Source organism: Carassius auratus, chromosome 2 (assembly GCF_003368295.1).
Source record: "Carassius auratus strain Wakin chromosome 2, ASM336829v1, whole genome shotgun sequence".
In the NCBI taxonomy this organism is placed as follows: domain Eukaryota; kingdom Metazoa; phylum Chordata; class Actinopteri; order Cypriniformes; family Cyprinidae; genus Carassius; species Carassius auratus.
The window spans coordinates 25,311,068-25,383,156 of NC_039244.1; the positions used below are offsets into that span (position 1 = coordinate 25,311,068).

Genomic DNA, 72,089 nt, shown 5'->3' on the forward strand with positions numbered 1-72,089 from the left:
GAAACTTGTTTTAAGCCTCTGCCCAATGAATTTATAAATAAAACAACCTACGTTTGCTAAGTAAACTGCCAACCTTTTAATTTTTTGTACAGCATTAACGTTAACACTTCAGTTACGACAGTTCAATACCGACTAGCTTCGTTAAGTTTCATTAGTGACTCTGCCATTACTGTATTTTCAAATATTTTTTAAAAATATGTACATCCAATTATATAACAGCAGCAGTAATTAGGCTAATATAAAGTGAAATATAATTATCTTACCTTGATAGTTTAGAGAGTTTATCCATTGACACGCAGGCGTAGACCGTGTTGAAATGGAAGGTAGCAACTGTTTTTTTTTTTTTTTTGAATGAGAAGGGGCTTGAAGACACACACGCCAATCATCGCATGACTCAAAGACCGCATACCACTAGTGATTTAGATTATAAGAAAGAAAAACTCTTTGAGATACTTATAAATAAAATAAAATAGGATTATTAATAAAATAAATAATTTTGTATTGTTACATTATGATATAACCCTAAATTATATAAAACATGAAATACATACAGTTAAATCAATTTAATTGTTAGGTTTATGTAGCTACCCGTAACTGCATAGGAATAAATAATCTGCAAAAAAAAAAAAAAAAAAAAAAATGTATATAACTATAAATATATCCTAATATAGCCCAAATGTGGCCCATCTGGGACCCACAAATGAACAATAATGGGCAGCCTAACTGGGGCCCATAACTGTATCCAAGCTGGGGCCCACATTCATCCCATCAAAGTCCCCACTCTGAGCCCATACCCAGTTGACACCCACATAGCCCAGATAAATCCATGTTGGGCCCACATGGACACGTTTGCTGGAATAATTCCAGACTAAAATATGTCGAGGTCAACATTTTGAAATATTCATATGAACTGAAATACGACCTTTGCATCTAAATGTTGTAGGACTCAGAAAAGTTGCATTTTAGCTCACATTCTCCAGTGATTTATTAAAGGGCATACTGACACGCAAAACATGATTTTTACTTCCTAATTTTTAACACTTCATTTCTAACTTAAGTAACGTATATTTATTGGCATAAGTAACTGTAATCAAATTACATACATTTAAAATGTAACGCATTATATTACTGCATTACCACAAAAAATAATTAAATGGGAGTATTATAGCAGTCTATAGCAATCAATCAGTAAACACAAACCTTGTTCTCCGTTTCTCGCTTTGCACCACCATGGTCTGCGATTGAAAAATTAATGCACTGAAAGATGGGGAAGAGTCTGGCGCTGTTTACATATGAAATTTAAATTTGTGTACTGGAGCTGCAAAATTTTAGGGGGGCTGAGAAGTCATTATATATAACCCCCCTAAAATGGCCTAGCGACGCCAAAAATTCTAACTTTTTATTATTATTATTATTATTATTATTATTATTATTATTATTATATTTATTATTAATAATATGAGAACTATCACATCTCAAACAGAGAGAACACTGTTATTGTGTTTGGGAATATGCATGCATAATTTAAACATAATCACATTATATCTGATTAAAAAAAATGTTTTAGAAGAGAACGCTTTTGTTTAGAGCAGCTGGGGGAGAGCAACAGCGCTCGACTGAAAAGCCAACTCCCTGTCACGAGAATGTTTTTGCTGAATATCCGCATGACATCAGACCAAACCAGACCGGCCTCAGACACATTTCTAAACAGCATGCATCTTGTGGTGATCACCAGTGTCGGTTCATTGTTATGTCTCAGTGTAAACATTGAGGTTACTCTGGTTTTTTGTTTCCCCTTTGGGTGGCTTCAGTTGTGTTTTTGTTTATGTTGATGAGTTATAAATAAAGAATCCTCATCTGCTTGCACTTTATCTTCGCCTCTCACGATCTGTGACAGCATTGCCTGACATTTCAGTTCCTCATTCTCAAACTTAATTGCAGTCAACCAAATATAACATTTACACTGTTTATTTTAAAAGATCCGCGGTGAAATCAGTGTGCAGTTCCCAAATAATTTTTAGTTTTTTACGAATGTGAATTTTACGTGAATATTGGAAAATGAGTGAAGTAGGCTATAAAGCCATGTCTAGGCTACATAATAAACACAACCAAATAATAATAAAAAAAAAAAGTGACAAAAATTTAACTTTATATTACTGCTACTAAACAACAAAAACAAAACAGCATCAACTACTTTGTTTTTAATTAATCAGTTGCAGTTTGCAAACAATATGCTCAAACTTTAAAGCGTTGGTTCATCCAAAATTTTAAATTATGTAATTAATACAGTAACTCACCCTCTAAAAACTATGACTATTCAGCATTGTCTTCTCTTCCGTGTATGTTGTGTGAGATTTCAAAACACTGCAATTTAGTGATATCCGGTTCGCGAACGAATCATTCGATGTAACCGGATCTTCTTGAACCAGTTCACCAAATCGAACTGAATCATTTGAAATGGTTCGCGTCTCCAATAAGATTTAATCCACAAATTACTTAAGCGGTTAACTTTTTAATGTGGCTGACACACGTTCAAAATATCAATACAGCAATATATTGTGATGCATTCATTGCTGATTCGAGTATCGATAGGGATGATAATGTACTGATACAGCAGCATATGCTTTGATGCAGTTTTGAAAAAGAAACAATAGAAAAGACAATTTTAAGTTTAAAATAATAATAGCTCTGGGATTAGAAACTGAAATGTCTTAAATTGTCCCAACCTGATGGCTTTTTCTTCTCTGTTTTACAGAATAATTAAGAACAGCGGTTATAGTAAAAACTATAGAAACACTTGTGACTCTACATTTTCCTCTTTCTCACCAGCCTCTTTCTCCTGGCTTGCTGTTACCTGCTCTCTTTCTGTCACTTGTGCCTCTACATTTCCCTCTTTTTCTTCCTCTATCTCCATCTCCTCATTTGATCTATTACTTTCCACTCTCTTTCCTTCTAGGAACAAGGCTCAATTTACAATTTCAGCATTAATCTATTATTTTAACCATCACTACTACTCTTGCACCTAATCAATAAGTCCACCTTAAATATTGGTACAAAATATTAAAAAATTGATAAACTGGAATATAGTGATTAATATTATTATTACTGTTGTAGTTTGAATTGAACACCTTTGCAATGTAAACAAATGATAGGCTACATTTGTTATTCATTTTCTTCACACTGCACTTTGATTTCAGGTATATTATGAATTTTTTATTGACATTGATATTTTTACATTTATTTATAGGGAGATATTATTGAGTTTACAGGGTAAAGTGGTATTGCTGTTGTAAACACGGTTGCTATTGTAGAAAAAAAAAAAATTTGCGTCACATTTAAAATATAATTATATTTAAATTCATTTCAGAATTGTTTTTATTTTTATAATGATAATTCAGAGAATGAGAAAATCTGAATAAGCCTTACCAGTGCTGTGATAATTATTTTTAAGGCACTCTACATGTTAAAAAATAAATAAGTACTGTAATATAATAAAAGTTTAGTCAAATAACATAAAAAAGACCAGACCCCTCGATGCTTGTGAAACTTTTCTCTATCAAACAGCACACTAGTGTTACTTTTACACTACATGCTACACACAGCAATATAAAGAACATATCTGCATGTTATCACATCATCACATCGTCCTTGTAAACTAATAAGTAAATAAACATCAAAATCACTTCGCTGAGAATGAAACACCACTTACCAGCTGCCACGGTGTTGAAAATATCCTCTAGCAATTAAAAAGTGCGAATGCCACGTGAGGAATCATTCCGGTTGGATGAGGTCGTTGTTGTCAGGTGAAAGCTCATCATGTTTGTCATTTTATTTACGGTTAAATTATTATTAATAAATTGTACTAATATTATGATTGGGCATGGGCAAGCATTCACAAAAGGGAAATTTTGCTTTGACAAAAGGGCACTTAAGGGTCAAAGGAGCAGGTGCTCAAGTGAACCGGTTCTTTCTGACAGTTCAATCAAATGGTTCACTGGTTCTTTTGCGCTCGATTTAATGTCATTGGCGATGACTGTCCTTCATTCAAGCCTTCGGTTTACACGCGCCGATAACAGTAGCACAGAATCAGTTCAGAATCAATCACCAAAAGAATCAGTTTGGTTCAGATGCTCTGTGTGTCTGAATCACACATGCGTAGTATCATCAGCTCCTCGGTTCTTGAATCGGACGCGTCTGACAGAAACGGTTCTCAGTTCAGTGTTCGAATAAATGTTGAAATAATAATTATTTATTATTGTTCTGCGTAGTTTGAAGATATTTAAAAAAAATAAAATCTTTATCCTGTATATATATATATTTTAATCAGGAAGAGGATGGGGGTTCAAGGCATTTTTTGGCAGGGTCTTGAGACCCCCCAAGACCCCCCCTGGCACCGCTGGTGGTTATATACTGTAATTCCTCAAATAATAAACGGTAGTCAAATAAACGCCGGGCCTCTTATAGTGGCCGGGGACGTGGTCAACACGGACAAATAAAGGCCGGGGGAAAAATTGTGCAGCACAGCCAGATAACGAACGTACACGCCCACTGCCGGAGCGTTTCTTGTTCTCGAGTCAAGAACCGGTCGCATCGGTTTTCGGATCATCAGTACACTGAACTGAGGGAGGCAGGGTTTTATATTTTTTTGAAGCACCCCTGGGCGCCGCCATTGTCTAGTGGACCCCCACCTGCTGTTAGCATTCGATTGACTCCCATTCATTTTGGCGTCACTTTGACAGCGAATAACTTTACATCTGAGGCGTTTAAAGACTCAATTTGTCCATTAATTACTGAAACACGAAAATGTATAAGTAGAGAAAACTACCGTATGGACAGGAGGAGAAGCGCGCAGGCAATCTTTTACTGTCTATGAGGCTATCGGGGGTGGGTTCTGTCAGACGCATCCGATTCGAGAACCGAGGAGCTGATGATACTGCGCATGTGTAATTCAGTGTGAAAGACTGACACGGAGCTCGTCTGAACCGAACTGATTATTTTGGTTATTGATTCTGAACTGATTCTGTGCTAATGTTATGATCTCTGTCCACTGGAATGCTATCGCTTTTAATTTAAAACGGGTTATTTAAAACAATTACTTATCAAACTAAATAAAGAAATAAAGGCCTGCCTCTAATAAAAGCCTGCTTCAAATAAAAGCCTTCTGCAGTTCAGGTAAATAAAGGCCCCGGCTTTTATTTGAGGAATATGTCATTTTATATCTGCTTATTTTGTCATTCTTGTTCTGTAATATCACTAAATGTAAATAATTTGTTGTGAACTGAAAGGAAATAAATAGGCTAAATAATGTTTATGTTTGTAAAAGTTTCCTTATTTTTTTTTTACAGATATTTACATTAAAAATTATGTAATTGTTTGCAGTTACAAGGTTGACTGGTGTTTTTGACCTGATTGTCATAAAGTCAATGATATGATTGTTTTGAGCAGCCACATTTATCAAGTAGAGTCATTCGTACGATAAGACTGGCAGCATATGAATGTTTCATGAATCGCACGTGAACTCTGTCCTAAGCTTTGTGCGCACTGCGAACTGATCCGCGCTCGTTTCTACGTAGATCGATAAATGAGGCCCAAGGACATGGCCAGGAAAAAACTAATGTGAGCCGAACATGTTCCCTCCCGGTCACCGTAGGAAATAACCATAATGAGATTTCTTCGACAGTCTGTTTCGTTTTCATATAAGGGGTGTGTGTTCGTGAGAAGAAGCAGATTGTTTCCCAGGAAGGAAACACATGTAGTGTGTGAGGCAGAGAAAGAGCGTCGAGAGAACCGCTCTGCGTGACTGTCTCCCACTAAAATAATAATAATAAATATAAAAATAACCTGTCTCTCTCTGAGCGTAATTTAATAAAGTAAATTGAAGTAAAGGACTAAAATACGAGATCTACGGCATCAGGATCCACAGCACTTCACTTTGAACAAATAACACGTGAGTTGTTAGCGTATTCGATTAGTGATGCAGCATACACTGGACAATTTTGTCAGTTAAACTGTAACGTTAAAATCAAAACTAATGAGATGGATGTTATGAATCAACGGAGCAGCATATTAATGGTTAAGTCAGGTAGAAATAGTTCCTTAAAGTAACAATTGCATGTTTACAGCTGACACAGTATCTATCCCTCTGGAATCTTATAATTGTTATGTCATTGTTATTAATTTATGCACAATATTTCTTCACTGAAGGCCTAGTATACTGAAAACTAGTAGTTAGTTAGTTGGTACTGTATATAATGATGTGGTTCGCGGAGTAATACAGGTATTAATTATTTAAATAATTGACTGCTTATTAAAAAAATATTTAGTTTCCTTAAATTTACTTTAAAGTATGGTAAATTAATATAAATGCATTAATTCGCTTTTTTATTCATAAACTAAATTATAAACATATTTACTATGTTACAAACCTCTTGTATTCAAGTGGATTATCCTAAAAAGTGTTTAGGAAGACTACATGTGATTTGCATTCTGTATTTGCTTTCCAACTTGCCAGTTATTTCCTGGTCAATTCCCAGGTGTCCCCAACCTGAATTTTGTGTATTGTTGCCATCCTGTTTGTTTTGTGGATTCATTGGCAATGAAAATCTTGGGTGGTCGAAATTCCATTCCCTACAAAGCATGGACAGAAAAAAAACATGCAGGAAATCATTTCCTTAACTTGCTTTTCTGGTTTGCATGTTTACAGAGCTTAATTTGCAGTCTTCCGTCATGGCAACAAATAATGGTGAGTGTGTCAAACCTTATCATTAGCAACCTGATCCAGAAAGGACTCTGTTAAATTGCTGTTATACAGTATCTAACAAAGAAAGGCTTTCATATGACATTGTCAGTTGATGTTCTTTGATACTCTTCTTTAATTCTCTTTATTTAAACCAGGTCCCCCAATTGACCTCCAACCACAGAAAAATGCAATTCATCCCACCCCTCCTTATAGCCAGGGACCAGCTGTACCAGGCCAAGGTAAGGGAATCTGAGGAAATTTTCAAAATTGTATCCCCCTTTCTCACTGCTAATTTTCTACCTTTTGCAAGGTCAAGTGCCCATGATGCCAGTTCCACAAAGACCCGCTGGCTGCCCACCAGGACTGGAGTACCTGACCCAGGTAGAGCTTTACTGCTGCGTATGAACAGCACAGTGTGCCACTGTAGGCAAATATGTTTTTGTTGTTGTTGTGTGTGAAATGAGATAGTATCTTCTCAGGAAATGGTAATTCAGTTTGCATTGGTTTCCTGAGTTTTAAAATGATGAAATCTTATTGGAAGAACTGTGTATTACTTATGAAATACTTTGGAAACACTTTAAAAATGAATATCATGCCATCCAAAGTTCTAAAGATGGTACTCCGCATTTATTCCCTTTTTACAACACAGATTGATCAACTTCTTATACAGCAGAAAGTTGAGCTGGCTGAAGGTAAATTTGTGTTTTTATTTTAATTTTTTTCCCCAACTGATATTATTTGAATATTTTGCAAGTTCTTTTAAATGACTTTTATGTCAACATAACAGAAATGAACTGACCCTGGTTACATTTGCTTGACCATGCAAGCTTTACACATTGTTACAGCTCTCCGATCTAGAGTTTGGGAGCTAGTAACAAAGTAAATAAAACAAATATATATTTCAGTTAAATTAAAAGAAAATAAAAGAAAACACGGAGAGATAACCAGGATGATCCATTCTCCTGTCTCAGAATCAACACAATAACTATCTCTTTTAATCTGAATAATGAAAACTTCTAACAACTCACAAAAGAAATGTCCACAACAAAGTTTAATAATTCCAGTGTGTGTGTGTGTGTGTGTGTGTATATATATATATATATATATATATATATATATATATATATATATATATATATATATATATATATATATATAAAATATCGCCGTTAATCTATTCTCAAAGTTGGGTTGGGAGCTGGGTCTATACTAAGCAGAGATGTATAGTAACGAAGTAGAACTACTTCACTACTGTACTTAAGTACTAAGTCGGTATCTGTACTTTACTAGAGTATTATTTTTTTTCCCCTACTTCCACTTTTACTTCAGTACATATTTTCGATGAGTTTAATACTTTTACTCCGTTATTTTTGTTATGTGCTGCATCGTTACTCGTTACCCACATTACCACTGCCAGAACTGTAGATGGCAGGTTTGATGAAGCTTGCACATCATTGAGCGAATCAAGCGATTAAGAAGACTGCGCGTGCTGACTTGAACTGCTGTGAAGAGAGAGATGAACACCGAGCCGAGACAGATAATGACTCGTTCACGAGTCAAGAACCGGTTGCATCGGTTTCCGGATCACCAGTATTTCGTTCTGACAGTTCGATTCAATAAACCGGTTGAAGAAAACAGTTCACCGGTTCTTTTGCGCTCGACGTAATGACGTCATTGGCGATGATTGCAAGCCTTCGGTTTACCCATAGGGCTCATAACATTAGCACAGAATCGGTTCAGAATCAATCACCAAAAGAATCAGTTCGGTCCAGCGCTCTGTGTGTTGGTTTGCTTCACGCTGAATAACACATGCGCAGTATCATCAGCTCCTCGGTTCTCGAATCGGACACGAATTCGTAAACGGTTCTTGACTCGTGAACGAGTGAGTCTTTTGTTCATTATCTGGCTTGGCTCGGTGTTCATCTTCAGTTCTCTCTTCACATCAGTTCAGTCAGTGTACTGTTTGAGTAAATGAATTACTCCGGGATATTGGTTTGTTTGAACTCAGAGGGAGTGTCAGCCACATTAAAAAAGTTAACAGCTTACGTGAACCGTTTAAAACGATTCAGTTCGATTTGGTGAACCGTTTCAAAAAGATCCGGTTACATCTAATGATTCGTTCAAAACTGCTTTGTTTTGAACTGTCTAACAACAGACACGGAAGAGAAGACAATGCTGAATAAAGTCGTAGTTTTTGCTATTTTTTATATTTAACGGACCCTCTGATGTCACATGGACTACTTTGAAGATGTTTTTCTTACCTTCCTGGACATGGACTGTATACCATACACACAGCTTCAATGGAAGGACTGAGAGCTCTCAGACTAAATCTAAAATATCTTAAAACGTGTTCCAAAGATAAACGGCCGTCTTACATGTTTGAAACAACATGAGGGTAAGTTATGACATAATTATGCAAATTGGGCGAAATAACCCTTTAATCTGTTTTTTGTTTACAAAAAGTTACAGTCAAGGGAATTGTTATTGTCCTTTAGGAAGCTATGATGACTTTCACCTTGATATTTTATATAACCGACTGGCTGAAGCCAGCCTAAAAAGATGCTCAGGACAGTTGACGGGCCACTGCTGCGCATCGTCACGCAAGCTTATCTTTTTCACGTGTTTTTATGCCGTAAGGCGGGCGTACACGGTGCGAATTCGGATGGTCGGAAGATCGTATGTCAACGCACACGGCACGAGTGAGTTTATCTGAAAATCGTACGGACGAGATGATATACGACACGATTTTACAACCTGCGAATTCCAGAAGCAATCGCACGACGTTGATAGACGCGTTCGACTTGAAGCAGCGCTGCACGCGCAGAAGGATCACTGTATGACATTACCGCGAGAGCGATATGAGAGCACACATATCCAATGCATTCAAATCGCTCTCGCGGTACTTTGATGTCATACAGGTGATCATTCTGTGCGTGCAGCGGTGCCTCAAGTGGAACGCGCCTAATATAACTGCTCTCCCTCTCTCATAACTGCAAATAAAATATTGATACGAGCCTTGACTGTCTCCTACACGTACAGGTTATTTTTCAGCAATAGGAAACCGGGACGTTTGGTTACCCTGTGTGTGTGTGTTCTTGTAGGCCTATATGGTTTATAAATATCTGAAATTAGTATTAAAATGTAAACATGGTTTATGAGGACAATTACTGTGCTCTGGTAAACCAAATGGCTTTAAAAAATACTATTCGGTGTTTAATAGAAATTTTAAACATGCATTTTTCGTGATGGATAGAGGTAGTGTATGGGGATATACAGTATAGAATACCGTTACGTCTATGGAGAGTCCCTGTAAACTACATATGTGTTTGTGAGCGAGAGAGCGAGAGAGAACTAAAAAAGCATTGGAATACGTTGCTAGAAACATCATACAGCGCTCGCTGTTCCTGTCAGACTTCAGCTGCCGCCATCGTCTTTCTTTTTCTGTGGTTTTCCTAGTTCGTGATTGGTCAACTAAAGATAAATCAACAAATCGGCTCGTTCAACCGCACAAATGGCACGAATTCAAACCGATAGCTCACGAACTTTTTAGACATGTTTAAAAATGATCGGGAGGTCGGGAAGTGCTCGTAAGCCACTCTGCTCGGCTCGTAATTCATCACAAATGATACGAGCCGCGACCATACGAGAATACGCGGCTTCCACACGATTGAAAAAATCGCATGCGAACTCGTACGACAGCAAAAATCGCACCGTGTACGCCCGCCTTTTACCGCTTGTCGATTTAAACATTAAAGCATCCAAACACAAGATGCACAAAGTGTAGCTGGTTACTCGCGGCGCTTGCTGTGTTCGGTGCGAACGAGAGAGAGAGCCGCGTATCACGGACAGCGACACCGTCAACAATATTGACGGCAAATTATATGTTTGACAGGTGAAATATTCCAGTGTGTCACCGGCCGAATGTTTTCAAAAGGCATCACGCGAGTGTGAACATCACTATAACTAGGACAAAAAAAGATTTTAACTCAAACGCAGCTCCTGTCGGCATTTAAACAGACCTTTGCTCTTAATTCCGATCGGTCCAACGCAATAACGAAATCTGAGCAGGTCTAAAAACTGAAACTGTTGACGCTGCAACTTTAAACTTTGGAAAAAATATATATATACATTTTAAATATGAGCAGACCTACAAGCTGGGATTGGTAATGCTGCACTGTAATCATAGTTATTTATTTATATTTTTCATTATATTTTATTATATGATATTAGTTTGAGACAGAGTATTTTATTTAGTGGAGAACTTTGCAGCAGTATTTTATTTCTTAATCTTTTTTTAATTATATATATATATTTTTTAAAAGTATTTTAAAAAAAGTGTAAACAAATTGTTAAAAAACGTTTATATTAATGAACAACCTGCAGTTTAATGTTTCCATTTCTTTCCCTTACTGTACCAAAAATGAACCGAACTGTGACTTTAAAACCGAGGTATGTTTTAAATTTTTTTTTCATACGTTTTATATATATAAATAAATATAATCAGGAAATCTAACTTCAGGTGATGGCTCGGCCATTATAACAAACAAAAACTTATCCCAAAACCCTCTTAAGTTACCTAGAAAAAAATACAATAAGTAAAATAAATTACAAAGGACTTCCCTCCCTCCTTAACTTACCTTAAAAAGGAGAAACAGATGAAAAAGGCACACTCCCCCTATATTCCTCAAACAAAAGAAAAGGAAGTAAAGATATCTAATTAGTCCATCAGAAACACAATACTAACCAAAACACAAAAAGATCACACAGATTAATTTCTCTTTCTACTAAGAAACACTTCACTTCCTGGGAAAACAGGAGGAAGAATTAATACCAGCAAAACTGAAGTCTTTCTGCACTCACAGATTACAAATATCTGCTCAAGAGTGAAAGTGTTTCTGGATCATTTAACCTTTTTGAATCATGTCCACGATTGTCATAGCAAGTTCAAAAACCTTTACCAAGTTTGTATAATTCAGATAAAGTAAAAAGTTATAAAAACCAAAACATACTGTACATTTGTAGTTTTTTTTTTTTTTTATGATCAAAAATGCCAAAATGGAACCAGAGGGTTAATACAAATTTTATTTTTAGGTTGAAAATATATTCAACTGAAATGTATTCTACTCTGGATACTTTTTGTCACTATTATAAGCACCTCAGCCAAAGTATTTGACCTTGTTTTTGTGTAACATCTATAATCTGTAATGTTAAACTATCCAAACACACTTCCATGGAGTTAGACAACAGCAAGGGCTTGTCTGATAAAAGTTGCCAGGCAGTTGCAAGACAGAATTGGCTAGTAACCAAGGCAGAGTTTACCGATGGGTCAGTTAATGTAGTTCACTAAGTTTGACAAAATGCACAAATCTTACTTTTAATATTAATATTTTTATTTTGTCGTATCACAGTTATATTGGGCTGGGAGACCAATAATAAGTACATGGTGAAGAACAGTATGGGGCAACAGGTGTTCTTTGTGGCTGAGGAAAACGACTGCTGTAACAGACAGTTCTGTGGACCACTGCGCTCATTCGTCCTCCATGTTCAGGATAACCTGGGACAGGAAGTGATGACACTCACTCGTCCTTTGAAGTGTGGAAGCTGCTGTTGTCCCTGTTGCCTGCAAGAGGTAATAAATATTTTGGTTCTTGAAGTAATATTCTGTTTTTGAAACTCACTTTAATTCAGCTTTCAAAGCCTTTGATTTGAAACTCATGCTTCATTGTTAAAGATATAAAGCTGGTTGAAAGATTTTAGGTTCAAACTAGATTCATGAACTATCATCATTGTGCTGTTTGTGTAGAAAAACAAAAGATGCTTTGGATGAAATAATTTTATCCAGAGTTTTAAAAAAATTCTCCTAATGCATCTTAAATTTGAATTAAACTTTAAATTATTAAAGGGGTCATATCGCACTGCTAAAAATAATATTATGTTGTCTATTTGGTGTAATGAAATGTTTTTATGCGGTTGAAGGTTCAATAAACACATTATTTTCACAATATATGCCCCGCCTTTCTGAAACGCATAGATTTTTACAAAGCTCATTGGTCTGAAAAGCAAGGTGTGCTCTGATTGGCCAGCTATCCAGTGCATTGTGATTGGTTGAATACCTCAAGCATGTAACAGAACTGTTACGTCCCTTAACATTCTGTAACATATTGTCATTGGAATGACCTCCCAATCTCAATTCGTACAGCGGAGTCTTTACTCATTTTCAAGAAACATCTAAAGACTCATCTTTTTCGCCTGCACTTAACCTACTAACACCAGCACTTTTCCTTTTCTTATCTTTTTCATTTAATAAAAAAAAAAAAAAAAAAGAGAAAAAAAAATACCTGGCTATGCGTTCTATACTAGACTAACTGAGACTTGTCATGGCACTTGTATACTGTTGTTGTTCTTTTGTTGACCTGACTGCTTCTATTGTTCTCATTTGTAAGTCGCTTTGGATAAAAGTGTCTGCTAAATGATAAAATGTAAATATAAATGTGACACAGTCTCCTGGCATGACTGGACAAAAACAATAAATCCCATTACAAATAAGGCATGTGTTGCATCTAGTGGGGAAATAATTACTGATTATAATGACTTATACTGTCTTTTTATGCGTTGCATTAGCGTATCGCGTCGGGTAAACATAAAACTATGGCTGCATATGTGATCGGAGAAACGACAAACAACAAGCACTAAAACTTGCATTTGTATTCTCAGTGGCAATTTCTTCAGATATATATATATATATATATATAAACATACTTACAGGCTGTGTCAGAAGTGCCAGACTGTCCTTGCAGAGTTGGAACTGCCCCACTTTATAGAACAGCTTTTGAGTACAGATGCATTTTAGGCTACTCTGCAGGTTCAGGAAACGGTCCTCATCCTCCATAAAATGCAGTACACATCTCAATATTTGGGTTGAACTGTTCTGGAACAGTGTTGTAAATGCAACTTTACTCTTTTACAAAACAAAGTAGTTTCGCTTTCACAACGAAACACACAGTGTCACACACAGCGGGCTTGCGGCAACCACATGTGACGACCCCAGGCTGGACTCCCCTTTGTCCTCAGTGAAAGCCGATCCGATATATTTCCTCAGCAACCAGCATGGATCAGTTCTAGGCATGACCAAGCGGATACCGTTCTCTTTTGGAAGGCCAAACAAAGTAGTTTCACTTTCACAATGAAACACACAGCATCTCCGCAACATGGCGGCGGCGGCAACAACAATACTTCAGCGAGAATTAAAGTATTTCCTTCTTTCTTTGCGTGAACATGTGTTATGCAAATCTTACCACACAGAGACATAGACATGTGGGGGCATGTTTAAACAAGCCGTTTTAGGAGGGCGTGGATTATGGAGGACCAAGAGTGCCACTTAAAAATAAAATGAAGAATCAATTTATTGATTTAATAATTAAAACATAAAAATGCATATTAATTAATTAATATTAATTCATATTTTTTAAAGTTGTTTAATAAAAAAAATAGATTTAAAAATATATGTATAAATAGACAAAATTAAAATGTGGATTAATAAAACAATAAAAAAGTAGGTTAATCTTTTTAAATGCACATTTTAAATGCATTTAAAATGCATTTGGCAGTTGCTTTTGCCTCTCTGTTTGCAAATTGCTTTTCTAAAAAATTCAATTGGACAGTAAACACGTGGGAGCAACCAATTCACTTTTGCCTCGATTTGACGAGCCAACCCCTCTCTCGCTTGTAAATGTAACACGCACTCTCATTGGACAGTGAGAAGAGCTTTGTCATTACTAGGGAGACCACCCGTCCCGCGTAGCGCGTGCGTGCACAGTGTTTGAAGCCCAATTCATGCGTCCCACAAATTGAGACTGTGTCACGCATAATCAATGCTTGCTCAAAAAAAGTTGGTCGCTCCCAGGCAGCCAAACAAACATTACTTGACAGTTCAGCACACTACTGTTGCCACACCCACCCGTCAGTTGAACTGCTGACTAGGTTGTTGTCAACTTTTTCCATTGTTGAACAGCGCACGAACATGCATACCAGACACACTGGGAAGGATCTTTTAGATGCACGCTTTTCAATTCGAAAAATGGAGAAAGTGAGGCACCGCCATCATCAATTAAAAAAGAGAAGGTGTGTCCTGTTTCAAACTTTTTTTTTCATGCGCCTGCCTTTACTAACATGAAATTTCACCATCCTTTCTCCCCCTTCTCGTTCCGTGAACCTCTAGAGTTGTGAGTTTAGACTTTTTATTTTTAACTGTTCCTGTGGTGTTGCGCAACTATTCATTTTAATCCTATAATTGTATATTATAATTTATTTAAAGTGAATACATTTTAATGAAAAATATAATAAAATAGCTAAAGTAAATCTTAATCAATCAATGAATCACCTTTATTTATATAGTGCTTTAAACAAAATACATTGCATCAAAGCACTGAACAACATTCATTTGGAAAACAGTGTGTCAATAATGCAAAATGACAGTTAAAGGCAGTTCATCATTGAATTCAGTTATGTCATCTCTGTTCAGTTGAAATAGTGTCTGTTTTTATTTGCAATCAAGTCAATGATATCGCTGTAGATGAAGTGACCCCAACTAAGCAAGCCAGAGGCGACAGCGGCAAGGAACCGAAACTCCATCGGTGACAGAATGGAGAAAAAAACCTTGGGAGAAACCAGATTCAGTTGGGGGGCCAGTTCTCCTCTGACCAGACGAAACCTTAAGTGGAAGTGCATCTGTCAATTCTGTCATGAGGATACATCAGCAATTTGTTTAGGGGGTATGTGCTAAAAATGGTTAAACCACTATCAGTGAGTCTGCCCATGGGGTGGGAGCACCGCCGCGCAAGGCAGTGTCCAACATTGTCCAACACAAAGTGTGAGGGGGATCTGAACATGTTTGGAGAGGGATTGTGGATGATTTGTTAACTTTAGCTGATTTCTGCTAAATAAATTCTCTCAGTTATCGTGGGCCGACACAAAATGCAGCTTTGGCATGTCACAACGGAACTTCCAACATCATTACTTGGCGTGGCCGCCATGTTGATGGCCTCTTTTACTGCTACTCGGACTACTGCGCAGTATTTAGACGTACTCCCTCTCAGCCATGTGTCTTAATTTGATTAATTAAAAATATATCGGCTTTATGATATGCAGCTCCTGAACCCATCCATTTGTGAACTGTACATGAGACTCCAATGACTTGTAGCTTCGGAGCTGTTCTGAAGTGTAGGCACTCTTAAAACAAACAAGGTAGCCAAAGATATCTGTAATGAAACAAATGTGGCAGCAAGTCGTCGTCCACATGGTTTTTGTCCATTATCCCTGGCATCCGTATTTAGTATATCCCTGTAAATCCCACAACCTTTTAGCGATTTTAGCATCTTTTTTCTTTCTCCCAACTCTGCTTCTTCTCATTCGACTTGCTGTATGTTTACATTCGTGAGGCCATTAACATGGCCGCCACGTCCCAGAATGCAACGCGGCACCCAAGCCCTATACTTTTGTTTTGTATTTTAAAAACTACATTTCAACCACAGGACTGTCATTTGTTCTGACACTAGTCCATTATATACCACAGGACTGTCATTTGTCTGCATTTATCAAGAAGTTTGTTAATAAACTCAGTTTATAGTTGAGATTCGCTGCATAATCATCTTGGCCTGCTTTAGAAACAGTCTGCAAATTTTCCTCATATATACATATATATATATATATATATATATATATATATATATATATATATATATATATATATATATATATATATTCATGTCAATATAAAGTGGTTGCATACTGTTAAAACTGACTATGCTAGGTTGGTAGGTATGTGGTAGTCAATAGTTCACCACAACATAAGAGAAAGCTGAAACTGCTGTGTATGTGTAATACAGGTGCTGGTCATATAATTAGAAGATCATCAAAAATTTGATTTATTTCAGTAATTCCCTTCAAAAAGTGAAACTTGTATATTATATTTATTCATTACACACAGACTGATATATTTCAAATGTTTATTTCTTTTAATTTTGATGTTTATAACTGACAACTAAGGAAAATTCCAAATTCAGTATCTCAGAAAATTAGAATATTGTGAAAAGGTTCGATATTGAAGACACCTGGTGCCACACTCCTATCAGCTAATTAACTCAAAACAGTCAAAACGGTCTCTCAGTCTAATTCTTTAGTCTACACAATCATGGGGAAGAATGCTGACTTGACAGTTGTCCAAAAGACGACCATTGATATCTTGCACAAGGAGGGCAAGAAACAAAAGGTCATTGCAAAAGAGGCTGGCTGTTCACAGAGCTCTGTGTCCAAGCACATTAATAGAGAGGCAAAGGGAAGGAAAATATGTGGTAGAAAAAAAGTGTACAAGAGTCTTGAGGAAGAGAGGAGAGGCACACAATCCACGTTTCTTGAGGTCCAGTGTAAAGTTTCCACAGTCAGTGATGGTTTGGGGTGCCATGCTGTCTGCTGGTGTTGGTCCACTGTGTTTTCTGAGGTCCAAGGTCAATGCAGCCGTATACCAGGAAGTTTTAAAGTACTTCATGCTTCCTGCTGCTGACCAACTTTATGGAGATGCAGACTTCATTTTCCAACAGGACTTGGCACCAGTATCTGGTTTAAGGACCATGGTATCCCTTTTCTTAATTGGCCAGCAAACTCGACTGACCTTAACCCCATAGAAAATCTGTGGGGTATTGTGAAGAGGAAGATGCGATATGCCAGACCCAAGAATGCAGAAGAGCTGAAGGCCACTATCAGAGCAACCTGGGCTCTCATAACACCTGAGCATTGCCACAGACTGATCAACTCCATGCCACGCTGCATTGCTGCAGTAATTCAGGCAAAAGGAGCCCCAACTAAGTATTGAGTGGTGTACATGCTCATACTTTTCATTTTTATACTTTTTAGTTGGCCAAGATTTAAAAAAAAATCCTTTCTTTGTATTGGTCTTAATTTATATTCTAATTTTCAGAGATACTGAATTTGGGATTTTCCTTAGTAATCATCAAAATTAAAATAAATAAACATTTGAAATATATCAGTCTGTGTGTAATGAATGAATATAATATACAAGTTTCACTTTTTGAATGGAATGAAATAAATCAACTTTTTGATGATATTCTAATTATATGACCAGCACCTGCATGTGTATGTGCTCGCCCGGGTATCTACTGAAATATTCTGCAGTTAAAGATCAAAGTAGGGTGCAAGATGATATGTAATTTTTTTATTTATTTTTGAATTAACAGGTAGGCCAAATGCAAGCACAGTGCAGCTGTACTAGAAAATATGTGCACAACATTTGTTAATTTATGAAGTATAAAAATGAAAAGAAAAATAAACCATTTAAACGCATAACATAGGCAACTTTACATTCTTACATTATTTTCCTTTCCTACAGAGCTCAATTTAGGCATGGCAAAAGTTAAAGTGAAAAAAAAGTGAAAGTGACGTGACATTCAGCCAAGTATGGTGACCCATACTCAGAATTTGTGCTCTGCATTTAACCCATCCGAAGTGCACACACACAGAGCAGTGTGCACACACACACACACACACACACACACACACACACACACACACACACACACACACACACACTGTGAGCACACACCCGGAGCAGTGGGCAGCCATTTATGCTGCGGCGACCGGGGAGCAGTTGGGGGTTCGATGCCTTGCTCAAGGGCACCTAAGTCGTGGTATTGAAGGTGGAGAGAGAACTGTACATGCACTCCCCCCACCCACAATTCCTGCCAGCCCGGGACTCGAACTCACAACCTTTCAATTGGGAGTCCGACTCTCTAACCATTAGGCCACGACTTCCCCGCTGCAATGAAGTGCTGCAATGAATTCATTTTTACAACCAACAGAATGTTAAACATTGACTGATAACTTGTTCAAAGTTCATTGATTATGCTTACATAAAATTTAGTGAAGGTTGAATCTGCATGTCTCGTCAATGAGTGGGCATATGCAATGATGAAGAACAAGATTTTGGTGGTTTTAAGACCCAGAACCACGCTGACTGAGCAATAAAGCCATAGTGAGCCCTTTTATTAAAATACCTGGAGCCTAGGTATTACAAAAATAACAACATTTGTCATTCACTAAGTATTACTTGATGTAATTCGATCTCAAATGTAAAAATAGTCAAATCCATCTCTGAAGATTTCTGTGCCACCCCAAACTGGTTGCTGGCCCCTTCCTGGCCACCCCTATGAAGACATCCACGGCCTAAGAGGGCAAAGTGATTAATATCAGTTCATTTCTGAGTATCTTTATTGTTCGAGGGGGAAAAAACACATTTTTGTGAATGGGCATTTGATTTACATTTAAGAGAAATGTGTGGTGTGTGTGGTCATCTGTGTGATTTCAGTAGATTCCAGTGAGTTGAAAACTTGCTATGGCGAGCATAATGTAAGTGTCATTAAAAGTTAGAAATTATTGAAAATAAAACTTTATTAATTATTTGTATATTTAAAAAAACGGCTGCTTCACTGCTTAATAATATTGTATATATTGTCTAACTAATTAAAGTGCCACTGACATACAAGATTATTATTACATACATAGAAACATAAAATAGGAAATTATATCACAGAGAGGACCATTGCAGATTCAATGACTGTGTGTCAAGGTCAATAAGTCTTTTACAATACCAGGATATTTGACATTTTAATGAAAATGCAAGGTAGCTGTGGTTTAGATAATACCATGAGTTTATGATTTTCTTAGTAATAATTCAATATACTTAACTCTATCTGGGCACTAGTGGACAATCTTAGATGTCTTTGACCCTCTTAATATTTTAGACCATTGCTGAATAGTTGCTCATAGGCTGGATGTCCATTGCTCATCCAGACTATGCGTGTCATGCCTTCAAATCATCTTCACCAACGTACTGTTATGAATTATGTGTTGCATGATGGGTACTCCACAAAGCCACTGTCATGGGTCATGCTTGTGATTGATTTAAAAGCTTAAATGCAACCTTTCACTTGTGAATAATTATACAGTTCTACTATATTTCTATATTTATATGCCTAAATTCAAATCACTGTTTTATGTGTCTTCTCTGTCTTCCTCTTAGCTTGAAATCCAGTCTCCACCGGGGACCCCGATTGGATATGTGATCCAGAACTGGCATCCTTTCCTTCCTAAGTATACCATACAGAATGAGAAGAAAGAAGGAGTTCTGAAGATCATAGGGCCGTTCTGTTCATGCAGATGTTGCGCTGATGTGAACTTTGATGTATGAAACATACAAGACTGGAAGATTAATGACAGTTTGATAATTCAGTTTTTGATCTTGGTCATAAAACTATAAAACCTTGTGATCCTTCCATAATACATAAAAAAAAATGTCATGATCATAAGTAGTTTTTTGTGTGTGTGTGTGTGTGTGTGTGTGTGTGTGTGTGTGTGTCTAAATAGGTTTTCTCCATGGATGAATCAACAAAGGTGGGCAGAATCTCTAAACAATGGACAGGTCTGGTGAGAGAAGCTTTCACCGATGCAGACAATTTTGGAATCTCCTTTCCTATGGATCTGGATGTGAAGATTAAAGCTGCTCTTTTTGGAGCATGTTTTCTCATAGTAAGCATAAATAAGGCATTATTATGTCAACATATTTTTGGTTAGACCAGTTTATATTCTTCTAATGTTGCTTGAATAAGCTCTGTGTTTCAGCATAGTGAATAATCTGATATTATTCTTCTTTTGTAGGACTTCATGTTCTTTGAACACAATAAATAAATGTATTTTCTGGAGGTCATGTAAGTATAATAATATTGCATGGCTATTTTAAAATGACAACATGATTTATGAATGCATAGTTTTAATTATTGTCTTTCAATTAGTATTTCAGACTGAATTTTGAACTCCTTTCTCTGGATATGTTAACCATGGATTCAAATGTGGATCACTCGGCTAAAAAAAAAATATTACACATATAACTATGTACATTAAATGATGGAGTCTATTCCTTCACTACTGTTCATGAGCCACCACTAGGTGACAGCAGTTCCCTTTACAGTAATGATGAGATGCCTTCTGTATCAACAAAGTACCTGCTCTAAATGTACTGCCAAAAAATGTACTAACTAAACATTATATACAGTTAACAAACTTGTTACAAGCAAAATGTTGATTGCTTAAGTGTGCTCCATTGTAATAAATAGTAAAATGAAGTGTTATATCAGCATCTGCTTCCAATGTTTGCAAGTCATTCTTACAAATGTGTAATAAAATTTCCATTGCTTAGGTATAGGAGTAATAGTTATAGGAGTAATTCATATTATATTTCTAATAAATAATGAGATGATAAATAAAAAATATTATTCTAAATCATTTTCACAGTTTCATTTCATGTCTTATTGCTCCTCAACTCCTCATTATGCCTTCTTGGAATTAAATAATGAATATCAATTTCTACTTTTTATTTCCAGTTGAAACTAAAAAAAAAATAAAAAAAAAATCAAACCATATTATTTATTTCTTAGATGATAAACGGATGCCACTAAAGTCATGTTGAAAACAGCATATCATAGTGCTGGATGAAATATATGCCAATGCATAATGTGTGCTGTATCACATATTATGCGATCAATGGCAGACAAATGGAGAGAACTAAAATTCACTGACAGTAATGTCAGTTAAATGCATTATTCCTGTCTGCCTACATTACTCTAACCCTTTTGAAGACTGAAGCATGTCATCCTAAACTGTCCACTCCACACAATTAAAAATATATCAGCAGTTGCAGTGCATACTACTGTGCAGAATGAATAGTCTGAATATCTGAGTAGCAACAGAAGGTCAAGACGTGTGCATAGCATTAGACCTGAAGACAAGAACTGTTCAGCAGTGACAAAGACACGATCAATTCACCCAACCATGAACAGGTTTAATATAACTTAAAGCCAACAAATAAATTCAAAATTAACATTTTCTTTATGAATTTACTTTCCTGATTTTTCTTTCTTTTGAGCATAATTAATGTTATGACAAAAAAAGAAAAAAATTGGAAAAAAAGAAAAAAAAAGTGAGTAAAGAATGAATGAATAAACCTTGTCATCAAACCACAGGGCTCTGTAATTGGGTATTTATTGAAGCATGTTTCCACTTCAGAGTAAAATAACTAAATACTTTACATAAAGAATAAAATAAAAAGAATAACTACTATTTAGAGCTACGTTATAACCTGCGGTATGATTTTATTTATTGTATTTGTAACTTTATATCTCACAATGTGATTAGTCGTACTTATAAATGAATATCTTGCAATGTATCTTTATTCTTAGTATTTGCCATTTTACGTTGCACATTTTGACTTTATCAAGTGATTTGATATATCATGGAACTTGATGTATTTGTGACTTTATATCTCAAATTATGACTTTCATGACTTTATTTCTCATATTTGTGATTTTAGATCTCACAATAGCCGGATTTCCACTGTCGGGCCAGTGCGAGCGCTTAAAGCGGGCCGGGGAGGGCTCATAGCCTCGGGCCAATAGCACTGAGGCCAGAATAGCGCAGGGTTTCCACCCAGGGGGCAAGGAACTCGACCGGAAGTTGAAGTCGGGTGGGGGCTGCCATCTTTTAGCAGAACTTCACTTGCGTTAGCATTCCCATTGACTCCCATTCATTTTGGCGTCACTTTGACAGAGAATAATTTTACATCTGAGGCGTTTAAAGACTCTGTTTGTCCATTATTTATTTCTAAAGATACACGACAATGTATAAAGGGCTCCATTACCTTCTATGTTACATTATGGCCCCGTAGAAACAGTTTTTGTAAAAAATAGGCTAACGATTGCGTCATAACCACTCGTCTCTCAGTCGCATTACCGTACAGACAGGAGGAGAAGCTCGCAGGCAATTAATATGGCGTACTGGCGTTACATTTTAAAATACTATACAAAATAATTAATCAGAATACTTACTCCTGCTCACTCACGACAAAGAACTCCCCGCTCAAGCTCGCCGTCTCTGCAAGATTAACAATGGCAGTTTGCACGCACAGCCACTTAGAAGATTTACATCTGTCAGACAGGTTGCTGACGTGGTCAAGCTTCGTTTTAGTCTGCGCGTCAGAAACGGAAGAGCTAAAAAATACTAAAAATGGGCTTCACTTGTCTCAATTGAGTTCCAATGGGGTCGCTGTGTCCATTTCTTTTACTGTCTATGTTTCCACCAGGCAGCAAGGAAGTCGACCGGAAGTTGAAGTCGGCCGCGTGCCGCCATCTTGTAGCAGAACTTCACTTGCGTTAGCATCCCATTGACATCCCATTCATTTATGCGTCACTTTGACAGCAAATAACTTTACATCTGAGGCATTTAAAGACTTCATTTGTCCATTATTTATTTCTAAAGATACACAACAATGTATAAAGGGCTCCATTACCTTCTATGTTACATTATGGCCCCATAGAAACAGTGTTTGTAAAAACAGGCTAACGATGGCGTCATAACCACTCGACTCTCTGTCGCACAGTAGAGAAATTACCGTACAGACAGGAGGAGAAGCTCGCAGGCAATTAACTTAATATGGCATAATGGCTTTACATTTTAAAATACTATACAAAATAATTTATCAGAATACTTACTCCTGCTAACTCACGACAAAGAACTCCCTGCTCAAGCTCGCCGTCTCTGCAAGATTAACGATGGCAGTTTGCATGCACAGCTACTACAAGATTTACATCTGTCAGACAGGCATAGCTGTCAACCCTCCCGTTTTTTCTGGGTTTCTCACGTATTTTAGCTCTTTTCCCGCTGTCTTCCCGTTTTAGTATTTTCCCATAAAATATCCCGTATTTTTACACTCTGTGTTAACTCAGAACATGCAACTATCTGTGTCTGTGAATTGGCTTGCACTTGGGTTGCTAGACCTCCAGTAAAGCAGGTGGCAGTATACAGTAGCTTACCCTACCATCGAAGAAGAAGACAGTTGAAGCGGCGCCAGCGGGTGGGAGGGATAGGGAAAAAGTAGCGGGAAGTGAACTTCGAGAGTAGAGTAGATGAGTGTCATGTGCGATGATGGATCAGGATGCCGAATGCCAAAATCAACGAATTAATCACCAACCAAAACCGAGGACATTATGCCGATATTTGAGTAAATGGGAGTCCACCTTCCACTACCTGACAAGCACGAAATTATTATTAATATTAAATTATTATTAAAATTACCTTGTTCATAAATAAATAACTTTTAACATATCAATTGGTCTGTCATTCTTTAATATATATTGTGTAGTTATAAACCCTTTAGACTGTTAATGATAAGGGCTTTTTTTTAGTTTGTGGTTAAGAATCGTGTAAAAAAAATCCCTTATTTTGGGGATGGATTCCGGGTAATCTCCCTTATTTTCAATGTTAAATGTTGACAGCTATGGACAGGTTGCTGACGTCATCAAGCTTAGTTTGAGTCTGCGCGTCAGAAACTGAAGTGCTAAAAAACGCTAAAAATGGGCTTCACTTGTCTCAATTGAGTTCCAATGGGGTCGCTGTGTCCAATTTTTTTTTTTACGCTTACGAAATTGCCTGCTTATTCAGTCAAGTCTGTTTCTGTTTATTTGTAGTCACATTTAGAATGAATGATAAAATCTCTATTTTTCTAAAAGCTCCCGAACAAAAACCATTATTATATTTTTTTTATGATAGGCAACGTGAGCTAAACTCTCGAGACGAGGCTTGTGACAGATAATATAAGTTACTAAAAATTGTGATAGAGAATAAGAAGCTGACATCTGATTTCTTCAACTGGTCACATTTATCATGTTTACTATGGTAATGTTAATGCCTAGCGTGCACAGACTTTTGCATCGCTTATAAATATCTCTGCCTTGTATGGTGATTATAATCCACATCGGATCAAGTTATTTCAAACACTCGCTGCTGACTGAAAGTGAAGGTGTGTTCGACATCGGCTGCGGCTGGATGCAACCGATCGACGAGAGTAGCCGTCGTAAAAACCTAAATATACAGGGAAAGCTTTTAATTACATGTGTTTTTTTTTAAAATTTCTTCATGATATTTTATAAATCTTAGGGATTTTTTGTTGTTTATATAACTAAGAGATTTAAGAAGTGATATTAATTCATTTTTAAAATGGGGATAGGATGGAATATTATTTGCAAACTTTTGTTTATGAATAAAGAATTTGCCATATAAAATAAAGAAATTAACAATATACTCTAGGGGTCTATTTTTATCACTAATATAATAAAATATAATGTCTTTTAAACTGAAAGAATAAGTAACATTGGCAGATTCAAAAATATATATAATATATGAGCCAAGATCAGACCAAAATTGCTTGGATATAGGGCAATCATAAAACAAATTTGCAAATGTTTCTTCTGATTGCTTACAAGCACAATACAGTATTTTCCAGGTAAAAGCCTTTTCCAATCTATATCTTCTACAAAAGATCTCCAATGGAACTTTCCTCTTCGCAAAATCTTTTTCTTGAATTGAAAGATTTGGCGTACATGTCTATTAGTAAATTTTTTGTCTAAAAAATCAATTCCATTCAAGAACAAAGTAGATTGTATTGTAATTGTTCTCCTTGGATTATATAGGGTGTGGCTTTTAACAAGATGAATTAACCCAGGTGAGACTGCTTTAACTACTGTATTAAACTCTTTCGGAGGAATTGGGAAATTGCGGTAAGTCATAAATTGCTCATAAGTAAAAAGGTTACCCGAGTTTTCTAATAAAGAGAGAATACCGTTAATATCATTTTGCAACCACCTGGGAAGCCGGACATGTTGTGGCTACCGTAGTTTGCTGCAATTACGTCAGTCATGGCAGATAACGTGGCGTTTGCTTACTAGATCGCAGACGAGCTTGAAGCAATAGAAAATCCATTATTTTTGCAATACATTGAGCACGATGAGCAAGAAAGGTGAGTAAAGGTTAAATGTAAAAAGTATATTTTTAAACAAATTATAGACACATTATCAATTTAGCTTTAAAGTTACTAGACCTATACCTAGAATCGGAAAATTATATGTTGAATAAAAATACTGTATCGAAAGTCTAAAGTCTTTGCAATGATGTAATTGGGTGTTTTTTGTAATCAATAGTTCTTGTTGCCTGCCTTTTAACAATAATTGTTAACCTATGCAATAAAAAAACCTATGCAAACATATATGTTTCAATATAGGTTTTGATATAGGTTTTTAATATATGTGACATATATAAAATGTATGCACACATATATTTACACATATATGTACATATATGCATATATATATATATATATATATATATATATATACACACACACATACAGTATATATACATATATGTACATACATGCACATATATATATATTTACACATATATGTACACATATATATGTGCATACATATACATATATAGGTACATATATGCACCTATATGTTCAGCTATAGTAGTAAAATTAAAATCCATAGCTGCTAGGCAACATAAATAAAAGTCCAAAATGTAGGAATGTACATTATTTATTTACTCAAGATCAAATAGTACAAAACAAAAAATATAGTACAAGAACAAAATAAGATAGAAAACCTGATAAGATAGAAAACATTATGTATTTACAAGAAGAATCAAATAGTACAAGAACAAAAATAAGACAAAAAACTGAACAGAAAAAAAAAATTCTTTATTATTCTTTGAAGGTCTGTCATGAGTCATAGACAGTAAAAAAAAAGTGGAAACAGCGACCCCATTGGAACTCAATTGAGACAAGTGAAGCCCATTTTTATCGTTTTTTAGCACTTCTGTTTCTGACGCGCAGACTCAAACTAAGCTTGATGACGTCAGCAACCTGTCTGACAGATGTAAATCTTGTAGTAGCTGTGCGTGTAAACTGCCATCGTTAATCTTGCAGAGACGGCGAGCTTGAGCGGGGAGTTCTTCGGCGTGAGTGAGCAGGAGGAAGTATACTGATTAATTATTTTGTATAGTATTTTAAAATGTTACGCCAGTCCGCCATATTAAGTTAATTGCCTGCGAGCTTCTCCTCCTTTCTGTACGGTAATTTCTCTACTGTGTGACAGAGAGTCGAGTGGTTATGACGCAATCGTTAGCATATTTTTACAAAAACTGTTTCTACGGGGCCATAATGTAACATAGAAGGTAATGGAGCCCTTTATACATTGTCGTGTATCTTTAGAAATAAATAATGGACAAATGGAGTCTTTAAACGCCTCAGATGTAAAGTTATTCACTGTCAAAGTGACGCCAAAATGAATGGGAGTCAATGGGATGCTAGCGCAAGTGAAGTTCTGCTACAAGATGGCGGCACGCGGCCGACTTCAACTTCCGGTCGACTTCCTTCCCGCCCGGTCATGACGCGCCTCATCCTCCTCCTCCTCCTCCTCCTCCTCCTCTTCCTCTTCCTTCCTGCACTAAATCCAATGACGTTTGATAGGGTGTCCGAGATTTTAATTTTTTCCTTTTTTTTTCGCCGCACAATTTTTTTAGCGGATAGGCATTTTCGTCCACACGGATCTGGCATTTTGGAAGAGTAAAACCGATGTTTTGCAACCGGGTCCCAGAATGGATATATTTGAAAACGCCGCCTTTACGTTTCGTCTGGACGGCAAATCCGTACATTTTCTGAAAATATGACGTCTTCAGCCCACGTCTCGCCCCTAGTCAAACACCACTACATCACGTAACAGCAAAAAAAACATGAACAAACACTGAACGCTAACATTAACATGGATTGATACATGTATTGTTCCATGTTCGTTAGTGTACCACGTGCAAGGTTAATCAGCAAATGTCTTCTTCGCCGTCTTAAGTGTATCTCTGTGGCAGAATTACAGCGCCACATGCTGGTCTGGCATGTATACTACATCGGTTTCGTGTGGACGCGGATATTTCTTGAGACTAGGGAAAAAAGATTGGGGGTAAGCTCCGTCTCCATGTGGACGGGGCCGAAGAAGTAACGGGTCCTTACGGTTATGGATAGAAATGTAGCGGAGTAAAGAGTACAATATTTGCCTCTCAAATGTACTTGAGTAAAGTCATGAGTACTCCCCAAAAATGATACTTGAGTAAAGTACAGATCCCTCAAAATTGTACTTAAGTACTGTACTAAAGTAAGTGTACTTCGTCACTGTCCGGCTCTGTATATCATGTTATTATATTGCCATAGTTAAATTCCATAACATGCCAATTACATGTGATACCAATTTCACATGTTCGCACATACATAAGTTCTTGCATAATTTTTTTAGTTAATTCTTAGTTTTTGCCTTGAAAATATGAGCTAGGCATCATGTATGACAGTCAAAAATGAGATATGAGCTACAAAATGACCAGATCCTGCCATTAGCTATATAGAAGACATATCTTGTATGTATAGGGCTTATATGTGATTATGAAAAAGCAATACAGGAAACCTATATTTCCTGTATATGCACATATATGCATCTCAATTATGCCTATATGTGGCATATAAACGCATATATGCAGCATATATATATTATATGTGCATATATGCAGCATATATGTGCATATGCACTGCTGTTTCATATATACGCATATACACACACATAGGTTCTTTCCATGTGGGCATACATGGCCCACCACATATCTTGGCCCAGAGGTTAAAGGCTGGAGATGTCAAAGTTAGGGTTTGACACAGCAGGGTTCCCCAACATTGTATGTGCAGTAGATGGGTGTCACATTCCTATAATGAGACCCCACTGTGATAATCCCCTAGCATACATGAATAGGAAACAGTTTTATTAAATTTAACTGGGTTTTGTGACAGTCAGCGGCGCTTCTGTCACATTAGTGTGGGTCACCCTGGGAGTTGGCTTGATGCCAGAGCATTTCGCTTCACAGAAGTTTGTTGTGTTCTTGAAGAAGATCTTCATTCACTTGTTCCACAGGGAATGCACATAATTGGGGATTCTGCCTACCCTTTGTTGCCTCAACATATGAGGCCTTATAGAGACAATGACCACTTGTCTGCTAGGCAGCTCGCGTGGTCATTGAGCATGCATTTGGCATTCTAAAATCTAAGTTTAGGAGGCTCCATTACCTGCAAATGAGAAGCATTTCTAATATCAGCTCAGTAGACTCAGGCTGCTGCATTTTGCATAATCTTTGTTTAGAGCCCAGTGATCAAGTTGTTGTGGTAGGTGATGGTGTTGATGATGAACCATACCCCCAGCAACCCCACAACACTAAAGCATGTCATTATAGAGACCAGATTTGTGGCCAGATCTAACTTGTATGTGTATACTTAAACATACAAAACAAAAGATGAAAAGTAAAGATTTGAACGTTCAGAAATATTGAACAAATGATAAAACAAACAAACAGATTTTGTTTTGAAATAAAGAAATTTGTTTTATTGAACAAAATTAGTTTGTCATTAGAAATTGTTATTTGAAAAACAAAACAAAAAACAGGACATTTTGGGGAAAGGTGTAAATCAAAAGAGATAACATCTTTAGATTATAATTTTATTGGGGTTCATGTGGGTTCTGTAATAGATGCATAATTTGCTCTTGTCTTTTCCCCATTTTTTTTAGCTCCTCCACAATTGTTCCCAAGCTGGTCACCATCTTTTTTTCAAAGGACCTTCTCCGCCTCTCCTTAAGTCGCCGCCATCTCTCCAGATCTGGCCTTACTAGGGACTCAAGCACAGCAGTCCTTCTCTCTGCATGCTCTTCATAAGCATCCAGGAATTGTAAGGGTTGTGGTTGTCTTTGCCTTCTTGTGATGTTTGCATTTTGTATGGTAGCAGTTCCTGGCTGTTCATCCATACTAGCACCTATCAGCTGGTCTTGAAGAGAAGACGTTGTTGGGCCTGCTTGTGGAAGAGGTCTCTTCCAAACCCAGAGGTGTGGAGTGAATGGTGCCAGGTGGTGCAGTACCGATCCCCGATGACCCAAATAACTCATCCATTAGCTGGTGGGGGTGGATGTAAAATGAAAATGACCAGTCTTTCAGTCTTGTAACATGACAATGTTATTTCAGAAACAAAGTAAAGCAGTCTTCAACTTACTGTATAGTACTCCCAGGTGATCTTCCCTTCCCAAGTTGCACGTCGCCTGGCTTTCACACTCTTATAAGTAGTTAACATGTTTGCTAGTTTTTTCTTCTTCTAATTTTCTCACTTGACAAGTTGTAGCCCTTTAGTGAGAATAAGTTTTGTATTTTTTTATAGAATGCCATTTTGGCACTGGCTGGTGGAGGTGGTACAGGGGGCCTAGTGGTAGTAATGGGACACTGGCTGGTGGCTGGTGTAGGTGGTACAGGGAGCCTAGTGGTAGTAATGGGACACTGGCTAGTGGATGGTGGAGGTGGTACAATGGGCCTAGTGGTAGTAATGGGACACTGGCTGGTGGATGGTGGAGTTGGTACAGGGGGCCTAGTGGTAGTAATGGGGCACTGGCTGGTGGATGGTGGTTTCACAAAACTGAGGTTTAGGGGTGCCGGCGACCTAGTGGAAGTAGTGGGACATGGAATAGGAGGTTGGAGAAGCTTTGCAGCACAAGCTGGGCCACTGAGGAGAGCTGTTTGGAGAGGAGATTGTAGATGTGGTCAGTGTCACTCAAGAATTATTTCCTGTATATTCTTGTTCATTAAGTAAATGTGTACCTTTTGTTTCAACAGCTGATACTTTCTCCATGACAGAGGAAAGGAACATTTGATCTGGGGGAATAAATGATAAACAAAACACTTGCACAAATCATTGGTGACTTGTAATTATTTCACAGTCATGTGGTTTACTTACCATTTTGCATCCTTTCAGCGATGTCCTTGGAAATCGTTAGCATGACAACATTGCCTTTGCCGTCTAACACATTAATGGTTATGTTGTCCATTTTGTTTTGTGTTACACACACTGTAAAAAATCCAACTTACATTTTGTATTGCAAACTCAGTTTTTAAAGTTAATTCAACAACTTAACATAAAAAGTTGAGATAACACAGAAATGTAAGTTGAATAGAAATTTAGATCAATTTGTTACACCAAATTAATATTTCAAGTTAGAACAACTAACAACTTTAAGTTGGTTATTAGTATTGCCCATAAAAGGCTGATGAGCATGCGCAGTTCGAATGTTTTTTTATAAACAATGCCATTTTAATTTCTCCTGTTTAATTTTCGAGTCACCTTAAGCGGCCTCTGTTTATTCCCTCATTGTGATCGCTCTGGTAAGTGTAGTTCTATGTGTATCAATACACGATATGATTTAAATGAAGTTTATTCACAATATGCGCTTTTGTACAAATTTTCCCGCCTGGTCTTATTGTTGCCTCAGGTCAGACGTCGCCTATTTTTTCTGCCTGACAGTGTAAATTAATCTCTCCGGTAGGTGCTGTTCTCTATATAATATTTACCATAAGAGTTGAAATATGTTTGTTCAAAATATGTGCTTTTGTATGCTGTTTTAGAGTTGCCTCAGGCGGCGCCCAGTTAACGTTGGTCCGTCATTGTTATCACTCCGGTAAGTGGTGGTCCTTTGTGTATCAATTTAAGCGATGATTTAAATGAAATTTGTTCACAATATGCCCATCTTTACAACGGTGTAGGTGGCAGCAAGTTAGTCATTTCAGTTTTCCTGCTTCGTCTTCGAGTTGCATGAGAAGGGTCAGACGAGCGCGAGGTTTTTTTTTCTCGACAGTGCAATCGCTCCGGCAGGTAATGTTCTATACAGGCTATGAGAATAATTAACAATAAGGTCTGAATGGTATCATGTCTTAGGTAAGCACTGTTTTATATATATTAAGTAAATGGATTTAATTATTGTTAAGGATATAGAGTTTTCTTTATTTGTTTATAATATGTACAGTTGTGTGGATGCCTTTGAGTTTTGAATAAGGTTATTTAAGTTATAAGTGTATTAATAAAAAAAGTTAAAACAAATGTAACCGAATAAGATAAGCTTGTGTGTTTTCATCTCAAAGATGTATTTTCTTCTTTTAACTTCTTTTAAATTTATGTGTTTATATTTACTAGGCGTGCCATAAATTTTTTGTTTAGTTGACTTAGTCATAAGTTTGGCCAACTCCTGTTCCATTCATTATTACTTATAGTTAGCAACAATTGCAATTACCATTTTAAGTCCACTTTCAGTTTTGGCTCAACATTTGTATCAGTGATTTCCATTGTTTTCATGATTTAGTGATTAAGTAACTCTATGTATTAATGGTATTAACATTAAGATGTGTGTATAAGTGGTGTTTTGGAAGGGTGTCTTCCAAAAAAAGATAACATATTGGATATATACTTTAGCAGTATGATATGGGTGTTTCTGCTAATACAAAATGATAAAAGTAACCTATAAAAAAAATGTTTTTTAAGAAGGTTTCAGCAACAAGATTTACAGTACCCTCCAGCTGAGCTCTTTTTTTAAACATAACACCATTGATTTTCATATACAGAAAAGCACAATTCTGCTGGATTTATATTGTGATTTAGACCAACTATTTGAAAGTGAACAGAATGTTGTCAAGTTGTTAAGTTGAAGTTACAGCAAGTTGTTAGCAGTTTGCTAACCACATGCAGGTGAAGTATAAACACAGCAAAATAAACTAGAGCATATGAAGAAACCAAACAAATGGAGGAACATAATGTATTATGTATCATTTGTATAGGAGCATACATTTATGACCACATTAGATTGAATGTTTTTAAGATTAACATTTTAGTTATTAAAAATGCTTATTTGAATAGGTTATGCTGCTGAATACTGTAAAAGGTCTGTATAAAAAAGAAAGTCATGCAAGATGAACATACACAAACTCTATATTAACAATAAAGCAAATACAGTAAAACAATATTTAATAAATATGATTTAGAGAGATGAAGACGACATAAAAACGTATTGAACTGTTTTAAAAGTCCATATGAGAATTTCTGAAACTGAAGTCGCCGCAATAAACTTGAAACGCACATCATCGGTGTCATCAGTGAATCCAGCCAATCGTGGATCAGTTGTGTCGTCATCAAAATCTGTGCAGCCACTCTTCAGAAGATGTGCTGGCTGAGTTCTCCGGCTACTCTCGAATTGCTGTCGCTGTACTTTGATGGCACATGTCACAGTCACGTGGCGTCAGCGCTGTATCAAGTCGGACAAAATTTCTAACCGGCATGCACTGCTTCAAGTCAGCTGACGATCGGTCTGCACAGAGCTGCATGAAGTCGAACAAGCCTTGAGTTTTGAGGAAAACAGAACTATCATTTATGAGGAAAACAGAATATTCCAAAAGAAAAAATGTAAGACTGATTTTATCCGGAACTGATAGGTAGATTTCAAATGAGAAATAGTCACACACTGTGAAATTTGTAAATGTAAAGTCACATTAAATTTAAAGTAAGAAATATGAGAAATAGTCACATTGTAAAATACACTGACAGACTGTGAAATATAAAGTCACAAAAATGAGAAATGGAACCATATTGAGAGATAAAAAGTCACATTGTTAGATATAAAGTTGAAATACAAGAAATAAAGTCACAATGTGAAAAAGTAAAGTAACAAATAAGAGAAAAAGCCTCCTTGCGAAATATACAGTAGTCACATTATTTATAAGCGATGTAAAAGACTATGCACGCTAAACATAACGTTACCATAGTAAACATGTTAAATATGACCGGTTGGATAAATCAGACGTCAGCTTCTTATTCTTTATCACAATTGTGTATTCATTAAGTAACATTTTATCTGGTGTCTCGTTTTCGTGAGTTTAGCTCCACGTTGCATATCATCAAAATATAATGATTTTTGTTCGGGAGCTTTTATAAAAATAGAGAGTCTGCGCTGCGGATCATTTCAGAAAGATAAAAGCTTTAACACCAGCATTAAACACTTTTTTTTTTTTTATAGGGCTTGGGCGTCGTGAAGTCATTACTTGGCATGGCCGCCGTGTTGATGGCCTCCTTTACTGCTACTCGGACTACTGCTTAATGTTTAGACGTACTCCCTCACATCCGTGTGTCTTAATTTGATTAATTTAAAATCTATTTCAACCATGGTAAACCATTGCTGTATTGTGGGGTGTAACAGCGCAACATATAATCGCCATGGGGAAAATAAAATGAGAATGGCTTGGAGGCGCGACCACGAAGACCATTTTTTATCTGTATATTCATTTATATAGCTTAAGTCAACATTGAAAATAAGGGAAATTTCAACATTCATCTTTCTGTTGCTTTCCCTCTGCTGGCATAAAAAATTCATACTACAATACTGCTGCATTAACGTTAAGCGATTTGTGAAGCTAGGTCTGACATGACTGCTTACAGATTGGCGTGAAATCGTGCTCTCACAACAACCACGCTATCTTAAAAAGCCCAACATCACGCTAAGGTTGCTTTCAAGTAAGCAAAACAATGCTTTGAAAACATCTGTTCGCTGGAATGGCAAGGAGTAGCAACAGGACAACAACACAGAGACTTGACAGGTCTGTCAAAAAATAGTAAAACAGGAAGACAACGGGAAAAAAGCTCAAACACATGAGAACCCTGGGAAAAAACGGGAGGGTTGACAGCTACTAACTACACTTTTGAAACACAGTTAAAAGTCCATGTGTGAATGGTTTTTAACACTAACAGTTGTCCGGATTACTGTATAGTGTTTGCTGGTATGATCTGCAGCTCCTGAACCCATCCATTTGTGAACTGTACATGAGACTCCAATGACTTATAGCTTCGGAACTATTCTGAAGTGTAGGTGCTCACAAAACAAACAAGGTAGCTGAAGTTATCTGTAATGCAAAAGTGCGGCAGCAAGTCTCCGTCGGTACTCCACTATTTGTTGGGAATTTCATGTGGATCCAAACCGTTAATAGTGCCGATTTTGTCCACATACCGGTCTCTGGCATCCCTATTTGGCGTATCCCTATAAATCCCACAACCTTTTCGCGATTTTAACATCTTTTTACTTTCTCCCAACTCTGCTTCTTCTCGTTCAACTTGCTGTATGTTTACATTCGCGAGGCTATCAACATGGCTGCCACGTCCCAGAATGCAATGCGGCGCCCAAGCCCTATTGCAGATGTAACATGTTTTGCGACCTGTATTTAAGCTTTAAAGTCTCTGACATTGAACACGTTAAATAATTCTGACTTGTCCTTCAGTTTTTGAGAACTTACATTTACAATAAATATATCGGACCAGACACTTGTTTAAAAACTAAATATCTTAATCAAATGTATTTTAATTTTATATTATTTTTTTCATATTTGAGTTGATTAATATACTAGGTATAACACCATGTAATTCAGTTCTGCATCTTTGAGGAAGAAACCCTCTTGCTCCTCTGGAGCCGGCTGTAAACTTCCAAGCTGGGAGAAATAGTGGTAACAGGGCTGTTGGATGTATTTGGTTTGATCAATAATGGAGGACTCATCTGCTGATGGAGGCGCTGAGAGACCTAGACAGCCTCTAATGAAAGAGCTTGATTGATGTTGTGCTCTGATGTGTCTGTGACAGCAGCCAAGGCCCTCACCTCATGCAGCTCCAACTCACCATTGTTCACACTCACACACATAAACACACACACACACACACAACAAGCCAAAGTCCACTGTTCATAGGTGTCAGACACTTGTTTCTGTATCCTACCTCCATACTTTTAGAGCAACTGCTCCCTTAAAGTTAATTATTAAAGCATTGAGTTGGTGTAGTAGTTTAATATGCTGTGTCTCATCATTAGGATCTTCAATTTGTATCCTAGTGCTCACAGACTGAGGGGCACTAGGATACAAATTAATTGTGAGCTGCATCTTCTGATTAATCTTCTGATTCAAATTATAGGTCTATTATTGACTGTGGTGTAGCCTAGTAGTTCTTGATTTGCAACCAAAAGGTTTCATTGGTGAACTATGACTTTCTTAATTCTGTATCTGAAGTTAATGAGGCCAATATATAAACATTAAAATGTATAACCACAAAATGTATACAATACCCATGTTAACATTTTAGTGTGAAACTTCGAAGAAGTAACATTTTATTGACAGTGTTTTATTATATTAAAAATTAAAGATTTAAGCAATGTCAGTGGAGCAGATGTGTTATTTCCAGATAGCAGCAGATTTGGCCACAACATGATTGAGAAATTGAAAGGCAATAAACAACAGGAACAGAAGTTCACTATATAAGGAGTTAATTCTGAGTTCTTACACTTTAGACAGTTGGCTATCCATGCTGAACCACACTGCTAGAGAGCATGTAGTGGTTTCAGCACTCAGGATGGCCAAACATGCTATTTCTGTGAAATAAACTGAAATATCTGATCATCTTGAATGACACATTTGCATTACGAACTCTGATATCAGACCTGCAGTGGAAAATGAAACTGTACCTATACCAGTTCACATAATTACGAAATAGAATAGTTAAAAGAGCCACACAGATGGGAAATCAAAAATTACCTGTATTACAGTGTATGATGTAGCTGTCCACCAGTGTAAACAATGTGCAAAGTAATTAAACCAAAAAGTACACGATTTATAAAGTTATTAGCTTCTAAAGTAAGGAGTCGACTCTGAATCGCTGAAACGAGTCGAGGAACACTTTGCATAATAATCTCTGCCTACCGTCTTGGGAGAAACGGAACTCTGACCTGCCTCACCCCCCCCCCCCCACACAGTCTGGTTGGTGTGATAGCATCATGTCGAGGAGACAGTGTGTTTTTAATTGTAAAGGCAAGTTTGTTTTATTTTCACTGCCAAAGAATGAAGATCAGAAGAACCAATGGCTAAAATTCATTTTTACCACAATACCAGAGCAGTACAACAAATCCCTTTTGTTGTGTTCACAACATTTCACTGATGACTGCTTTTCTAATCTCGTGAGTACAAGGCGGGATTTTCAAAGCGTTTGGCCATAAAAGAGGGTTCATTACCAACTTTATTTAGACCAACAAGCATTTCCGAATCACAACGCGAAGTATGATTATGAAGTTATGTGTTTGTTTTCTCCCGAGCGTCTTATCAGTATGTGTGCTGTCTGCAGCCTGTCTGCGCTGATCTTCATTTACAAGCACGTCATTACAATGAAGTGTAACTCCGTGAATACTCAACAAAGATACATGAGAGAGATATTTATAGAAAACTTGACATGTCTACTTTAAAACTAAACAAGTGCTGCCGAAAATATTCTGTGATAAAGTAATCCATATGAAAACAACGCGATGTCCGTTTTTCACGTCTCCCTTCATTATATCTAATGTGACCAAGCACACGCGTGAACGCGCTATTCAGATTCAAACTGAAGCGCGCGGCTTGAATACACCCACACAGAAGAAAAAGCAGCGAGACTGTTCAAGTTTTTTATTTTACTGTTTGCTTCGCGATGAAAGGAATAAGACATAATTCACCCCAAAAAGATGCTAACGCATTGTTTACAATGAAGTTGTGTGCGGAACAACCAATCAAAACTATGTTAGTTGACCAATCAGAACACAGTATGCTACCGAAAGGTGGGGTTTAAGGAAACTGAATCTTTTGAACAGCTTCGCACGAACCGTTTGGGGATCTGTGAGAATTGAGGTAATTTTAAAATGATATTTTGACAAAATGACAATGTTTTTTAACCTCGGATGGATTTTAACCTATTGTACAGGACTCATAAACAGTGATAGGAAGCTTAGAATTTTCATCTTACTGGCTCTTTAAGCAACAAGAACAGTTTGGCTCGATGGTGGAAAAAGAGCTAATGACTCACTTATTAAAAAAAAAAAAAGTCACTTGTTGCCATCTACCAGCAAAACGATGTTAACTGCAAAAAAGAAGTCACTGAAAAATCCCCACCACCAATGCAAGCAGTCTGTCTGGAATGGGCAAACACAGACAAGAGGAGTGATACAAACACTCAGGCACACGCTTATTATTAGTCACAGGTGAGTGACGTGACATACCTGACATCCTAACACTATATAGCATTTTATATAGAGAGAAGAAGACTATCCTTAACTAGTGTGCAGCTTCTACCTGGATGATGCAATGTCTGTCACAGTGCATCACACACCAGCTGCCAGTCGAGAGGGGACAGAATGATGTAGCCAGTTCATGGAGGGTGCTTGTGATAGAGGCCTTCTTATTTTGAGGAACACCCTGTGATTTCTAATGATTATAGAGTGAACAACAACATTTCCCCTTTTCAGTCTACTGATTTTACATACATTTAGCCAAATACCCTTGTGAAAAGAAGTGAGCGTAATTGTACTGAATGTGCATTTGTAGTGTACTTCAAATCTAAAAAGTATGTAAAAAAAAAAAAAAAAAAAAAAAAAAAATCGTACTTGCAGTGCAGATAACATATGAAATTTAAGGTCATTTAGCTGTGCATATTCATGTTTCTTAACACTTTTTAATTTTTTTTATTAATCAGTTATTATAATGCACAAAAACGTACAGGTACAGTCTCAGCTATACAATGTAAAACAATGAGAGGCATACAATCAGGTAGAAAGGTTAATACAGTCAGGATAGAAGCTATGTACCGTGGAGTAGAAGACCAAGAGAGGTTGTTAATGTAGCACCAAAGACGTATCCATATCTGCCAAAAATGGAAGCAATGTAGATATTTTAGACCACCACATTTTAAAACATTTTTACCTGAGGAAATGACCACAGTAACAATAGCAATTTCTTTGCTGCCGAGAGAGCAGCTAACAGTAAAAATCTTTGTTGGATGGACAAGGTGAGGTCCCAAAAGTCATTTATAAAAAATAACTCGATGCTCAAGGAGAAAGAGATAACTGAAGAAGAGAAGAGACATTCCTCAGAGGGAAGGGTGTGTGCAAAGGATGAACAGGCAGTTGAGAGTTCAAAGGCACCCCAAATGCCAGATCTAATGCGCAAATACATAAAAAAGGAGGTGCCTGCAGATTATATTGAGTTTTTGGATTCTGAAATTATTTTAAACCAATATCATCATACATATCTTCCAGCGCGTTAATTATGAGTCCATTGAAGACAATGAAATGGGGTATTGCCTGACAAAAGATTATTATGGAAAATAGGAGAGTACCAATGCCATATTGTAACTAGTAGTGAATATCTTTCAACATCCCTCCATGTGGAAAGTAGGTGGGTTACAATGGGACCAAACCAAGATTTACACCATCTAAACGGAAACACGAGGATGTTTCCCATCCCATATACAGTTGCAATCAAAATTACTCAACCCCCTAGAGACTGCAGTACTTTACAAATACAAGCTTTTCTGAAGATCCAGGATAAAATAAAAATTGTATCTATAACAGTTCACTGGCATATTAAAAGTCATATTGTCAATATATAATGTAATACTTTTGAGTTATAAGATTTGTTTATAATACTGCTATGTCATAATTATTCAACCCCTATTCAACACTGCTGTTTTTAATCACTTATTTGCATGGTGGGGAATAATACAGTCTCAAAACACAATTAAGCTTTTAGAAACTCTATTATAAACAGAATTAGCATGAGCCGTTACACATACAGTTAGCCCATGCATGTGTTGAAGTTGAGCAGCAAAAATGTCAACAGAGATCTCACAAAAGCTAAAGAGAGTAAATATCGTAGTACTTTAGAAAGGCTAAGACTATATGAAGATTTCCAAGACATTGAAAGTTCCTAGAGACACAGCTCTCAGCCTTATTCCTTGGCTTAAAACAACACTCCGACTTTTTGGGACTTTAGCTTATTCACAGTATCCCCGAGAGTTAGATAAGTCCATACATGCCTTTTTCATTTCTGTGCGTTCTGTAAGTGTTATTTGACGCACCCACTGCTAGCCTAGCTTAGCACAAAGACTGGATGTAAACGAATGCAGAACCTGATTTTACCAAGTGAGACATGTTCCTGGGACAACATCGTTGTTGACCCTGGAACAACATTGTGATTAACCAATCAGATTTGAAGAACCAGTTTATAGATTTTGTGAAGTTTACGCTTAAAATCAGTGTTTGGTGCTTGTACATCAGTGTCATTCATCTATCATTTCCTCTGATTTTAGGGATTACTCATGGTTAAGGTTAGGTTTAGCTGTAGGGATATGGTTAAGAATATATTTTTGGAGTAAAATGTTGTTCCAGGGTCAACAAAATATGTCGACCTAGGAACACATCGAACTTGGCAAAATCAGGACGTGCGTAAACGAATACTGTTAGCATAGTAATCCCAATAAGTGACAAAATAATGCAAACATTTTCCTATTTACATGTTGTGATCTGTATAGTCACAGCGTGTACAAATAACAAGGCTATATGAGACAGAAGCCATTTTTAATTGTATAAATACTGGGAACTATATTCTCACTAGGCGTAGGAGCACAGCTAACGTTACTTGGGCGGAGTGGCTACTTGGGCAGTGTGTTGTCTTTATGTGATGTTAAGTTGGATAAGTGCTGGCTTCTTTTAGAACAGTGACTTGATGACATCATCAATGTTAGACCAGCTTCAGCCTGCCGCATGGAAGATAGCTGTCCTTTAGTGTACACTCATCCTTAGCAATCTGTTACATTTCTTGTCTTTCGGGAGTTATCGTTGGTATGTACATTTATGTTAAGGAATGATTCAACTATGTTTGATTGTATTGTATGTTAAAACTTCATTATGATCCTTATACATATGTGTACTGTGCATTTACCATGCGTTAACTATCAGGCACACACATGTTATCTGTGCTGCTATGTTTATTTATTGTTAATCACTCATTTTGATATAATTGGAAGTGAGGTAGTATACAGTTTGAGATGTCAGTTTATTTCACATCCATGTATGCAGTCCTATTCACTGTTATTTCATATGTGCCATTGTATACTAGCAATTTGTGTTAAATTCCTGTATACTTAAATTCATACGTTTATTGTATCATATTTTCTTTTCAGTTTTACCTACTTCCAGTCATCTATTAAACTAAAGTGAACTGGGTATCTGCTTCAGTGTGGTAATTGGCAGAGGAGTTATCTGTCTGTCAACATATGCAAGGTGCATTGGGGTGGCAGAACAGGCGGAGTGATTAGCGCAGCACACGAGACGTGCTGTTGATGGTTCCGTAAACAAAACAAGTGACTAGCTAGACGTGACTCGTGATCATGGCTGACTTTGAGGAATTGTCAGACTCAGAGGAATTTTACTGTGTATCAAACCAAGATCCAGAACCATATAGTTTTGAGCCAGAATACACAGACGAGGAGTTACAAACTTTGTAAGCTGTAAGACAATATGTCGAAGGGAGAATCAGAACGAACACAGACTGGTGCTGTAAATGTGGAACATACCAACCTATACCGACAGAACCGAGTGCCTTTGTTGTAATGAATGGGACCGGGTATTGCCATCAATGTCAAGGCTTGATGACGATCAAAATATTTGCGTCACTGCCATGGAAGATTTCTCTGCCCTAATACACCCGGCAGTTGTCGCTTTTTTCCCCATTGTGACAAGATCAACTGGAAGAAACGCCCCAATGCCGAGTGAACCTAATGGTCAGCTGTCCACCAAGTAAGTGATTTGTTATAATGATCACAAGCAGTGTGTTCATGACAACACAATAATAACAATAAAGGGGATACACGGAGCCCTTATTCACGTAATAGTGTCACTACTAAGGTTACATTACATTAGCATGGCACTGTTACAGTATGGCTAATGTTAGTCATCTCAAAACATGACGGAACACTTACCGAAGCAACAGGTGATCCAATTTGTCCTGTCTTTATTATCGATGGGATGGCTGTGTCCTTTAGCACACGTTTCATGGTCCGTGTGGCAACTTTAACACAGTAAAATGTTCAGAGCAAACGAAATACTTTGTGATGGTGTTTACAGGTGTGTTTGGATCTATTTCCAGAGCAAGTAACGTTAGCCATCGATTCATCAGGTCAGCGTTTTGGGTTGGAATTCTATGAAACATCTACCTGGTCTCCCCTGTTTATTATCGCAGCTCTTTACAATACAGCGAACACCCATGATTGTACACTATAAATTTACTATCTAGTGATTGCTGACTCTATTACTCCAACTCTGAGCGAACACTCTGCTCATTACCACGGCGCGTCTTCTGTGCTGCACTATCACTCCGCCCAAGTAATGTTAGCTGTGCTCCTACGCCTAGTGAGAATATAGTTCCCAGTATTTATACGATTAAAAATGGTCTCTGTCTCATATAGCCTTGTTATTTGTACACGCTGTGACTATACAGATCACAACATGTAAATAGGAAAATGTTTGCATTATTTTGTCACTTATTGGGATTACTATGCTAACAGTATCCATTTACATCCAGTCTTTGTGCTAAGCTAGGCTAGCGGTGGGTGCCTCAAATAACACTTACAGAACGCACAGAAATGAAAAAAGGTATGTATGGACTTATCTAACTCTGGGGGATAATGTGAATAAGCTAAAGTCCCAAAAAGGCGGAGTGTTCCTTTAAAGTGTGTTTTACCAGAAAATCTTTGAGGTTGTGGAAGAAAAAGCACAATATCATAAATTGTTTAATCAGAGCAACTGAGAAAAATCTGCAATGTTAAGCCAAAGACTTGCAAGATGACCCGATGAAAGGAGGAAAACCATTTCAAAGCAGTGTGTAAGAAGTTCACTGACTAGACAAGTATTGCCTTTATGTGGAGACATCTTACAGAATACCACTCTTGATAAAGAAGAACAAAGGACAACTTGAACTTGATAAAATACATTTGTGTAGACTTGTGGAGCTCTGGAGGAATGTTATATAGAGTGATGTGAACAAACTGGAACTTTTTGGACCCATGGATCAGCGGTATGTCTGCTGCAAAAAAGGCAAAGCTCATAAGCAGAAGAACACCATCTCCATCCTCAAACTTGGAGGTGATCAGTCCTGTTATGGGGTTTCTTTACTGTAGAAGTAAGTGGAAATCATGACTGTATGAAGGACATCATGGATTCTTTAAAGTGTCAGACCATTTTGACAAGAAATGTGATGCCTTTGGTGCAAAAACTGAAGCTGATGATCAATGGACTTTCCTGCAGGCCAGTCATACCAAAGTACACATCCAAATCTACTTCTGCTTGGTTCAGGGATCAGTCATAGAATGTACTTGAGTGACCTGCTCAGTCTCCAGGCTTAATTCTCATTTCAAATATCTGGTTGAAATTTGAAAAAGCAGTGGCAATGTGAAAACCAAAGATTATCAGTGATCTGAAAGCTTTTTCAGGTGTGGAATGGGCCAAAACTGTAGTAGAGAGGTGAAAGAAGCTTCTAAACACTTACAGACAGTGTTTATTGGGGATTTTTTAAGAATAAAAGATTCTGCACAAAGGGGGTTGAATAATTTTGAACATGAATGTTTAGAGCCAATTCAAATTTTATCATGATTCATCAATGTTCCATTCTCAGAATCACTCAAAAGTGTATTTACAAACTTTCTCTAATACTTTCCCAACTTTAGGGAAGTCGTGGCCTAATGGTTAGAGAGTCGGACTCCCAATCGAAATGTTATGAGTTCGAGTCCTGGGCCGGCAGGAATTGTGGGTGGGGGGAGTGCATGTACAGTTCTCTCTCCACCTTCAATACCACAACTTAGGTGCCCTTGAGCAAGGCATCGAACCCCCAACTGCTCCCTGGGCGCCGCAGCATAAATGGCTGCCCACTGCTCCGGGTGTGTGTTCACAGTGTGTGTGTGTGTGTTCACTGCTCTGTGTGTGTGCACTTCAGATGGGTTTAATGCAGAGCACAAATTCTGAGTATGGGTCACCATACTTGGCTGAATGTCACGTCACTTTCACTGTCACTTTATTGATGCCTTTGTAAAATTGATTTCATAAAATGTTATCCTCCACAGCAAATTGTCTTGCAAGTCAAGGGGGTTGAATAATTTTGATTGCAACTGTATACCGTGAAACACATGCATCAAGTTTGTTCCAGTAGCCAACCAGTGGAGAAAGAGGAATCATGGAAGAAAACAAATTAAAACATGGAAGAACAATCTTTTTAATCCCCGATATACAAGCCAGAACAGAAGTAGGAAGACAAGATCCATTTTCCAAATCTGAAGATACTTTGGCTAGAATACTATTTTAGTTTCCTGAAACGATTTCCTGAAGTGAAGGTAAAACATCTATCTCCAAGTACTTAAAGTTTTGAACCAATGAAATAGATATAGAAAGGGGCATGGAATCAATTTTAAAATTGAGGGGAAGTAAACATGACTTTCATTTTTTCATTTTAACCTGTTAACCAGACCCCCCATTATGGGACTCACAGCTGAAAGTGCCCTACCTAACTTTAAATTGTAACAGTTCCTTACTTTAGTTTGTTACACACATAATTTTGGCCCTTTGGGCTTTTTAATCAACCAGAGTTGTTAAATGCTCAAAAATATTAAAAGTTATAGACACTGAACTGCCTTAAAAATATTTTTACCACACTGAATAGTTTTTTTATTTGATATACAAATACATTAAATCAGTCCTGGAGCAATCTAGAAAAGTAATGGATTGAAAGTCACATGTCTCATGAGATTCTATTTCAAATCTGAAGAAGATATCATGAAAAATGAGATTCCTGCAACCATTTTTTTCTGAGACTATGTCTAGTTCCCCCCACTCCCAAATATAAAAAATATTTACCAACTCTATTGAAGGGTTCTACAAATTATTTTAGTCATTAAACATAACACTGCATATTTGTTTCAATTATTAAACTACAGACATAAATTTAGACATCATATAAGTGATTTATTTGAGCACTAGAAAATACAATAAGAATAATTTGAGTAAGAAAAATAAATAAAATAAAAATATTTAACTTTGTATGCCAAGTACAGTACATCATGAGATTGCTAGAAATGCAGTATTTACAATTATTTCTGTTCAGTCAATTTATTATAACATCTTGATGTGCTGATGGCCAGTTAAAGAAATGCTAATCATAGATTAGCATTATTTTATGCGCCATAAGTCACTCTTTTCATATAGACGGCGTTCACAAGTGCTGGGTTCGAAACCGCTCCCTATACACTATATAGTGCACTTTTTCGGGTGTCAGCCATTTTATAGTGCTGTCAGAATTCTGAGTGAATGACTTAATTCCCTACATTCATTCACTACTTTTTACCCACAGTTCATTCTGATTTCGAATTTACAAACGACGTACACTCGCTGAAGCACTATTTCCCATAATCCAATGCGGAAAAATAATACATAATTATGAAAGTGTTTGTGTTTATTTTTGTTCTCAGTAGTTTAATAACATTTAATGATTATGAACATATTAAAGCATTACAAAAAAATCATTATACACACCATCGATGAAACCACAAAGCTGACGCGGAGGTATGTACAGTATAATTGCAATATAAAGTAATTTTGAGTATTATTGCCATTAATATTATTTTCTAAAATAATGTACATGTAATATAAAAGTTCATTTGGCAATGTTTTTGCAACAGCTCCAAGTCTCACGCGCAGTGAATAGGCTGCGTCAGCGTCCGAATCCGTTCACTTATTTATTTGTTCACTCCTTCCTGATATAGTGCACTCAACTGCCATACACTATATAGGGATTAGTGAATGAGTGAACAAGTGAGCGATTTCAGACACAGCAATAGATAGCTGTGATCACACAGTAATAGCTAGTAATCATGCAGATACAGGCATATTTAAGATAAAACACACTCACACATATATGAAAAATGTTCCAAAAATAAAACTGATAAAGAAAAAGGTGATTGCTAAATTCCGCCTCCATCAGATTAAAGGTGCGTCAGAGCGTGTGTCACGAGCTGTCACGAGAGAGTGCCAGAAGTCAAATAAACAATCTTCCGCCTAGTTTTGGCACAGATTCGGCCCACATAGATTTCACGTGGGCCAGATGTGGGCCGGATCTGGGGCGAAACTGCTTGCTGTCTGGGAACGAACGCAAACAATACTGTCCTTGTAGAATTGAAATGTAAACAAAGGAATTACCATCCATATTACATTGTTATTGCTTCATTGGACTAAACGTGCTACATGAGATTTCGTTCAGTGGACCCTTACCTTTCTAACTAAAACGGGATTTACAGCTGTGGATGTGTTTATGACTCATTATTACAACAAATCTGGTATGTACTGCATTTTTATTCTTAATGTGTCGATGTGTACTGATTACACAAACTTAGCAAATGCAATCTTTATAAGCTTTCCATTGAAAAATATTGTATTGTAAATACTGACACGTGCAAACAAGGAGAGTTCAATGCGCCCGCATCTGGGTGTGGGTTAAGAGGTTTAAACCCAGAGAGAGATCCAAAATGTTCAAATGAATGTAACATACTGTATGAGGAATAGAATGTGATGGGTTCTCCAAAAACAATAAGATATCACCAGCAAAGAGAGAAATATGATGAGTTTCCCGTATAATTATGGGAGAAATAATTTCAGATTGTCAGACCGTTGAGCTAATGGTTCCAAAGATAACAAATAACATAGGAAAAAGCAGGCAACCCTGAGGAGTACCTTGATGTATGAAAAATGGGTTAGAGCAAACAGAACCTGTGAGAACAGTGTCTGCTGGATTGGCATACAGAACTTTTATCATGTTTATGAAACTTGATTCTAAACCCAGATGCTGTAGAACTGCCCATACATAGTTTCATTCTAGCTGAATGAAAGCTTTCTTTGCATCTACTGTAGAGATAATACTGCGCAAGGGGAGGACGACATATTCGTTGAATTAATAATATGATATAACCTGGTTAAGTTATCTGAAGCTGAGCGAGATTTAATAAATCCTGTTTGGTCATGATGATCTAGCCTATGCATAAATTTCTCTAGATGATGAGATTACTTCACCATATAATTTAACATCAGCCCCTATTAAAGAGAGTAGCTGGTAGCTAGAACAGGAAGTTGGATCTTTATCTTTTTTTTAACAGGAGAGAATTAACAGCTATATTGAGAGATGGATTAAATGAGCCTTGAGTAACTGAGAAATGTATCATATCTAACATGAGGGGGCCTAAATCTGACCAAAAAGTAGTATACAATTCCATTGGAATACCATCTATGACTGGGGATTTCCCCTTGTTCATAGATTGGATTGCTGACTCCTGCTCCTGTAGAGTGATCGTTTCAGCCAGGTAATCCGAACCTGAATCTGACAGCCTTGGTAAATCGAGGTTGGACTGAAAAGATGCAAATGGGTCAGGGTCAACATCAGCAGAAGTAGTATAAAGGTTAGAGTAAAACGAGTGGAAGGCGATATTAATGTCTTTTGGGTCTGTCATAGTGAGCCCAGATGGGGATTTCACTGCTGAAATATCAAACCTTTCACCTTTCATTCTTAGAGCTCAAACATCGCTCGGTCTACTACTTTGAAGATAGTAATTCTGGCTGAATCTTTGAATCTGGAATTCTGCCCTGGATCTCAGTAATGAGTTCAGACCTAACTGCCTTGATTTTGCTGAATGTATTGTCTGAGAAACAACACTGATTATATCTACCCTTACGAAAAAAGTATTTTATTCAAGTGTGCTATTAGTAGACTTTTAAACAAAGGAAATTATACTTTACTTTTATGTACTTTTCTGAATTATTTTTTTTTTAATCTTCTGCACAGAATTTCCAAAAAAAAGACAAGTGAAGAAAGAAACACCAGATACTAACACATGTAATCTAACAGTATCATCTGACATGAAACCGAATCAAAGTTGTATGGAATAAAATGTCAGGTAGGACACTGATGTAAGGTAAATTCAGAACTGTGCTCATTTAATAAAGATTCAAGTGCTCAGTGGGTTTTCGGTTCCTTAGTGCATGGTGAAGCTCCGTTCTTCTAGTGCAGGCTGTATGGGATTCACGTGAATACAGGTGAGTTTGTTCAGAATATAGAGGTCAAAGACACAGTCATTGATCCTATCACTAGTGTTCTCTTCCTTCTTATAAGCCAAAGACAATACCAGCTTGGGGTAATCACAGGAGACTACAGCGACCGTCAAATCACTTGACATTGCACGGTGATCCACGGTGCTCAGAACAGCAGAACAAGGGCACAGGTTAGCATAACACAAAGGTGAGTATACGTTACACCTGGCTTGCAGGAGCTTAGGAGACAATTTCAAGGAGACTGTTCCTGTTGGAGGTGAGTGCTTTTATGGTTTCCTTGATTGGTTCTGTGATGTGGGGCAGGTGTGGCTGGTTAATAATCAGGTGACTGTGAGCATTGGTGATTGGTGGAGACCGAGCTTGCCAGATTCCTGACATAAAATGTCGACCGATGAAGAGGTAATAATTACAGTCAAGCTTTGGGGTGTTGATCAACTCCATCTACGATTTGATTATTATTTTGAATCCAATTGATAGTCTTTTTTTTCAGCTTTTTGTTCAAAATTTTATTTGTTTATTATTTATGAAACTTACCAACATTAAAGTGTTTAAAAAATGAATGCATGAAGCTAGAATAAAATGTTTACAGATACCTGTTCTTTCTTTGTATGTTTTGTATGTTCAGATATTCATACAACAAAATATATACAAATTCAAACCTAAATAGGCATATAGTAGTATACATAAAGTATTATGTAAAGAAAAGATTACAGAAAAGATAAAAGATTTAAAGAAAACATATGAGTATATTTGCAGCATAAAACTAGCAGTTTACTGAGAGTATACTAAAGGATAGTCAGATTCTGAGCTGTGATTCCAGATAAACTATCTTTTTGTGGCATATTAAATTGAGTCATTATGAATGGGATCTGAGAAAATCTCTTGCTCTTTCTGGGGAGCATAGCATTTTAGGTTCACCTTGATTGAGGATGACCTTGAGTATTGCAGGATAAAGAAGACATTTCTGTATGCCAGCCTCTCTTATTTCCTTCCTAACTGGCCTAAATGCATTTCTTCTTTTTGTGGTGACTGGAGAAAAATCTGCAAAGAAAGACAGTGTTGCTCCATTGGATGTTTTCTCAGGGGCAAGAAGTCTGGCAGCCCACAGAATGAGCTCCCTGTCCGTGTACTGCAACAGTTTAAAGAGGAAAACCAGTGGTTTAGTGCGATCTGAGGAGAGCCTTTTGTACATGCAATGTGCTTGATCCACTTCAATCTCTTTGCCCGCCAGAGACAGGAGCCACGGCCTGGTTCCCCGATAACGCTCACTCTTAGTGCGTTAATAAGACCTCGAAAGATATATCTTACCAAAGTCTTTTATGTTCCTAAGTGTGTTCCCTGAAGTGTCCCCTAGGAAGCTTCTTAACACACTGCCTCTTACGTCCGACGTTACAAGAGCGCTGTCCAGAGTGAGAGTGCTGAATTAGTTGGCATCGATTACTCAGGAATCGATTTTCCACTTCACGCGAAGGTGCATTACAGCGTAAAGAAAGACAACATGTTCTAAGCAAATGAAAATTATTCCAGTAACATAAAGTCAACTTCATAAATAGGCCTGTATCCATTGCAAACATATTTTATTATTAGTCTTAAAATATCCATAACATAAAACCATTGTAGAGGCACAATATTGTCAACATACCATAGTTTGACTTGTATTGCGCTGCACTGATTTCTAAAGACTGCTATACAGTGGCGGTGAGTCACCGCCGGTGACTAGCGTCTTGAGCTCAAACAACGCTAAGAGAGAGCTTACTAATGGTCCAGACCAACCTTACGAAAGTGTGACTTACAGAAGATATACTTACCCTACGAACGTGTCGGGAATCGTGCCATAAGGCTAAGAGAGAGGTTAAGGAATAGGTTAAGAACTACTTAGCGATAAGAACTTTTTGAGAAACCGGGCCCATGTCGGTAGCAATCTTTTCAAAAAGCCCATAAGGTTGTTCTTTTCGGAACCTTCAGGCAATCCAACCAGACCCCGAATACTGAGCCTATTGCGATCCTCTAAGTCCATTACCTGTTGCTTGTGTGCGGTTACTCACCTTTCGTGATCTGCAGCAACTTTCTTTTGTTCTCTCATCTCCCCTGTAAGACGATCCAGTTTAGAGCATAGCGACTGAACAACTGACATGTAACAAGCGAACTCTTTCTGCATCGCCGTCAATTCAGTTCTTAGAATGTTCTCGAAGTGTGCAACAATGTCTGGATCTTGTCCACCATATTTCCCATGGTTGGTGGCTTGGATTTCTTTTTAATCAGAAAAGCCGATGGAGACAACTCCTGCTGTTACTTCTGCTGTTTCTGATTGTATGCCATCTGGGAAAACATTATTAAAGGGTGGGTGAAATGCTCGTTTTCACTCAATATCCTGTTAATCTTGAGTACCTATAGAGTAGTACTGCATCCTTCATAACTCCAAAAAGTCTTTAGTTTTATTATATTTATAAGAGAAAGATAGTCTGTACCATTTTTTCTCTGAAAAACACGAGCGTCTGGAGGTGTGACGTGTGGGCGGAGCTAAAGAATCACGAGCGCGAGTAGGCTTTTGCGTTGAGAGCATCTGGAAACTCTGTTTTCATTACCGTGAAGAAAAAAACATCATCCAAAACAAACCATGGCTAACAGTCAGATTCAGCCGTATATTTATGATCCAGAATCAGATCCAGAGGCTGAAATTTAACAAGAGCAGCAGCAGCAATGACTACAGTAGGACGTCTCTATGTAGTATGTATTGAAACTGTATATATTTGCTTAGCGGTTTTGGAAAATGACTAAGTTCCACTTTATGTTGTCTTTTTTTTTTTTTTTTTTAAGTTGTACATGTGGAAAGTGCAACTTAATTTTTGAAACTTTGTCCATGTTTAGCATGGGAATCCAACTCTTTAACAGTGTAAAAAACTCAGTATGCATGAAATAGCATTTCACCCCCCCTTTAATGAATAAAAATAAAATAAAAAAAATCAGCAAAAAAGGGCCAGATGTACGGAGCTCTACTCAAGTGCTACTAGGTTTATGAGCATGTCACATGACTTTCCGTAAATATATTTGAGCTATACTCCTAGATTCTCATATTTTTGAATCTTCTGCCTGTTACCTATATATGTCGCTGCCTGCCCACAAAATACGAACACCCTGGCCTGCCCACAAACACTTCTGCTAGTTAGTGTGTTTACATCAGGTTGAGAAGACCCATGTTTTCAGCCTCACTGGGCATTCTAACACAGTTCCCAAACATAGAGAAACTAACCAAGTAGTCATTACTGTTTACTGAATCTATAGTAACATTACTGCACCTCTGTTGTTTGAACCACATTCATTTGTACAATGTACAATGTACACATAACAATATAGGACTGTTGTTGACGTTAAATATAGGGATGTCCCGATCCATTCTATGTCATCGGTATCGTGCAGATACTGGCCCAGAACGTTACATCGGAGATTGGAGGGAAGTAAAAAATATGATGCGTTACCTATCCAACACAAACCATGGGAAAATCTAGCATCTCCTTTGCTGCGAGATCCAGTTTAGCGCGCAGCCTCTCACGTAATAACAGTAGTAGCCAATTATAGTTGCATGAGTATGAGATAAGGAAAAGAAAAAAATGCCAAGATGAGGCCAGTGCAACACTTTTAGGTAGACTACTTTTATAATCCTGTTAATCTTTTTTGGATTTTGATAACATTAAGTTAATAACGTGTTTTAATGTTGGTGATAATGTAACTACGCATCTGCCTTAATATACTCTTAGAGTTTCAATGTTTTGTTTAATTCATTTAATTCAAATATCCACTTAATCTTTCTTAATCTGCTGTGACTGCTGACGTATGACGCTGCTGACATGTTTTCTGGTGCACCCAATAACAAAGATAACATGTCAGCAGTGTCATACGTCAGCAGTCACAGCAGTCGCGCTCACAACAGACCCGGAAGAGAAGACAATGCTGAATAAAGTCGTAATTTTTGTTATTTTCAATGCTGTAACAAATTCTAACTGACCCTGTGATGTCACATGGACTACTTTGATGATGTTTTTCTTACCTTTCTGGACATGGACAGTATACCGTACATACATTTTCAATGGAGGGACAGAAAGCTCTCTGACTAAATCTAAAATATCTTAAACTGTGTTCTGAAGATGAACGGAGATCTTATGGGTTTGGAACGACATGAGGGTGAGTCATTAATGACACAATTTTCATTTCTGAGTGAACTAACCGTTTAAGTGTTTGTAATACCTTCTCTCCAGCTCTGCTGTAAGCTCCCATCAGTCAAGAACCCCCCCTTTGCTCTGAGCACTGAAAAAGTCTCATAATATGCTGTCCACGTAACCACGGAGTAAAGAAAAATGTGAAGAATGAGAGAGGGGAAAGTTGCTTGGTGTTTATTTATTAATCGCATTGTGCCAACACAAAGCAGCTAGGCCTCCGTTCACTGTCCATTGTAGACATGCCGACGGCATGGATCTGAGCAATATTAAATATGTATAAGTATTCAAACTGAGACCTGCACTGCCAGTCAACCAATAAGCTTTGGGTCCATCTCCACAAACCAGCCACCCACACACAGCTGTCCATTAAATCAGCAGAGCGGGTCAGGGGCTCTGTGGACTCATCATCCATATCAATGCAGAGCGAGAGATGACCAATATGAACAAAGGATGAGTGAATTTACTTAGCGGCCTGTCAAATGGAAAATGCAGATCTTGTCTAATCCCTGTAATCAGAAGCACATTTAAAACTGGAATATAATTTAATTTAATTCACAAGTGTTTCACTAACAAAATGTCTGAATAATCAAAAACTGGAAAAATATTTTCTGGAATATGTTGCTCAATGTTAATTACTTTGCATCTGGTAAAACATAGAAGAAGAATGACTAAACACAGAACAAACAAGAATTGCTGAGCTCAGCACCGTGGCTGCCATTCGCGGCCCCATCTTGATCTTCACTTAGTAAATCTTTTATCTTTGCTGACCAGTTCGTAATAATAAGTCATTAATAAACATACGCACATTTATAAATTTAAACAATATATATCACTAGCGTAGCCATAAAACAGACTCTGGGTGTGCATCAGAAAAACTGGGTGTGCCACATTTATTGTAAGATTAATGTGCAAAAATAAAATACTGACTTTGCATATCACTAACAATATAGAATAGCTCACCACATAACCATAAAACTATATAAAATTAAACTAAACATTACATTCAGGATCACCAACAACATTGTCACTGCCTTTAACCATTAATCAGTGTTCGGGGTACCAGGGGACCCCAGTGGACTTTTCCTTCATTTTTTAAAATTGTTACCTTCATCTCAAAGGCATGAAACTCCTTGACTTTTCCTAAATAATCTACCTAAACATGGGTTTAATTTGGTTGTTCTACAGGTAACCTTTTAAGGTGTTTGGGGTCAAAATGACCCCATATTGAAAATGTGAAAAAATTACTTATTTTCATTTTGTTTGTCAAAAAAATAAAACTACATAGATTATAAATCGGAAAATTTCTTCATACAAACCAAGGTCTGGTCCTGGAGCATGAATAAAACATGGAACAAACTTTCCATTTCATACACACACACATGTATGTGTCCCCAACAGAGAGCATTTTTACAGAAATTGGTGAATAAAATAAACAAAACTGGCATAAATCTAAAATAAAATTACATTTAAATCAAGGTCTGGTCCTAGAAAATATACACAAAGTGGAACAAACTTTCTATCTCACACACACACACACACACACACACACACACACACACACACACACACACACACACACACGCACACACACACAAACACACACAAATGTATGTGACTGCAACAGAGAGCATTTTTACAGAAACTGGCAAATAAACAAAACAGGCATAAATCTAGAAGAAATTACATTTAAATCAAGGTCTGGTCCTGGAGCATAAATAAATAGTGGAATGAACTTTCTATCTCACACACACACACACACACACACACACACACACACACACACACACACACACACACGCGTATATGTGACTGCAACAGAGAGCAAAATTTCACAAATGCAACATGGAACAAGCATGTTTCTTCTCTCTCTCTCTCTCTCTCTCTCACACACACACACACAGAGAGAGGGAGAGAGAGAAAGAGAGAGAAAAGGTATGTCTAAATTTATGTATAATAATTAGCAAAAGCAGATAATTCAAAATATATCAGACAACAACAATGAATTCTAAATTTGGCAAAAATACAGATTTTTCAGAATGTTTAAATATATATTCACAAAAGTAACATAAAGTTGTAATTCACATAAAGTTGTGAGGAGGAGTTGATTCATCAAGAAAAATTAAGTGAAAATGAAATGAGTCCCTATGGACCTCTCTTGGATATTTGTGGTCTTGTCACTTTCTTTCTTTAATTATAATTTCTAAATTATTCTAAATAATTTCCACAAACCAGCAGATGTCAATATTCTATCCCTAACACATAGAGTAATGTCCAAAAACAATTTAAGTTTAATTAAGATCAACATTTAAGTGATTTTCTTTCTTTAAAAAAATATTTTTCATGAGCAAATGTATGGCCTAGTTAAGTATTTGTATAGTAAATAGGTTAAGAACTCCCAAATTTCCACAAAAACACAGCATAAATGTATAGTTGAGAAGTAAAAAAAAAAAAAAAAAATGATATGAAAATGATATAGTTGATAGTTTTCCATATAAAAAAATATATTTCCTTATGCAATCAACAAATGCAGAAGTAGTGTCTAGCGTCCAGCAAACCACTAGCTTGCTTCAAGCAGTTCCTTATTCACTTCTTCTTGCACGTTTAATGTGGACTGTGTTACTTATTTATGGAACATAATTACTGTTTACCGTCTGCCGCTGGTTCTGTCGACAAGGACAGCTCCCGTAAACGTAAGCGTACGGGACAACCGAACGACACGAGAAGAGTTTGGGACAAGAGGAGAGAAAGAGCGAGGATTAATATCGATGTTGCATTTTCTAAATGGAGAGAGCTTCGCGACAAACTTCAACTAGAAAGAGATGCCGATCTCGCTTGTATTTTACTCGACAGGTGAGTTGTTTTGATTCGTATCTTTACAGAAAATGTATGCTATTATAGTGGCAGGTCCTATAACCTGTACCTTTAAGGGTTAACCATACAGCCTATGAATGAATGAATGTAAATTTTTAATTAAAGAGAACTCCGAGACAGTGGGATGCTTTTGGTGGTTGAATTAGTTTTTCAAAAATGAGGTCCAAGTTAAAGAACACGCTAGAAATTAAAATATATAAACAAATTTTAAATGTTATTACAATAGTGAAAGACTTCTTCCCTCAGGTCGATTGTATGTTTTCTTGCCTAGCTGGATCTTGTGCTCATGATCAGTAATAACATTGTTTGCATTCACCCAAACTGATTTGCAGAAATGAAAATGTGTACAGTGAAGTCAAGTGAATTGATTAACGCTTCTTTGATGCCTTAAATATGGGACGATTCAGTTTTATTTGGAATATTTGGCAACCCTACCTGTTGATGGCGTGCCAGAGAGGTTGAAACTTCCTCATCGTCACCAGGCCTTGTTTCCGGCTGTCCACCACAGCACAAGATGGCCGCCGGCCCAGCACCACTGCCCAGGATGGCCGCAGGTCCAGCGACACTGCACAAGATGGCCGTCAACCCAGCGCTACGAGGCAAATGGATGCCAGCACAGTGCCACAGCACAAAGTGGTCACCAGCCCAGCGCCACGGTGCAAGATGGCCGCCAGCTCAGCGACAACGCCCAAGATGGCCCCTGAGACGTTTTTGGATTATTTCTCCATGCTGTCAAAGATCCTAGAGATTCCCAGGAGTGTTCACGTCACGTCTGTCAATCCAGAGACTGTTCACGTCATGTCTGCTGAGCCCGCACCACAGTACAAGATGGCCACCAACCCAGCGCCACTGCACAAGATGGCCGCCAGCCCGGAGCCATTGCAGAGGATGGCAGCTACAGAGGGTTTTCTGGAGTTGAGTCAGGTTCCTGTTGACCCTCCAGAGTTGAGTCAGGTTCCGGTTGACCTTCCAGAGTCGAGTCAAATTCCAGTTGACTATCCAGAGCCGAGTCAGATTCCTGTTGACCATCCAGAGTCGGGTCATGTTCCAGTTAATCCTCCTGAATTAAGTCAGATTCCTCTTGACCTTCCAGAGTCGAGTCAGGTGCCCGTTGACTTTCCAGAGTTGAGTTAGGGTTCCGGTTGACCCTCCTGAATCAAGTCAGATTCCTCTTGACCTTCCAGAGTCGAGTTAGGTGCTCATGGACCCTCCAGAGTCAGGGTTAGTAACTGTCGACCTTCCAGAGTCAGGGTTAGTCACTGTCGACCTTCCAGAGTCAGGGTTAGTCACCCTTGACCTTCCAGAGTCAGGGCTATTTCCTGTTGACCTTCCAGAGTCGAGTCAGGTGCCCGTTGATTTTCCAGAGTTGAGTCAGGTTCCGGTGGACCCTCCAGAGTCGAGTCAGGTGCTCATGGACCCTCCAGAGTCGAGTCAGGTGCTCGTGGACCCTCCAGAGTCAGTGTTAGTCTCCGTTGACCTTCCTGAGTCAGGACTAGTCACCATTGACCTTCCAGAGTCAGGGCTAGTTACCATGGACTTTCCAGAGTCAAGGCTAGTCACCGTTGACCTTTCAGAGTCAAGTCAAGTCACTGGTGATCTTCAAGCACTAAGTCAAGTCACTGGTGATCTTCAAGGACAGAGTCAAGGGACTGGTGATCTGGTAGTTCAGAGATCAGACAGAGTCAAGTCACTGGTGATCTTCAAGGACAGAGTCAAGTCACTGGTGATCTTCAAGGACAGAGTCAAGTCACTGGTGATCTTCAAGGACAGACTCAAGTCACCAGTGATCTTCATGAACAAAGGCAAGTCACCAGTGATCTTCATGAAAAAAAGGCAAGTCACCATTGATCTTCATGAACAAATACAAGTCACCAGTGATCTTCATGAACAAATGCAAGTCACCAATAGTCTTCATGAGCAGAGTTAAGTCAGCACCGATCTTCTGAAATCCAGTATAAACACCATGGGATTGATTACCAGAGTTTCGTCACTTCTCTGTGGAACTACTTGAGCCTCTCCATGGCTCTGATGAACTACCAGAGTCTCTCCTCTCCTTTGCAGAACTTCCAGAGACTCATCATGTCTCAGTCGAACTCTCAGAGCACCCGACTGTTCCTGTTGTGGCCACAGAGGCTACCCCTAACATGTCCATGTTCTATGTTATAGACTTGCCCAACCAGACTTGTCCTCACGTTGGTCCGGCCGCACGGATGTGGTGGTCTTCTGCTCCACCCTGGGGGCTTTCTGTCTCAACCACAAGGATGTGGTGGTCTTCTGCTCCGCCCTGGGGGGCTTCCGCCCTGACCACACGGTTCTGGTGGTCTTCTGCTCCGCCCTGGGGGGCTTATGTTTTTTTTTTGTCTGTATTCCTCCTAAGGACCTGGCCCTCCCCCTGATCCTCTGCTGCTCCACCTCCTTCCTGATCTCTTTGTCTGTTGGTTTTCCCTTGGGTTCGGGTGGAGCATCTGGCAGCTGCTCCGTAGAGGAGGGGGTAATGTCACGCTGTCTAGTCTCTGTTTCCCTGGGTGTCCACTAGTGGGCTCACTTCCCCTTAGGCACTTCACTATAGGCACTAGAATTCCTCTAGTCTGGTCCTGTCTTCACAGTAATTGCACTCCAGTTAATTGCACCAGGCGCAGGTACTCTAGTGTCATTAGTCTCCTTATATATTCCAGTCCTTTCCTGTTGTTTGTATGGAGTCCTTACCCTTCGTGTTACCAGCGTTCTCATCTCCTGAGATTTACCCTTGCCTTCTCGTCCTCCGAGTTCCCGTTCCTTTCCTTCCTGTTCCCTCTTTTGTTTTGTTTGTTTCCTTGGACTGTTTATTTGGATTACCCTTTATTGATTAACAAATCTTACGTGCAATTGGATCTCTCCCTCTCCCTGTGTCTCTCTGGTGCACGATCGTCACACCCGGGTGCGCCAACCGTTTTTCCGATGTTAAAATAAAAAAAGTGGATTTGGACACGCCCTGAGTGCACCTGCGCCGTGCGCTTTACACTTTGCTTTTAAAATATGGCCCTATGCCAAAAACACTAACATGTTGTCAAAAATCTGATCTACTACGAACTTCCATTTTTTCACCACAAGAGGTCATTATCTACCACATGGACTCTCACACCCATCACGATCTCTAGCTGGAGTGCCTGTGAGCTTCATTAGAGGGCACTCCATTCCAGACTCTACGCCACTTCACCCTGGACTCCATTTCCCATAATCCTTTGCCAGGACTCATCAGTTGCAATCACCTGCCTCTCATCACCTTATCAATCTCTCACTATAAAGGTTGCACACATCCACACACACTTTGCTGATTATTGTTTAGCCTGTACCCTGTTCCCTGTATCAGTGTTCCTTTGCTTAGCCTTGCCTCCTTGTTTTTTACCTTGGACTTTTTATCTGGTTTATGATTGTTTTGCTGCCTGCCCTGACCTCTGCTTTGGACTGTGTCTGATTTTGGATATGTCACAGTTTTTTGATTACTGCCTGTTTGACGATTCTCTACAATAAAGCCTGCATTTGGATCCGACCTTGTCTACATGACCCTGATTATAACAACACCACACAGACTGTTTTACATCTCCCTGGACTGCATTTCCCATCATCTTTTGCACTGATTGTACACAACTGAAACCTATCACACACCCACCTGAATGCTATTACACACACTATATAACACCCACTCAGACCCTGCTCAAGTGGCAGAGTATTGTTTAGTGTATAATAGGGTTGTCAAAATGTTTGAAAAACTAAATTTGAATTTTAAATCGAATTATATTCAAATTTAAAATGCATAATTTCAGGTAGGGTGAAGAAAAGCTTTTGGCTTCTCTACTGAGGCCACAAGAGGGTACATTGGGCAAAATGCATGTTTATTCAAAGCATAAGAAAATATGACTAAAAATATGAAATATGAAAATATGACTAAAACAATGTTTATAAACCAATTTTAAATAAGTATCTTAAAGATCTATAAACAAAATAGCATAATTTGTGCATGCATAGTTTAATACAAAGGGGTGAAAGCCAATCACACAGAGTACATTTTTCATTTAAACATGAGATGCAGTAGGATGGGGAAAACCCCACCATAAAGTCAAGTCTCAAGATATGTTTTTGAAAAAAATTGAACCCACCTAAATTTTACATGGCTTCCTAAACATATGGCTCTCTTGTGCGAGATGCGAGTGCAATGGTGATAGAAAATATCCCTCTCTAGAAATGCGTGAAATGTGTGAATGGCTTGGTTTCAGTATTGACGTAAATAAGATCTTCTCCACATTGATGTTCTCTTTTTCCGCAATACTTTGAATGAACATCGCAGTGGCGCTGCATCTAATTGCTTCAACTGTATATGTTAACAAAAACATTATAATGCAATGACACTTATATTGTCATTGCATCTCGTTTGCCACTGATAAAGTATAATTTGACCATCCACATCCACGCGCCATCTGCATTATGTAATTTTCGTCATCAAGACGTCATATGCGGACAGCCGCGCATCTGTCCACACGGCTTTCAACAGTGCATACATGAGGTGAATGATGACAGAAGTTGTGCTCGTCAAGCTCGTCTGCCTTTTGAAAGCTGTGCAGATGAGGCTGTGTGTGTGACGGAATAAAACACTGAATGTGAAGTATACCCGGGGCGGGTCTTAAAGCAGCATCCTTAATGGACACCTAAACTTCAAATGCAACATTTTTGCATTCGAATGTGGATTTTTATTTTAAATTCAACGAATATTTGTAATTTGAAATTTGTTTTGACAGCCCTAGTGTATATCTTTCTTCTAGCGATGGCTATATCCTTCTTCCTGTGTTTTTTGGATTAACCCTTTGCCTTGCTGTTTTAGGACTGTGTTTGCACCTCGCCTGGACTTTTGCTTGTGTTATTGGATTACCCCTCTTGTCAAGCCCTCTGGGTACTGTTCGCTGATCAAAGACCCACGCTAGCCCTAGGAATATTCTGTCTTGCCTGTGATTTCTGTGTTATCTGACCCTTGCCTGTTTTTGACCACACCAATTAAATAAAGCCTTGCACATGGATCTGCATGTCTCACATCTCGTTCGCCCCGTAACACGTTAAAAACATCTTTACTGCTCATATACTTGATATTAATGTTAATAAATAGTGCATTCATAAAATTTTAAGCTTTACATTTCTGTTTTTATCTTCCAGAAATTGGCCCTGTCAATTTACATTATCAGCACTGTAACCTCAAACAAAAGGGAAAATCAAATGCTGTTGTCTGAGCTGAACTTCAGCTGAATCCAGAATATAACATGTAAATTATTTATTTACATGTTATATTCTGGATTCAGCTGAAGTTCAGCTCAGACAACAGCATTTGATTTTCCCTTTTGTTTGAGGTTACAGTGCTGAATAGTCATCACCGCTTTTGTATATTGACAGGCTTTCTATTTTTTTTTTTTTTTTTTTTTACCTTTGCTGATGTGATGTGTTTGTTAAATAAAGGTTTGATCAGTACAGTGTTTTTATTTTTGTTTATTATTATTAATATTTATAGTAGAAGGTGATGCTAATGAAAACCTCCTCCATATTTCAGCCTCATAAAAGCAAAACGCTTTTGTTATTTTTATTTATTTATTTAGTACAGTCGAATGTTCCATGAAGATCACTGAAGGACATGCAGTCTGACTGCATTTATCAGTGTCATCTTTCATGGTCCTGTTTATTTAATTTAATTTAATTAAATTAAATTGTTTATTTTTTTATTATTTTATTTTATTTTATTTTATTTGTGATGTCGGGAATGTTATCTCTTTAACTAAATTAACTATTTTTTTTAGAGGGGTTTGTGTCATTTCGAGCACAGGAAAAAACAGCCGGACTTTCTTGGAAACACTTCTGACTCTGCGCGCACCAGATGTTTCTCCCGCACTTAGATATCTCAGCCTGTTTGAACTCTGTGAGTGTGAGAATCCAAAAGGGAGAATATGAAAGGCACAAATTCTATGTTTGAAATATCAAAGTGTAAATATTATCAATGTTCCACTCTTAATGCCTTTGCACATTCAGTTAAGTCTATGCAACATGAACTTGCAAAAACTGTTTAATCCAACACTCTTCTAAAAGTACAAATGACTAAATGAATGCAAGGCGTTAATCTGTTTATAAAAAAAAAAAAAAAAAAAAAAAACAATTCAAATGCTTCTCAATCCTTTAGTAAAACCATGTGTGAACCATAAATGTGTATAAATTATCCTTGATGTGTTGCACATGTAATTTTTGTGCATTTACTCAATGTAAACATTAAACAGTACCTTTATGCTGTCTTTGCTGAGTTTGCACGTAATAACATATAGCACAAAAACTAATGTTAAATTCTCTAGCTTTAAATGGTCAAAAGAGGATGCTTTACTCAGCAATTTAGAGACAGGAATAACTGATTGTTTCTCTTAACATACCACAAATTGCTTTTAATATTTGTGTTGCAATATTCAAGAGAAGTGTTATCATCGCTGAAGGAATGGCAAATGTTAATCTTCAGACACCTGTGAACACCGTGCAATGCTTGGAGTCCTTCTCTGACTGGACTAGAGGCAATGAGGAAGTAAGTTCAAGTGAATGTCTACACTGACCATTACACCGTAAAAACTGCGGCAATCTTAGTTGAGGAGACAAACTGACTTATAGGAAGCTATTGGTCTGCTGAATGTGTAGTTTTCAAACATTTTATTGCAGTATTCGCATTTTTTTTTTTCTGCACAGTGACGGCTAGTGAAGTGTTTCTACTAATTTACTTAAAGTATAGTTAACTCAGTATTCTTTCAATGTACCTTTTTACAGAATTTCCCCCTCGCGTTTTTCAAACCCCTGACTTGGTTTTTCTGCAGCACTCAAAAGATGATACTATTAAGAATGCAGGTAATCAAAGCCAACTCGTTGGTCATGTGTGGACAACAAGAGGAAGAGTAATTGTGTTATTTTTTGGCAGTGGTTAGAAGATTTTTTAGATGAATACATGGTAGCGGTTTAAACTGGTTTTGACGAGATTTCAAACAACCTGTTAACGCAACTCACACCTCATTCTATACCCAGACAAGATTTTTATCTAGACAATGTATATTTATACACACTTTTACACTTTGAAATATCTGGTTCTCCTAAAACGACAACTAATCAGCTGTGCTAAAAGTGCTTTTCAGTTCTGTGCCACACATGCTCATGAGTGGGGCTGTTAATGATGCAGTGGAGGTGGATGAGGTGGATATATCTTACTCTTGCATGAAAACACACTGACAACCTCTACTTACCTGCAAGCAGATTTTGTTGTGTACTACAACAGTAAAATGCCATCTGTCTCATAATGGGTAGAGGAAGGCTATACTGGAGTTTTTCTTCAGGTTTCTATGTTTTACACTCAGATGAAATGGCCAATTTTGCTATCAAGTAATAAATAATTTACTGGTGAAATAAATCACACATTAAGGTAATAAATGTTCATCATTGCTGGCAGTATTGACAGTTTCCTACGTCTGCCGATAGGATGTGTGTGAAACAAAGGTTTGCTTTTTCAGTTTAATAAAGGCACAAAAGCTTATTCAGTTTATAGTTGATGATGTTGGTGCTAATGAAAACAATCTCCATATTTCAGCCCCCTAAAAGTTGGCATAACAGCACCTTTTTGTTTTAACACAGACCAATGTCCCATCAAGATCACTGAAGGACATACAGTCTGATTTCATTAATCAGTGTCATGTTTCCATAAATCTCTTATTAAGTGTATTTAAGTTTAATACCCAAGTCTGGCTATTTTCTTGCAAGTGGTAAACTGAATGAGTGCATTGGTTTTACATGTTTGGAGGTTTACTGAATAATGATGGACATACTGTAGGCTGTCCCCTTTTACTTCTGAAAAAAATATCACATCGGAAGTAGCGAGTCATCATGTCAACCTTGACCCACCATTTTATTTCTTTATTGTATTGTAATGCTGCATTTTGTTTAAAAATACAGAGGAACGACAATGATAGATAAAGAATAAAAACTACAATATTAATACAGTAAAATAAAATTAAAACTATATTGTATGGGCCGTTACATGCATTTGTTTTAGATGTTTTTTTATCTCATCTTTAAAATCTTAAGATCAGTGTTACAGAAGTTAATATATTATGTTTTTTTTGTTATTGTCTTGAGAATTAAAAACAATGCTTGAATAATTAGAATATTAATTTATAAGTTATTATACAACAACAACAAACAAAAAAAAAAATCTGAAAAGGTTTTGTTTTGTAGGTAAAATAAAATATTGAGGTTAAATGTAAAGCTTTTCTTTATTATTATATCATGTCCATTTTAAATCAATCCAAAATGAGAGAGAGAAAGTGCAATAAAAAAATAGATGTTCAATATCTTCATGACATTCATTAGTTGTTCAGAAAAATGTTGGATATGCCAAGCTGCACATTAGGACAATGTATTTTTGATGTATTTTTATTTTATTTGGTGTAACAAGTGAGATAAAATTCAACCTGATGTCACAAAATAATCCCTTTTAGGTTGATAGATAAAAAGATAAAATAAGATTGACAAGATTGATAAGATTGCTGACATTTTAAAATTTATTTTCCATTTAAAATACAAATGAGTAAATCAGTAATTCTTTTGAAAAAAAAAAAAAAAAAAAAAAATATATATATATATATATATATATATATATATATATATATATATATATATATATATATATATATATTTTTTTTTTTTTTTTTTTTTTTTATTTGGTGCGCACAAACACCTACACACACATTCATCCATTTTTTCTGTTCAATATCAGCATGCACTCACACGTCTTTTTTCCCCCAACACACATAGTTATCATTTTGTGAGGGATCAACTGTTTTGATCCTTCTATATTGCATAGCCTTTATGAAAGTCAATGAGTATCCAATAGAGGAATAGGAATAGAAATGGTGTTTTCAGGAAATCGGTCAGGAATTACAATGGACAGCATGTCTACCTATGCATCGATAGCTCTTAGAATGCTGTTTATATGCAAATGAACAATAAAGGCCAGAACAGCACAGTCACACTGTCACTGAGTCCTTCAACAAAATGCTGCGGGACAAATAAACAGCCACTGGAGATCTGATCTTTTGAAATGACACACAAGTTGTGAGCCTTAAAATGGACACGGACAGCTACTGTTCCACATTAATCTAACTATTTATAACAAATGAAAAAGAAGATCAGAAAAATGCAATGTGCAGGTTAATGTTCAGTATGCTGAGAGAATATGGCACATTGAACAGAAAATGAATCCAGATTCACGGAGCATCCAGGTGTAAGAGTCCCAGCAGGTGATGGAATGGATTCTGAGACCACAAAACAACAGAAAAAAATATGTGTGATTGTGTGTGTGTGTTTATACATACATGTGAAAATATGTTTCACAACACTGAAAATATGTCATATTCTAGGTTCTTAAAAGTAGCCACCTTTTGCTTTGATTACTGCTTTGCACACTCTTGGCATTCTCTTGATGAGCTTCAAGAGGTAGTCACCTGAAATGGTCTTCCAACAGTCTTGAAGGAGTGCCCCGAGAGATGCTTAGCACTTGTTGGCCCTTTTGCCTTCTGTCTGTGGTCCAGCTCACCCCTAAACCATCTCGACTGGGTTTAGGTCCGGTGACTGTGGAGGCCAGGTCATCTGGCGCAGCACCCCATCACTCTCCTTCTTGGTCAAATAGCCCTTGATGCCTTCATTGTGACTCTACAATTTTCATAGTCATGAAAATAAAGAAAACTCTTTGAATGACCACAGACTGAAGGCAAAAGGGCCAAAAAGTGCTAAGCATCTCTCGGGGAACTCCTTCTAGACTGTTGGAAGACCATTTCGGGTGACTACCTCTTGAAGCACATCAAGAGAATGCCAAGAGTGTGCAAAGCAGTAATCAAAGCAAAAGGTGGCTACTTTGAAGAACCTAGAATATGACATATTTTCAGTTGTTTCACACTTTTTTGTTATGTATATAATTCCAAATATAATTCCACATGTGCTAATTCATAGTTTTGATGCCTTCAATGTGAATCAACAATTTTCAAAGTCATGAAAATAAATAAAACTCTTTGAATGAGAAGATGTGTCCAAACTTTTGGTCTGTACTATATATATATATATATATATATAATTTTTTTTGAACCTTTAGATTACCATTTCTACATTTCTGTCAGTTTGTGTCAAATATAGCAAATATTTTTGATGTTTATACTTTCATATAATGTCAAATTATTATTCTGAAACCTCTGGACTCTGGCCTGAAGCATAATCAATGCTCAATCAATTTGTCTTTGTGTATTTGAATGATATTTTGATTTTCTCCTCCTCTCTCCAATTACACAGCCAGCATGTCAGACGGGTTCTCCAGCGGTTGTTAGAGAACCAGTTGTTTGTCAAGGCGGAGAAGTGCGAATTCCACGCTGAGTATGTTACGTTCCTTGGTCACATAATTTCTACGAGAGGGACTAAACCTGATCCCGCTAAGGTAGAAGCAGTCGCCCAGTGGCTGGTCCCTGATTCCTGTAAGGCTCTGCAGCATTTCCTGGGTTTTGCCAACTTCTACTAGCGATACATCAGGAATTTTGGTAAGATCGTTGCACTGTTCACGGCGTTAACCTTCACTAAAGTGTCTTTCAGATTGAACCAGGAGGCTCAGGTAGCCTTTGACATTTTAAAGTCCCATTTTGTCTCTGCACCTGTACTGTTGGTTCCAGATCCTGAGGCCCAGTTCATTGTCGAGGTTGATGCTTCAGACGTTGGGGTTGGTGCAGTTCTATCTCAGCGTTTCCTCCATGACGGGAAGGTCCACCGATGTGCATTCTACGCTCGTCGTCTCAGCCCTGCAAAACATAACTATGACACTGGCAATAGAGAGCTGTTGGCGGTGAGATTGGATTTTGTCTTTGGGCTTCCTCCGTCGAAGGGTAACACTGTGATTCTCACGGTTTTGAATCGCTTTTACAAAGCAGTTCATTTCATTCCTCTGCCCAAACTGCCCTCCACCTGGGAGACCGACCAACTAGTTGTGGATCACGTCTTCCATCTCCATGGATTGCTGGTGGATGTGGTTTCAGATAGGGTTCCCCAGCTCGTCTCCCGGTTCTGGAGGGAATTTTGTAGACAGATTGGGGCCTCTGCGAGTCTGTCTTCAGGTTGGACCAATGGGCAGTGCGAGCCGGCCAACCAGGATCTGGGACGAATGCTCTGCTGTCTGACATCCAACAATCCGAGTTCCTAGTGCCAGCAGCTCTCCTGGTTAGAATAAGCTAAAAACACCCTTCCTGCGGCTTTCGTCCAGTGTTGCTGTCTCACCTGGGAGAAAGTCAGGAGGGTTTTGGTCCGAACCCCTGGCCGAACCAAGACCGCAGACAATCTTCGCCTATCCTCTCCTCCTGCCTATGTGTGTGGTCAGCGGGTTTGGTTTTCTACCAAGGATCTGCCTCTCCGGTAGCCTTCTCATAAGCCACTCCGCATCACCCAGGTGGTTAATCCGAGGGCGATAAGGCTCAAGCTCCCTCCTACTCTCGGTCGGGATCACCTAGTGTTTCATGTTTCTAGGGTCAAGCCGGTGTTCTCTTCTCCCCTTAATCCTGTCTGTGATCGCCCCACCTCCCCACCCCCTCATCTTGTGGTTGGATCTCTTACCTATACGGTTAGGAGATTACTCAATGAGCTGCGCCGTGGCTGGGGGTTTCAGTATCTTGTGGACTGGGAGGGTTATGGTCCAGAGGAGAGGTGCTGGGTGATATCCCAGGCCATTCTGGACTGCCCATTAATCGAGGACTTCCGTCGCCGATAAGGTAGGCCCCTTCCTGGAGTGCTGGGTGGTTGTCGGGTCTCTGGGCTAATCACCTGCTTTTTGGGGTTGTGGTTGAGTGTTTTGGTGTGTGTTGTGTGTTTGCATGGTTTGACAGTTCGCCACGTGTGTCTGTTTGATTGATTCACCCGCCCCCCTTGTTTCTCTGCTTGTTACCTAGATTGTTTGCCACCTGATCCCTGTTTCTTCTAATATCTATTTATAGTTTCCTGTGTTTCTCTGTCCATTGTCAGACTGTTGTTACTTGTACCAATAGCTCTGATCTCCGAGTTGGTCAGTGTACTTACCTTGTTGTGTCATGTCTTGTCATCAGGCTCCAGTGCTTTTAGCTGTTTAGCTGCCTCCTGTCTCATGAACACAGTTTTGATAGAAGTCCTCCAGCTCTCATCTCCCTGGTCTTGGCTGTCGAGCAAGCTGTCGCTCGGTGTAGCAATTCGACCCGCCATCCTCTTCATCTCTCGCTTGGGTGATGGCAATCCTCGTCCATACGAGCTGACTGTGGAACGATCATTCACCTGCTCTGTCTCTTTTGCTTTAATAAAAGCCTTATGGCAATGTTGTTAGCAAAAAATCCAACAGCCCTTGGGATAAAGATTTACTCAGGTATCTTCAGCTGTGCTCCATATATAAACATGTGTATGCTTTGACCTTCAGAGACCCACTTTAGCAAAACTGCTAGACTTGTTTAAAGCAATTTAATCAAACATATTTTTCACTTAACATAGGTTAAAACAATTCAAGCAGTCCCTGATATGCCTCATAGCAACTAAATTTGGCACAAAAATATTAATAATTTGAATGTCCAAGCCTGCCAAAGTCACACAACATGGTCACAGCCTGGTGGCTTCATTGCTTGGTGCTTTAGATCACATTTAGTCAGGTTTGTTCAATAATACTAAATACTATTCTTTTCTTAAAGAGTAACTAAACCCTAAACCAACTTTTTTTTAGTTAATGATCAGTAAGAATGGGGCTTTATTAGTGCTGTTCATTGATTTGAGTAACTTTTTTGACATTTGAGTCTAAGTGTTTTAATTCTACAATATATGGTGTAAAAACGTCTGAGTGCTGCCCTCTTCAGGTTGAACGGTGGCTACTGCAGTTGATTTTTCCTATTGGATGTTGCTGTGGCAAGTGACGTAAGCGGGGGCAGGTGGCATAAGTTACCAGATCACCACGCCCCTTGGTCCGAGCTACCATGCCCTTGGCAGTATAAAACCATCTTGTTCCATCAATATCACTGTAGTGAGTCAGGAGTTGGAATTGCGACTATTGAAAATGACCAGGATAGACTATTATATCATCTATTTAGCATAGCAATTATATAGTTATTTTGATTATTTTGTGTAGCCTATGTAGTAAATTAGCATAGTTGTTAGTGTAACGTTAGTACAGTGGTCAAGGTGGTACATAGGTGTAGTGTTGCTGGTTGCGACAGCACTGCTGGACTGCATAGTTTTCCAGCAGACTTAAAAATTAGGTGCCAGTGGTAACATGCACTTGGCCTGGAAGACCGAGAGTTCCCGCCTAGAGCTGGAGAGTGCAAACTGCGGGATTGCTTCTCCAATGCAGTGGAGGTGGAAATGGGCTTCTCCACACCGCTCGCGCTGAAAAGCAACGTGGTGTGGGAGTTAAGACTGCAGTTTGAGCCAACGGCTTGAATTGATATGGCTCAGGCCACAGTCACCTCGACATCTTCCACTTCAGGTGAAGGTGGGTAAAGAAAAGTACTCTACTTCAGATAAACACTCTGTTGCAAAGCTACTTGTGTCACTACAGTCACTCTCCGTTTTAGCGACTTTGACAGCAGCTGTCAATCAATCCGTCACTGCGGGTCTAGGGGTTCACGCCCCACCCCCGCTCAGCCCTGGCCTCAGTTCGTCCCCTCTATCTCCGCTGTGCTCTGCCCACTTTTCAACATTTTTCAAATAATGCCAGTGGGTGGAGTCAGACTCTGACCAGGGATTTAGTAACCTTTTAAATAAACGTAGATTTAATTTAAGTGGAAGTGTTTTTGTTGTTGTTTTAAACTACACTGCTTGGGTCTCTGATGTTTAAGTATTCCTCCATCTAAATATTTCTCCATCAGACAATAATATAAATAAAAATAGGCCACTCTGAAACATCTTAAAACCACATTAATAAATCCATCAGTAATGATTTTACATGACACTCTATAGAGGAAGGAAAACATCTTAAGGCTTGCAAAGTAATGGTGAGGAAAGTGAGTCTACTCTCTACCTCATCAAACAAGATGAACTGCAAATATAGCCTGACTCAATATACTTCATGAAAGCAAGGATGTAAACATCACCACATTAAGGCAATTGCAGATTTAATTAATTTAATTTTGTTACAAAAGCAACAAGCCTCACTGAGGTAAAACCATGGCCACATCCGCAATTTCCTGCAATTTCCGTGCAGCATATTATGTGCTCTAAAACATTGCAGAAATGTTTTTTTTATTCATGTTCTAAACTTTGAATAATGTCTGTTCAAAAATTTAAAAACAAACAAATGAAAAACAAATCACAGAATAAAATAAATAAATAGAATAAAATAAAAATAATAGTAAAAAAATTACATGAGAAATGAAATGAAACTCCTAAATGATAAATGCAAACAGGAAGAAATACATACATACATACATACATACATATACACATAAACCAAACAACCAGCCATGGTTGTAATGTCTTAAAATTAGACTTTTTAAAAACCACAACAATCTGCAACAGATTTATGTCAATAATAATTTACAATTTATCCCTTTGATGCAGGAGTTTTCACATTTTTTGATGCCTAGGGCGGGCTCACAAATAATTTCCTTGCAATGGGTTCCTAACACAGTATAGACTGTATATTTCAGCAGTTTCAGCAGAGAATATTTTCCTGTTTTACAGAGATGCTCCAAGTAGCAAATACATGCTCTTCTCAAACGTTATATTTTTCACAAAATAAATGCAGATTTGCAATTGAAGTATCATAAATAACCAACCTTTGCATGTCTCAGACAAACACACAACAGTGGATCATTATGCGAATCAGTATAGAGCAATTTAGTTGAGTAAATAATTCAATGACTTACTGTATAAAGCCATTCACCACCTGATGGTATAACAAAGTAACCTGCGAATAGAATCTGCTCACTAGTTGTGTTATTTCAGCAATATTGCTTTTAATTTGCAAATGCTCTGCATTTAACCCATCCAAGTGCGTACCCACACACTGTAGTAAACACACACCTGGAGCAGTGGGCGGCCATATTGCTGCAGCGCCTGGGGAACAGTTGGGTGTTCGGTGCCTTGCTCAAGAGGGTCTCACCTCAGTCATGGTATTAAGGGTGGAAGAGAGCACTGTACATTCACTCCCCCACCTACAATTCCTTCCGGACCTGAGACTAAAACCCACAACCTTCAGGTTACAAGTCCAACTCTCTAGCCATTAGGCCATCACTACACTTCATTTGTAACATTAATTAGATGTTGTATTACTCTAAGCTTTGTTATTTTAGTTTAGTATTAGAATCAATACTGTCATCAGTGCTGAAATCAATAGTTTTCCTTATACCAGATTGCATTTAGATCTGTTTAACCAGTCAACTAAATAAAGCTAAGACTGTCAATGAGCCCTAAAGGTTACTATAATTTAAGTAAGGCTATTTCACACTTGGTTATCTCAGGTAAACCTACCTCAAGAATAATTTATTTAATTGAGTACATATTTTTAAAATGCTCTAATACTGGACAATGAGTTAAAAAATCCCACAGTACCTTAGAATAGTCTTTGGATACTTAATCAATTCTACAAAAAATACTCAAATTGAATATAGTGTGGCATTTAGGACTTCCTCATATATGGCTTTGTGATATGCAGAACTCTTAAAATGGTTCATGAGGTGCACCTTTACTTTCTCTGAGGTCTGCAACAGCTCCTTTAAAGTGATTGGCCTCTTTGGGGTTTCTTTCCAAAGTCTGCTTCAAATAATTTATTTTTAGTAGTGTGGTGGTTTCACACCTTAGTAATTTCACCAATAGTTCCCATTAACACAACAACTACTTTTACATTGTTTTGTTGTCTTTCCCAATGGATGTATGTACTATAATTAATCTCTTTTTTTCTCGCAACCACTTCATACATTACAATTTCTGAATCATAATTTGAATAATAATCCCCTGTACTAGTGTTTGTTTGTTTGGTTATTTATTTGTTTGTTTGTCCTCATTAATGTTTTTAATCTGTGTAAATTTAGCGTGAAACTATTGTAAATGTTTTACATGCATTTTTGTGGAAAATTATGATTTCACGGGCACTTACACATGGAAGACTTGTCTTCATGATGCTACAGAGTTATGTTGTTACAGGTTATCTTGGTGTTGCAATATAGTTGATAAGGTGTGTGTGGGTTTAGGGTGTTTTGGGTGGCTGTTAGGTGGATAAGTCAAGTCACTGTATTCTAGATATGGCTCAGGTCACTCCTTCACTAAGATGTAAACTCTTAAATCTGTAAAATATGTATTAGTTTTGAAAAAAACATCATGTATGCTGAAGGATCATTACAGTGATGTGGATTTCTCATATGTGTTGCTAAAGTTTTGGATAATTTGGATCAATGGGTATGAAACTGGTATGAATTTGAATTAATTTGTAAGCTGGTTGAGCCAAGTATGTAAGCGTTGATTTTTTCCAAACTGTTGGCTATTTGATTATGACAACATTAAACAACTGAATCTTAAAATCCTGGTATTAAAGCCTTCAATTTTTGTGATTTTATACCCCTGAACTGCATAGGAAAGTCATGATATGTGTAAGATACATTACGACAAAGCATGAAGGACTCTCATGAGATGCCAGGGCATGAAATAGAGTATGCTTGTGTAACAGTTTATCCCAGGTTGAATAGGAATTAAATTTGACTGTTAGGATAGGTGCTTGTCTTTAAAGGGTTAGTTCACACAAAAATGGAAATTAGGCCTCACTCCCGAGGCATCCTGTGGCTCAGTGGTACTGCACTGTGTTAAAAGCACAAAAGGTTGTGGGTTCAAAAAAAAAAAAAAAAAAAAAATATATATATATATATATATATATATATATATATATATATATATATATATATATATATATATATATATATATATATATATATATATATATAGCCTGAGTTTACTACTAAAAGATCTATTGGCAAGCAAGCATTTCCCCATAACTTTTCTGATAATAATATTTTAATTTTTGGGTGAACTGTATCTTTTACCTTTACTGTACCTTTAAAGGAAAAGTCTATAGTTGGTCTAATGTAATTGATATGGCCAGCTTACTCTTCTCAAGGAAATAGACTTTTCATTTATTCCTCTTATAAGTCTCATATATATTCATCTGTTTCAGTTACATGACTTTAGATTTAATCCAACCCAGGTCTATGAAACATTATTCCACATAAATATCATCAGTTCCATAGCTTGTTATAACTACGAATAGTCATTTTATGACTATCATTCCACTGAACATTTCTCTCTATCTCTCACCAGACACCCTTATTTTTCCATGCTTCATTTTATCAAGCCCAGGCTTGCATTTTTTCTTTATCCCCATATGATAAGCCAGTCTCACTC

General features: G+C 37.7%; 1 protein-coding gene and 1 long non-coding RNA gene across 2 annotated transcripts; both read left to right on the top strand.

Annotated features, from left to right (window-relative positions):
• The first annotated feature begins 5,708 nt into the window (after window positions 1-5,708).
• LOC113038273 (phospholipid scramblase 1) lies at window positions 5,709-20,939 on the top strand. The gene is made up of 10 exons (XM_026195579.1): window positions 5,709-5,947; window positions 6,704-6,742; window positions 6,895-6,978; window positions 7,050-7,120; window positions 7,389-7,431; window positions 12,148-12,368; window positions 19,830-19,991; window positions 20,174-20,335; window positions 20,465-20,514; window positions 20,599-20,939. Exons 2-9 carry the CDS (start codon window positions 6,727-6,729, stop codon window positions 20,492-20,494), a joined length of 789 nt encoding a protein of 262 aa, XP_026051364.1. The 5' UTR covers window positions 5,709-5,947; window positions 6,704-6,726; the 3' UTR covers window positions 20,495-20,514; window positions 20,599-20,939.
• Window positions 20,940-30,993: 10,054 nt separating this feature from the next.
• On the top strand, window positions 30,994-31,553 carry LOC113111112 (uncharacterized). Its single transcript, XR_003293260.1, has 3 exons — window positions 30,994-31,076; window positions 31,160-31,212; window positions 31,298-31,553. It is a non-coding gene; the product is annotated as an uncharacterized LOC113111112 (long non-coding RNA).
• The last annotated feature ends 40,536 nt before the right edge of the window (window positions 31,554-72,089 follow it).

Coding starts and splice junctions, on each gene's coding strand:
- LOC113038273 (XM_026195579.1), top strand. Junction 7,121..7,388: donor GACTGGAGTACCTGACCCAG/GTAGAGCTTTAC, acceptor TTTACAACACAG/ATTGATCAACTTCTTATACA. Junction 12,369..19,829: donor GTCCCTGTTGCCTGCAAGAG/GTAATAAATATT, acceptor TCTTCCTCTTAG/CTTGAAATCCAGTCTCCACC.